Source organism: Mus musculus, chromosome 6 (genome assembly GCF_000001635.26).
Source record: "Mus musculus strain C57BL/6J chromosome 6, GRCm38.p6 C57BL/6J".
NCBI lineage: Eukaryota > Metazoa > Chordata > Mammalia > Rodentia > Muridae > Mus > Mus musculus.
The window spans coordinates 71,062,663-71,119,693 of NC_000072.6; the positions used below are offsets into that span (position 1 = coordinate 71,062,663).

At 44.3% G+C, this 57,031-nt stretch overlaps 1 long non-coding RNA gene across 3 annotated transcripts; it reads right to left on the minus strand.

Annotated features, from left to right (window-relative positions):
* Positions 1–25,114: 25,114 nt before the first annotated feature.
* On the minus strand, positions 25,115–43,971 carry Gm38826. Of its 3 annotated transcripts, XR_869167.1 has the most exons (4): positions 43,802–43,971; positions 32,584–32,640; positions 26,176–26,800; positions 25,115–25,559 (listed from the first exon to the last, which is right to left on the minus strand). It is a non-coding gene; the product is annotated as a predicted gene, 38826 (long non-coding RNA). The 3 variants fall into 3 exon arrangements; XR_869166.1 differs by lacking the exon at positions 25,115–25,559 and having other exon boundaries at positions 25,714–26,800; XR_869165.1 differs by lacking the exons at positions 25,115–25,559; positions 26,176–26,800 and adding an exon at positions 31,923–32,358 and having other exon boundaries at positions 43,802–43,967.
* Between the last annotated feature and the right edge of the window lie 13,060 nt (positions 43,972–57,031).

Here is a 57,031-nt window from a genome sequence, read left to right on the forward strand (position 1 = left end):
CCCCAGCTCCCCTTCTTTCCCTGGTCTCTTGCCTGGGACTCATGGGATAAGGTTCTGTGAGAATAGTAACAACTAAACCCCTTTTTCCTATGGCGTTTGAATGAGAATGTCCCCTACATGCTTGGATAAGTGAGTACCTGGTCCCCAGTTGATGGTGCTATTTGGGTAAGTTTAGGAGGTGTGGTCTTGCTGGGGGAAGTGCATCACTGGGATTGGCTTGAGACTTCAAAGATTTGTATGATTCTCTGTTTTCTCTGCCTCTTGCTTGTGGTTTAAAAACGTGAGCTCTCAGTTTGTTGTTGCCTGTCTGTCACAGTCACTGTGCCTGCCTGCTGCCTGCTTCCCCTTCATCATGGTAAAGGGAACCGTCAGCCCATCCAAACCCTTTCTTCTCTAGATTGCCTTGGTCATGTGCTTTGTTGAAGCAATAGAAAAGACTTAATGTATCACCAGAGGGGCTTCAAGCCACTGTGAGTTTTCCCGTGCTCCTCTCTGTCTTCTGTTACTCCCCCTGCTGGTAAGGCGGAATAACCACATGTTGGTGCCCTCACCAGTTTGAAGCCTCTGACAAAGCCTTAGGAAGCAGTGTCCCTACTGGGAAAGCCATGGGTCTCATCTCCCATGCACTTTGATGGGATGTGTGTGTTAGTCGCTGGGGCTTTGATAACAAAACACCACAGACAGAGTGTCTCAAACAATAGATTTTTACTTCCCACTGCTCTGGAGGGTAAAAATCCAAGACCAAGATTCTAGTGTGCTTGTGTGCGCGTGTGTGTGTGCGTGCGTGCGTGCGTGTGTGTGTGTGTGTGTGTGTGTGTGTGTGTGTGTGATGTTTTTAGAGGCCTCTCTCCCAGCCTTGCTGAAGTCTTGCTATGTCTTTCCAGTGTCTCTGATGTCCCAATAGCCTATTAATAGCCACCAGTCAGGTCAGGCATGCTGGCACATGCTTGCTACCCAAGCATTTGGGAGCTAGAGGCAGGAAGACCAGGAATTCAAAGCTACTCTCAACTATAGTGATTTTGAGGCCAGCCTTGACTGCATGAGACCCTATCTCAAAGCAAAATAGTAAAAACAAACGAATAAAAATACTAGACAGAAAAAGGATACCAGAAGTTGAGGAGATGTCTCATTTGGTAAGGAGCTTGCCTGAGTTCAGTCCCCAGTGCCCAAATAAATATCTGGCCCTGGTGATATGAGCGTGTGATCCCAATGCTAGAGCAACAGAGAAAGGAGGATAGCTGGGCTCAAGAATCACCAAACTGGTGATTTCCAAAGAGTGTCTCAAAAGAGGTAGACAGTACCCAGGAAGATGACACTAGAGGTTTGCTTCTTTATTCTTCTATTCCGGTTTTTGTTTGTTTTGTTTTTTTGAGACAAGGTCTTACTGTGTAACTCTGTCTGGCCGGGAATTCATAGAGATCTGCCTGCCTCTGTATCCTGAGAGTTGGGAGTAAAGGCTTGTGCCACCAAGTCTAGTTTATGTATTCTAATTACACTTATTTATTGTGTATGTGTGTTTGTACATGTAGGTGTGTGTATTAATAGGTCATGAAACTAGAACGAAGGCCATGAGAGGGAAGGAAAAGATCTTAAGTGGAAGAAGGGAGGGTAATGAAACATGTGGCATGTAGGCAGATGCCAGCCAACCAACCTACCTTCCTTCCTTTCTTCTCTCCCTTCTTCCCTCCCTCATTTCTTCCTTTCTTCTCTCTCTCCCTCTCTTCCTTCCTCCCTCTATTCCTTTCTTCCCTCCCTCTCTCTTTCCCTCTTTCCTTCCTTCTCTCCCTTCTTTCCCTCCCTTCCTTCTCTCCCTCCCTCCTTCCTTCCCTCCCTCCATTCCTTCCTTCTCTCCCTCCCTCCCTCCTTCCCTCCTCCCTTCTTTCTTCCTTCCTTCCTTTCTTCCCTCTCTTTCTTCTCTCCCTCCGTTCTTCCTTCCTTTGTTTCTTCTCTCTCCCTCCTTGTCTCCCTCCTTCCCTCCTCCCTTACCCTGAAGCACCACTCAATGTTGGGCAAGCCTTCTACCACCCACCAAGCTGCATCTAATCAACTTATTGCCACCTTTAAAGACACAGTTAAAGAATTATGTGCACTTCACCAGGACAGGGGCCTCATGAGGAGCTTGGGTGCTTGAATCATGAGGTGTTACTGTCCAAAGGGTAGTAATTTTCTTTAACTGAAGACAAAATATCTGAGAGGAATTGGAAGGACTTTTGGTTGCTACTTCATAAATCCAGATTCTCAGAGGCATGAGAAGCAGAAGGAACTTGTAAAGGAAATTAAGACAAAAGCTATAGACTCTCCTTGTAAACAGAATCCAGTATGAGTGACCCCTGGCAGGACTCGGATTCTTGGAAAGTGAAGGATTCCACTAATTACAAATATGCCTGCTTTTGTAAAGACACCAGGAAATTCCAACTCATAAATTTGCTAAAAAACTGGGATTTGTTTTATTTATATTTTGATCCATAGCTGTACATATAGACTGCCCAGGGGTCTTAGTTATGAAATGCCTTATTTTGAACTTTAAGGAACTTTGTCATTAAACCATGTTCCCCAGAAAATTGTGACTCAAATTTCTGTATCATATGTGAGAAGGAGGGGCAGGCATGTAGGAGAGCAGGCACCTTCTCTTCTCTGGAAGAGGCAGTCTGTTTAACATGTAAGTCAACAAAATAGGTGCGAAAGCAAGGAAAGCCAATTGATTTCTTCTTCCTGTAACAGTTGGCAACGAACAGTCTAGAAGCTGCTGCAAACCTCCTGTGCATTATTGGCTTGAGATCTTGCACAGAACCACATCCAGGGCCATGGATTTACCTGAACAAATAGACAGAGGCTTTCCAAAGCTGCCGTCTAAGTGCTGTTGACACTGTAAATACGAGAGACACAAACAGCTCTCAGAAGAGCTACTGTCGATGGCATCTGGGCTGCTGCGTGGGAACAGTCCTAGTTGGGAGGCTTGGCTGGCTGGGAGTGCTAAGATCTGCCCAGCTGATAAGACTTGGAGATGCAACAGATCTGGAAATGTGCATTTTCTCTGCTCTCTGCAAACAACACAGGGCTACTTGCTCACCTGTTAGTTCTCAAAAAGCTGGCCAGATGGGCACGTAAAGCAGGACTCTCCACAGCTGTCTCCGAGCTGTCTCTGGTGCAGGAATGCCATCATTTCCTGTGGTGTTGGTCTTCCTCACTCTGTGCATTAGTGCTCAGTATGGCCTGTGACCGTGAGCGTGTGTGCACATGAATGTGGAAGCCAGAGGTTGGCTTTCGGCATCTTCCTTAATCACTCTCCACCTTAGTTTTGAGACACAGTCTGTCACTAAACCTGGAGTTTGCTAATTGACTACACTGGTTGGCCAGCAAGCCCTAGGATCTTCCTGTCTTCACATCCCCAACGCCGAGGTTACACTGTAGAACCTAACCTCGGGTTCTCAAAACTGTGCCAAAAGTACTTTGCAAACGGAGACATCCCCTGTGTAAAACTCTGAGCTTCTTGTGGTGAACGAAAGGCTGTGTAGATAGCTTTAGTCTAGTTGAGTTGATAAACAAACAGGGAGACTTTTGGAAAATTGATGGAGACTAAAGACTCTCCACGACCCCTTGACACAGGCTGCAACCTGCTCTCCATTCTCTGACAGTCTAGTGTTCTTCTGGCTTCCACCGAGTCCTGTACAGGTATCTCTTGCATTTCAGCTAGCTCCCATTTCATTCTTTTCTCCCACACCAACAAACGAGGCTCCAGGTTCTTCTCCATGACACCTCCAATAATCATCTTGTGGGAAGTGTCCACTCCTGCTCCGAACGCTCGCTGCCCTCAGTCTGTTTTTCATTTACATTTGTATCCCTCTTTTTTCTTTTACATTCTTATTCCCCATTACAAACTTATTCCCCTATGGACCTAACACAAACTGGATTTCCGCATCTGACTGCAGAGTTGGTTACAATCAGTTCCCAGACCTGCAGCTGAGAAGAGCAGGGTCCCTGGCCTCCTACCATTTGGGTGTATCTCAAGAACCACAATGTATTTGGTGACACCCCCCCCCCAGTTGCAATAAAAGAAGAAAATTGATCCTTATGAAAAATCAGGGTGACACAGGAAGCAACGGTGGGTGCGATCAGTCTGATTCCAGGGTGTGAGAACAGTGCAGTACTCATAAACAAGTCTCTGTAATTAATTAATAATGAAATACAAATATATTTTCTTTCAAGCTTTTGTGTGTTAAGTTTTCAAATGGCTACCAAGTTTTTAAGCCACAAATACTTATTAAGTCATTTGGGCCTAATTACATAATTACTTCATAAACGAAAGTGTTAGTATTTCTTTTGCCAAGGGGCATCACGGAAAAAAAGCCTGAGATACTCAGGGTTCAGTGAACACGGAATGTTTGGGAACTTCTTGCCCAGTGCCTTCCGTCACACTGGCTATATGAATTAGCAGCTGTATCCTTGCCTGTGATATCCTTGCCTGTGTGTCTGCCTGCAAACCTAGCCAAGCTCTTCTGCCTGTTTACATGCTTGCCTTGGGCCTGACCTGAGAAGAAAAAGAGAAAGTTTTTGTTGTTGTTGTTGTTGTTGTTCTTCCTCTTCCCTTCAGAGGATTCAAAGGAGCTTTAGGAGAGGAGAAAGACTAGCAGGTGCTTCTGAGGGACAGGGACAAGCTTCAACCAGAAAGAAACATAAACAGAGAAAGGCCAGGAAGAATCATAAGTAAGATTAACCCTAATTAACTAAGTGGTTGGAGGCTCCTATGGCTCTCACCGTGAGGCGTGTCCCCGCTCCCCGACAGCGGAGGGTCTGAGCAGCAGATGTTTCCTCCTCTTTCATAATGAGGGGTCTATTTTAAGTAAACTTGTTTTATTGCTATTAATTCATGTTTTAAAGTTAGTACTAATGAGGGCATGAAAAGTTGCTTCCATGTTTGTTTGTTTGTTGTGTTGTGTTTTCAGCGCTTTATATCTAGAGCTTCCTATGCCTGGAACATTCCACTTTCCTATTCAAACAAAGCATCATCAGTTCACCCGATGTTGACAGCTACGTGTGAAGATGAACTTGGGAGGGCTCTGCCTCCCATGGATGTCAGCTCCTCATCCGTTCTGGGATAGTGTTGTAAGCTAGGTTGCTCTGACTCCCCGTGAAGTATCTTTGGTGCTAAGTAGCTGTGGGTTTCCGATTGAACCAAGAGGGATCATCAGTGAAGAAAACCTTGGGACCTTATAATGATGATTTAGATCAGAAGGTAAAGGTTATTCCTGGGTATATCGTAAGTTCGAAGCTAGCCCGGGATACAGGAGACAGGCAGAGACAGTTTAGATAGTCTGAGATAAGAAGGCTTTTCTAGCCTTTTAGTAGAATTTCTGGGTGCTAACGGACTCTTTGAAGCATTGATGGAGACTACATCAGACTTTTGACAGGACAGTGCATAAAATAATCACTCATTTAAACACATTTAAGATTAAGGAAATAGATATGTGTTTCCTGGAGACAACACTTTTCTTCAGTCTGGTCTCTCCTTTTCACTTTTTCTGGTTGCGAACTGACCATGTCAGAATGACTTCCAGAGATGTACATTTTTGGTTTCTAGTCATCAGATTGCCCTTCAACCTCTGACTTTTGCATTTGTGTGTCTGGTACCTCAGATACCTTAGGTCTGTACTCTTCCTTAAGGGTCCTTAGCCTGCTGTAGGTACATGTAAGAGCTGCCTCTGCAAGGAATGGTTGGGAATAGACAGTGGTGCGGCTGTGATCACCTCTTCAGACAGAGTTTAAACACCTGGACCCTCCCCCACCCCAGGGGAAATAAAAAAAACAAGCTCCAAAACCCATAGATGAGATTTTCTTATGAACTTAGAAATTTACTTATTCATCAATGTCGAGGACTGCCTGTTACCATCACGTTACCAAAATTGCTCAGGCTGGCCTTGAAATTTCCCTGTACCCCAGGCGGACTTTGAACTTTTGATCCTCCTGCTTTAGCCTCCTGTGAAGCTGTGACTACAAGACCAAATCACCAGCCAAGCCTGACTGGAGCTTCCATATTCAGAATCATATAATGGTAATTATGTAGCCAGCTCTGGTCTAACACCACCAACAGCTTTGTGGTCTCAACCAAGTTACCTAACATATCCAAGCTTGTTCCTTCATCAATCAAAATGGGAATAAAAGCAGCATCTACTCCATAGTCACTAAAGATTCAACGCCAACATATGAAACTGCTTCGCACTGTTCCAGGGACAGTAGAAGTGTCATTTATCAAGTACCCAACTGTAGTCTATACATCATGTGTGACCATGACCCAATCCCTGAGCACCTCTTGGCCTCAGGTTTCTTCCTTGTGTGGTGGCATCTAACTTCTTCACTGAGGGATTAAGATAAAAATGGAGTGAAGTCTTTGTAATCTAAAATTTCTGTATAGACACAAGACTCTAATTTGTTATTAGTGCCTACTCTTTGATTGGGGGCAGAGAAGACAAGATAAGGGACTCCTTCAGAGGAAAGTTACTGAGTGATGGACATGTGTGCCCAGGATGAGCCCAGGCCCCTCTGGCCACTGTGAGTTAGTCTTATAAACTATCTCCCCAGAGCACCTGAGAGATCATTGCCTAGTTTTCTCCATGGACACAGAAACAAGTCCAGAGCCTGATTTTGCATCTATCCATTCCCCAATTAGGGAAACAGGCAGACACTGTCAGTTCTTCTTCGGGTTCCAACAAGCCCTGGGCTGCCCTGGAGGGAGAAGGAGAAGAGAGAGACGGAAACTCTCCCTGTAAAACTTGGCTTTGATTGAATAGCTTCCAGTTGCCTTGAAATCTAATCTTCTTTTGAACTTGAATTTGCTGCCGTCAGTCACATTCTTGGAAGGCTATGAGCTCTTTCCCTTTTCAGAGGGGTAGAAATGACAGACCTTTCCAAGGAGCCCTCTCCTGGGGAGGTAGAAGCTGTCGGCCCAGGAGTGCTTCCTTTCTCCTGTTGATCATGAAGAATTTCTGGAGGGTTTGGCTGCAGGGACTGCACGGACATCCTGCTATCTGGATTTAGAGAAAGTAGTTCTTTGTCTCCTTGGAAAGGAGCACTCTGGTGTCCATTCCACACGTCCTTATTAAATTCCCAGATGCTCAGCTTCTACTCCAACTCACAAAATGTGACCTTGGGTTAAGATCTATTAACTCGGGACATAATCAATTCAACAAATATATACTGAGTGCTTACTGTGGGTTGTGGGCACTGGGTAAGCAGTGGGTGATGTGGACACACTGCCCACTCTCTGTGATATGCACTCCAACACTCATTCAGTCCATGGTAGGGTCAGGAGTGAAACCAGTTAGAGGAGTCTGGTCTGGAGTAAGGGTAAGAAATCTTGGGAGAGAGAGAGACAGAGAGACACACGCAGAGATACACAGAGACAGGGGGGGATCTAAGATGTGAGACCTCTTTTCTCATTGGTAAAATAATCATTGTCTTAGTGAGTTGGGTTATCTGGACAAATGACCATGATTGGGTGATTTAAGCAACACACATTTATTTCTCATTGTTCTGGAAGACTGTCAGGTTCTGGTAAGAGCTCTGTTGGGTTGCAGACAGCAGATTCTTTCTTTCTGTAGCCTCTATGTGGCAGAAAGAGGTGAGGGACTTCACTGGATCTCTTTTAGAAGGACAATGCTTCCACTCAGTAGAGCTCCAGCCTTATAGCTTCATCACCAGTCAAAGTCTCAACTCCTAACCATCATATTGGAGGCTTAACATACATTCTATTTGTTTTGTTTTGAAAGAGGGTCTCCCAGTTTAGCCTGAGATGACTTCACATTCATGCCCCCCCCCCCCGATTCAGCCTCTAAATACTAGGAACACAGACGTATGCTTTCATGTCCAAAGAAATATATGAAGTTTGGCGGTACACAAACATTCAGACTGTAGCCAACATGTATGGCACACTCATCGGCTCTCATTACAATGATAAAGTAAAGAAAAAACTATCTTAGATATTATATAGCATTATGTGCAAATTGGCCCAACTAGGCTCTATCCAGCATTGTATTTTGTTTATTAAGGAGCATCTATTTTGAACACTTATACCATGTGCTTGGAATGCAAAGATGAGTAAGAAACAGACACTGACTTCTGCTAGAGCAGGTACAGCAGCAGTTGTCAGCTATGAGCAATGACAGACATAGACATGGGAACCACAGGAGCAGAGAGGAAGGTCAAAGGGTGCTACAAGCAAAGAGTTGGGTCCCATTACAGCACCCATCCAAGGTCCTAAAGCACCAAATGCCCACAAAGGAGTGACTTTGAGAGAACAGATATTAGGGAATGAGGTCATTGAAGACCCTGTCTCCCAAGATTGGAGTGTCAAAGTTGATCTTCTCAGTGTTTTGATGCTGAAAGCTTTAAGTGATGACTTCATAGTGCCCCCCCCACACACACATATACACTGTTGTTTAATTAATGGTGTTGTGTGAAGGACTGGTGAACAGGAAATGCAGAGGCTGAGAGGAAAGACTATGGCCAAGGGGATGAGGGATGGTTGTGGTGGTTGAGAGCAGTTGTTGCTCTTGCAGAGGACCTGGGTTCAGTTCCCAGCACCCACATGATAGCTCACAACCATCCATGACTCCAGTGCCAGGGGATCTGACACCCTTTTCTGACCACTACCGGCAGAAACTGTCAATAGCCGGGAGGCAAGGTAAGTCTGTAGGGCATACATACTCTGATTAATGATTGATGTGGGCAGTCCCACACCTGGACAGGTGGTCCTGAGCTGTATAGGGAAGCAGGCTCAGCACTGTGAGGAGCAATCCACTGAGCAGCCTGGCTCCTGCCGCTGCTTCTGACTGAGTTCCTGTCTCGATGTTTCTCAGTGATTGCTTGTGATGGGAATATGGAAGCCAAATAATCCTTTCCTTTCCAGGTTGCCTTTGGTCAGGGTGTTTATCTCAGCAACAGAAATTAAGCTAAGACAGTTATAGTGTGAGGAATGTCTGGACATTTACAAAGCAGGATCAGAAGATGAAGGCCCTTGCCTGAGTTCGTAGAAGTAGGGTGCCATGGGAAATCAGAAAGGAGAGATTTGCAGGGAGAGATGACAGGCATGAGGTACTTTGTTGGGTTCCCAGCTGGAGGTATATACATAGCTCTTCATCTGAGTTGTTTCAACTCACATGGATTTTAGATTCATTTTATCCATGTATTTACATTAATGTGTGTGTGAACACACATGTATGTGTATAGGCGGAGGTTAGAAGACATATGTCATCAGACCTTCTGACTCTGGAGTTGCATGTGGTTGTGAGCTGATGCTGTGGGTTCTGGGAACTGCACTCTGGTTCTCTGTAAGAGCAGCAAACATGCTTAACTGCTGAACATCCCACTAGCCCCTGACACATTGATTTTAGATACCAGTCCACCAAGAATAGCAAGTTCAACTTTCAGTTGCCCCAGCATATTAAATATTAGTGATGACACAGAAGACCAACTGTTAGCATTTGTTTGTTTGTTTGTTTGTTTGTTTGTTTTGTTTTGTTTTGAGACAGGGTCTCCCTATGTGGTCTTGGCTGTCCTGGAACTCACTCTGTAGACCAGACTGGCCTTGAGCTCACAGAGATCTGCCTGCCTCTGCCTCTCAAGTGCTGATATCAAAGGAGTACACCACCACACCTGGCTGGCGCTAGCTCTTTAGTCCACAAATCCTCCACCTAAATAGCAGACGTGCACCACAATCCATGGCCAATCTTGGCATCAAACAAGACCTGCCAAGTGGGCCAAGACAAAAACACGAGTACCTGCCCAAGTCTGGCAAACAACTGTCTCTGGCCGTCTGTTCCCAGCTCCACTCCCCTCACCTGGAAGGGCTTCCCAGAAGAAATAACACAAGCCAAATCTTCAGTCACCACTTCCAATGTGGAAAGTGAAAGCCTCGCTGGGCCAGCTTGGCAGAGAGTTTCCCATTTAGTTCAAACACTGTTGATTTCTCATCCACCATACCCATAAGCTGCACCTGAGGCCAAGTCATGGAAGAAAACAGGATTAAAGACGAACACCATTGTTCACCTCTCTCTCTGCATCCCAGCAGGTGTCTGGTGGCTCTCCTTTGAGGCAAAGGGGAAGGGAAAGAGTGCAAGAGGGAAGGATGCTTAGGGGCAGTCCTGGCCTGGGAGCCTCCACTTCCTTCACCGCAAAACCAGCAAGAGATAATGTGTGTGAAGCAAGTTTCTTGACTGTGGAAGGCTGAGCAGACTTGGGTGACGATGACAGTAGCTGGACAAAGGAAGGACAAGGTAAAGGAGTTACCCCCCCCCCACACACACACACACTCACTCACACAAATAAACACCAGTCTCATCTGCATGAGGTGTTGTTCTGTAATTACCAGCCTGTGTCTGTTTTGTGCTTAGAGCAGATGAGTTGAGCTTTGCAGGTTATCTCATGCAGTTCTTCAGAGATTAGCAATATAGCAGACAATTCAAGAAGATTCAGGCCAGCGGGCAGACATAGCAGTCAGGTGTATGAGGCTGCTTCTGGATAGCGGGCCATTCTGTTTTGCAGTAAACATCTTTATAAGCAGAAGTACACTTTAATAATACAGATAGTATTGTAAACACACAAACAGCTAACTTTATTGTTTTCATACTTTATGCACTGCATAATTGGATGTACTACATTTTTATTGGACAGTATAGGCAGGAGGCTTGTTGACTCCAGCATCTCCTCTCTCCATTAGTAATGAAATGCTCTGTGGCATCCCTGGGTGGCACGAATTTTTCATTATCATCTTATGGAACTACCATCATAATGGTAAACCACTTTGGACAGAAGGGTCATCGGGCAGTGAATACCTATGTTCTGACAAGGTCTATGAGAAAAAAATTAAGGGGCTGGGGAGTGGACAGGGAGGGAGGGTAGGAGAAGGAGATTCAAGGTTTGCTGGGGAAGGACCTGTAATAAGGCGCTGCTTACAAAGAAGTCTGTGGGGTGGATTTTGTTGATGCCAGCAGCAAGACGGTAGCTGGCAACATCTAAACACACCCATCCGCCGTCTGTAGACAATCTGCTACTCGATATAAAGACGTGGGAGTGTTTGCCAGCCTCTGATATGAGTTCGTTCTTGATCCCACACCTGACAGCTCCCTGCCTAGCATCACCTCCCACCCCAACTCCAGCTTGGACGTCTCCTCTGCTCTTCCTTTTTACCCAAGTCACGAAGGTCAGGTCACGTGTAGTCAATTTCCTCTTTCTTTTCCCAGCCTTTCACAGACCCTGTGCTGGGCTGAGGCATGAGGGAGATGGGGAAGGTAGGGGAGGGAGGGAGGAAAGGAGAAGAAGAGGAGGAAGAAGAAGAAAGAGGAGGAGGAGGAGGAGGAGGAGGAGGAGGAGAAGAAGAAGAAGAAGAAGAAGAAGAAGAAGAAGAAGAAGAAGAAGAAGAAAAAAGAAGAAGAAGAAGAAGAAGAAGAAGAGAGAGAGAGAGAGAGAGAGAGAGAGAGAGAGAGAGAGAGAGAGAGAAATAGACAGGTGAAGGCACATTTTCTCCTTCATTCCTTCATGGTACTTCATTGTCAAAAGGCCTCTATGAGCACATCCTCTTCTGGTACCCTACCTTTGGAGGGACCCATCTTTTTCTTGTTTTCAAACTCTATACCATCTTAGTCGATGCATCAAGTCTGGTTTGCTTTCTTTGTAGTCACCATCCAGTGCGTGACCTTTCCTCAAACACTGGGATGAAGGCAGGAAGGGAAAGGGGAGGAGCAAAGAGGGAAGGAGGGAGGAAGAGAATAGAGAAGAATCAGGTTCTTCTTTAACAAAAGTAACATCTTTGTGAGCTTGGAAACCCTCAAAGAACCAAGTCAACACCTTCAGAAATTCAAGCTTTAATCACACTTTAAAGTCCCTTCCGATCTGTTGTGTGAGCTGTATGGTTGCACAGACTGACAGACAACCCGTCAGGAGAAGCAGACAGTGGGAAAGGGAGGGCAGGCCTGGAGCTGCTTGTGGGCTTGAGGTAGAGAGAGCACAGAAAGATGGCCAGAGATGGCGGAGACCTCTGCCAACAGAAACCCAGATCCTAGCTTTTTGGTCCTAACCCTCTCCTTGACACTCCCAGTGGCACTTTGTGGGGAGCCAGGCAGTAAGGTAGGTGGTAAAACCCCAGAGAGGCCCCAGGTCTACTCACATGGACCAGAATGGGCTCCCAGACTTCTTCCTTCACTGAAGGGCCACTCTGCATCCTAGGAGGAGCAAAGGGAACTGCCAAACCCATTTCTGCTCTGAAGTCAAAAGAAAACCTAGTATAAACACAGTGGGCTCTTTGAATTATCCACATGAAATACTTAACACGTTTAGCCCGGAGCAAATTTAGTTTAACAAGGGAGTGTTTCCATGGTGATTTCATTAGAAACGTTTCTTATTCGGCTACCACTTAGTGAGTGCCTGTATTGTGTTAGCCAGTGGGCTTCAGGCAGCTAGTTTCCCAGCAGGACCTCCCACCCTGCATATGTGCGGCTATGTGCATGAGCATGTACACACACACACACACACACACACACACACACACACACACTTTATAGTAAGGAAACTTCTTTGAGCTTTCACAATCTTCAGTATCTGGCTCAGTTATGCAACTCATAGGTATCTGAGTCACAGTTAGAACCCAGACCAGCCTGGTCTATGCAGTGAGTTGCAGGACAGCCAGAGTTACAAAGTAAGACCTTGTTTAAGAATAAAAGAAAGAAAGAAAAAAAGACATATATGTTTGAAGATTTATTTTACTTTTAAGCATGGTGTATGTGTATCACACCCCCGTGTGTGTGTCTGTATCTGTGTGTCTGTATGTCTGCGTGTCTGTGTGTATGCTACATGTGCAGGGAGGGGTGCAGTGCATGAGCTGGCCGGAATCCTGGGAGATCCTAGAGCTGACGTTATAGGTACAGTGCTAGGAACTGAACTTGAGTCCTCTACAACAGCAATACGTATGCTCTTAACTCCTAAGTCATCTCTCCAGCTGCTAAGCAATTCTTTAAGAGCTTCAGAAGGGAGCAACTCAGAGATATTTACAACCCCATTTAGTGGTAATCACTAAAACATGCAAGAACTTTAAATTAAAAAAAAAACAAACCTTGAACACTTTATGTTTTCTTTTAAAATTATAATTTAGCTGGACATGGTGGCTTTCATCTGTAATTCTAGCATTTTGGAGGCATTTTGGAGTTCAGAGGCATCCTTGGCTAACACCAGCCAGGGTTGCATGAACCCCTACCTCAAAAAGTATCAAAAGAATTGTAGTTGATGTCACATGAATGTAACAATATTGTTACAAGCCAAAGTATAAGAAGAGTTCACCTTCATTCTCATCTTTTCAACTTGATCATTCCAATGTTTCCTAGAAGACATAGTTTGCTATAAGTTAAATGAAAGCAAATTAGCTGAGAGCCTCTATACTGAGTTGGCACATGCCTTTGTCCCAGCACTTGGAAGGCAGAGGCAGCTGGATTTCTGAGTTCGAGGCCAGCCTAGTCTGCAAAGTGAGTTCCAGGACAGCCAGGGATACACAGAGAAACCCTGTCTCCCAAAACCAAACAACAACAACAACAAAAAAAAGAAAACCAAAAAAAATTTTTAAAGTTGTATTTTAAATTATTTATTTGTTCTTGTGTGTGGTTCATAAGCATGACGTGCATTTGGAGGTCAGAGGACAACGTTTTATTCTTGTCTATACGTGACCCCGGTCCTTAGGCTTGGTGACCAGTGCTTTCACTAACAGATCCATCTTGCTGGCCCCTAAACAGAATTGATCAAAGCAAAAGGGTTTGTAGATATGTCTTTCTGAAACATAAAGCTACAAAACTAGGCACACTTTCTTAAACAGTTCCATTTTCATTGCCTCAATTCCCCCTATCACCTGTCCCAGCTCTAACTGTTTATCTTCTACCTCTGATCCTTTTCTCCCACTGTGCCAGCCTTAGACAGGACACCACCTATTCTAACACCCTGCATGAGGAAACTCTGCTTTCTCTATGTGTGCGCTTTCTTTCAATCATTTCTTCAGGTTCCATGGAAGGCAATCTCCTAAAGATACAAATTCCCATGTTTTCATAGAAACAGATCTTTTCACCATGTAGCCCCTGGAACTCCCTCCCTACGTAGACCAGGCTGGCTTCCGGCCACCTGCCTCCTGAGGGCTAGACTTAAGGTTGTATGCGACCATTCTGTGGTCTGTTCAACCTCCTAGCAGCATTTAGAATGCACTTCTCTGCCTGGAGAAGTTCCTTGACTTCCCCTGAATGGGACCCAGTCTCTTTTATGTGGGTTTTTGCATCAGTGCATTCTGTGCTCTGGGGCTTTGGTCTCCATACAGCCATCTCTTTGTCTCTGTTTCTCTTATCCAGAAGACCGGCTCATGTCTTCCTGCACACCACAATACCCACAGTGCTCAGCGGAGTGCTGGAGCAGGGTACACTCAATGCAAGACCACTGAGTATATGAACAAGTACATGGGAAAGACACCTATATGTCTGCATAGGGGGGAGATCTGAAATCCTGGAAGCATGAGATCCCAGGAAGAATTGTGCGTATGTGAAGATGAAACTTGGCTTGAGGTTCCTCAACCTGCAGAGGTTGAGAAGAAAGAGGACTCAGCAGAAGAGGTTTGGAAGAAAGATCCTCAAGCATTGAGGTCATTTGGCTATTGGAAAGAATAGGAGATCTTTACCAACAGGAGGCATGAGTGTGTCTCAGGGTGTCATCCAAGCTAAATGGACCATCCAAGCCAGGCTACCAAAGAACAACTCAGAGAATGAGTCCCAGAAGGCCCAGAAGCAACCCACTTTCTGAAGCTAAAGCCCTAGCAAGGGCCATCCCCCTTCTTGAACCTATCTCTCTGTGCTCTTGTTCCCTTGCATCAGGCATAAGACGGTGGAAAAAAAGCATTCTGAACACAGTGTCAATCCCAGCTTTTTGTAACATGAAGAAGTTCTCTCCTAACACAGATTCTAATTGCTGCATCCATCACTGTCACCCAGAGGAGGCTGTGCCAGCCCCAGCAGGACCATGGTGTTGTAACCTCCCAGGGAATGCTGTACAAGGGCAGTGAAGGCCTCACCTTCACTTCCTTTGAAAAAGCTGGGCCTCAATTACAAATTATCCCACTACTCATTTTATCTCTACCTTTTGTTCAGCCAGCCTCCTTCCTTTCTCCCCAGTCTACGCATCTGATAGATGCTGGGAGCCTACATGTTTACTAAAACATTATCTGTTTGGTATTATCAAATGAGTGAGCTAGAATCCAAGTCACACAGTGCCTAAGTTAATATGTCAGAGAAGAAATCTCCAGATGATAGGGTTTGCTTCTCGAGGAAATGAAGCAATCTCCAGTTGAACATACACACACACACACACACACACACACACACACACACACACACGAGTGTGCACACACATGCACTCAGTTTGAATGCAACCTGACACGCCATGAAACTGCCTTCCTTCCTTCCTTCCTTCTTTGAAGGCATGGCGATGGTATGGGGGATGGAGGGGAAACAGGAATGAGAATCCAGAGAAGGGAAGGAGACTGACCCCAGTGGAAATTATCTAAAGCAGCAGAAAACAAACATTATCTGTAGAAGTCTGATAGAAAATACTTTAGATTTTATGGGGCACATAGTCTCTGATATAACTATGCCCCTTTATTGCAAATGAAAGCAGCCAGAGAGGATACACTAGCAAATGGGCTCTGTTCTGATAAAATAAACTGTAAACAGCGAAACATGAATTTTATAGAACTTCCATGGGGCACAGATTGCTATTTTTTGATGTTTTTTTTTTATCTATTAAAAAAACCCTAAGCACATGGTTTAGCTTGCATAATATGCAAAAGCCAGAGTTGGCTATGGGCTGAAGTTTGCTGACTTCCAAAACAAGAAGAATGAAATCTCTCCAAGAAGTCTCTATGCTTCCCTCCTCTCACCTTCTCCTTCTCTCCCTGACCTGCTCTCTAGGATGGTAAAACTTGCACACTTGGCTGGAGAGAGGGCTCAGTGGTTAAGAGCACTGGCTGTTCTGTCAGAAGTCTTGAGTTTGATTCCCAGAACCTACATGCAACAAGTGTTTGAGACTTGCATTCTTTCCTCTTAGTTCCCTAGCACATGCCTTTGCTAGCACTTAAGTGGTTGATCCTTAACCACATGCCCACTTCTCTGTATAGGATTGAGGAAGATCCAGAGCATCCTATAAAGTGTGACTTTTAAGAAAAGTCAGAAATGGAGCCGGGCCGTGGTGGCGCACACCTTTAATCCCAGCACTTGGGAGGCAGAGGCAGGCGGATTTCTGAGTTCGAGGCCAGCCTAGTCTACAAAATGAGTTCCAGGACAACCAGGGCTATACAGAGAGACCCTGTCTCAAAAAACAAACAAACAAAAAAAAAACCCAAAAAACTCAAAACACCAAAAAAAACAGAAAGAAAGAAAGAAAGAAAGAAAGAAAGAAAGAAAGAAAGAAAGAAAGGAAGGAAGGAAGGAAGGAAGGAAGGAAGAAAGGTCAGAAATTGATGTGACAATATCTATAAGGAAGAAAATATTTTCAAAAATTTTGTCACTATAGTGTATTTTTATTTAGTAAACTTTACAGTGAAAAAAAAACCTTGCAAATAAATAAAAATATCATACCAAAATTATAGTGTATTTTAATCTAGGAAATTTTTCTTATGTACTTGTGTGCACAGATACACATGTATGAGAGAGTGCATGTACATGTGCATGTCTGTGCTGGCCAGAGGACAAGTTTGTGTATCATTCCTCAGTCATCAAGGGTTTTGAAAGGGTCACTCACTGGCCTGTAGGCTAAAGTAGCTAGTCAGAGATCCTTCCCTCCACGGCACTGGGGTTATCAGAACGTGCCACCATATCTGGCTTCTTCTCGTTGTTGTTTAGTTGCTTTGTTTTGTCTGAGGCAAGGTCTCACTATGTAGTCCTGGCTGGCCTGGAACTCACTCTATGTACCATGTCTGGCTTTTTTATGTGGATTCTAACTTAGGTCCTAAAGATTATAAGGTAAGCACTTGACCTACTGACCCATATCCTGAATGCATCATTTTCTTTCTATTACCATATTCTGAAGTCAAAGTCCTTTAGGTCTGATAACCACATCCCAGGCTGGGAAGCTGGATCTCCAGCAACCACAACCTGAACTCCTTCAAGTCAACAGCCTTCAGCCCTGAACCAGTCTTTCCAAGTCCACTCCTGGAAAAGGACACAGAATTAATGGTCCCTTTGTCCTTTCATTAAGACCTCTGAGAAAGCCTTGGGTTGGCTTGCTCCTCACAGCAACGCTTGTGCATTTTCTTGCTATTTTGTTGAGTGATTTTCTTTAAGGGTGCCATAGAGAAGAGGCTAACTGCCTGTAAGTACTGTGCATGGATGCCCTTTGAAGAAATTCCATTCTAATGAATAGAGACAGAAGATGCCATGAGAGACCAGTATTTAGAGCCAGACACGTCTGTGTCTAAACCCCTCAGTCAGCTGTAAGACAGTGGTTCCCAAACTTCCCAATACTATGGCCTTTTAGTACAGTTCCTCATATTGTGGTGATCCCCAATCATAAACTTATTGTTGTTGCTACTTTATAACTGTAACTTTTATTGTTATGAATCATAATGTAAATATTTGATATGCAACCCCTGTGAAGAGTCATTTGACCCTTCCAAAGGGGTCACAGCCCATATGTGGAGAACACTGCTGTAGGGACATGCTCTTTTCTTTTCTATTTTATTTTATTTTATTTTATTTTATTTTTTCCATTTTTATTAGGTATTTAGCTCATTTACATTTCCAATGCTATACCAAAAGTCCCCCATACCCACCCCCCCCACTCCCCTACCCACCCACTCCCCCTTTTTGGCCCTGGCGTTCCCCTGTACTGGGGCATATAAAGTTTGGGACATGCTCTTTTCAATTGCTGAATGGGAACAATAGTGACCAATTGTCCTGATGTGCAATGAGTTAATGGAGATGAGTTCTAAGACAGTCTCAGCATCCTGACTTCCATCTCTGGATCCCTCCCAATGCTGAATCAGTCTAAGCTTATTTAGATATCAGGGGTGGTGGCACATGCTGTAATTCTAGCACTTGGGAGGCTGAGACAGGAGGGTGGTGGCAAGATTCAGAATAAGGACTGGAGAGATGGCTCAGTAGTGGCTTAATTCCACGGGATGCTCTTGCACGGGACCCAGATTTGGTTCCCAGCACCCACAGGGTGGCTCATGACTGTAGCTCCAATCCCAGGGGATTAGACATCTTTTTTGACAGGTATGGCTGTGGTACACATACAAATAGGCAGGCAAAACACTTGTATGCATCAAATCAAATCAAATCAAATCAATAAACCTTTAAAATATTAAAACAAAGAGTTTGGCAGCATAGTAAGATTCTGTCTCAAAACAACACCCCCACCCCCAATACAAAACAAAACAAAAACCAGACTTATTTAGAGTACAATTGCTTGGTACCAACAATAAATTTTTATTTTATTCACTATTCCCCCCCTCCCCTCTTCCATAGGAGCAGAATCCTAAGCCAGTAACAAAAACTCTTCAAAGTCAAACCTCCCAGACTGGAGATAATTTTTTCTTTTTAAGCTGTCTCAGACTGTTCAAGTTAGAGTCAATCCCTCGAAGCAGCAATTAATCTCACATTAATACACGAAGCTGTCTTTCTGAAGTAATGGGGCTGGAGCCTAACATGAGCTGAGCTCACGGCTGCTCTTGGCTCTTAACTCTTGGCCAAGGAAGGGAAAGGGGAGCTTGCCAAGGAATGTTGGGGGCAAATTATCACCAGCCATGTGTGTTTGCCAGAGCAGCTTGGGGGTGCGGTGCTGTTGAGGGGGATACTAGAAGAAAGGCAGGAGCCTGGGAGGTGGGAGGCCTCAGGGGAAAGACGGAAGGATGGGGACTTTCAACCTCAGGTGACTGCATTGTACAGAGGACCAACGTGAGGTTTGGTGTGCGCTACATACAGGGCTCAGGCTGTGAGAAGGAGCCTCAGTTTTACGGACAGCTCTTTTAAAGGTTGTCTTCAGAGGAGGCAAGTTTCAGATAATAAAGTGCTGACCCATCTTGTCTAAGTGCCAAAGCAGTGGCCAGCTACTTGGCAGACTCAAGATGCCCGTGTAGAATTTAACCTTTGGGATCTGGAGTCTTTGGGAATCAAAACCAACTGTTTACAATAAGAAAACAAACAAACAAACCAAGACAAACAAAAACCTGTGGCTATGGCAACAAACATTTATGATGTCTATTAAGGCAAACAGTAATACTTCTAAGAACTAGGCACCCAATTATGGAGGTGACTCAGCTTCCCTGGTCCATTTCCTGAGAAAGGGACATGTAATTGAACACTGGGGACCAATCAGGGTTGCCCCTGCAAACGTTCCTCTTGGTCACTCTCCTAACTGGTCTCCCAGGAAGAAGAGCCTTCCCCCGCGGCACCGACATTCCTGCCGCACCTACTGGTCTCAGTTTGGGAGGCATGAACCTCTGTGGATTGCTCCCACCCTGGCATTTCTGCACAGGCTGGCATCCCCTGAGGTTGAGCTTCCCCCGGAGTACCCTCTCACAAGGAGAGGGCCTGGCAGCGGGGAGATGGTTGGTCGGTTTTGCTGGAAGAGAGGTGCCAATTATAGCCTTTATTAGGCTCACACCCGCCATCTCTCTGCCTTGCGACTACTGGAGACCACACACACGCATACTCTTCTTCCTTGTGCTGGGACAGGAGACCTGTGTGGTCCTGCCGACTCACTTATAATAAATCTGTGAGCTTAATAAAAGGCATCACTTCTATCTTTTGATCTCTCTTGAGTTACTCATTAGCTGTAGGTAACACACTGCTTGACTGACAGGCCCTTCCCAGGGAAAACCCAGGTTTGGTGATTCTTCAAACAAAAAGTGATGTGAAGTGTGTGTGTGTGTGTGTGCGTGTGCGTGTGCGTGTGCGTGTGCCTGTGACTGTGTATATGTGTATGTATGTGACTGTGTGTGTGCATGTGCATGTGACTATGTGTGTGCATGTGACTGTGTGCATGTGATTGTGGGTGTGGGTTGCATATGAGTGTGCGTGTGTGTGCGTACGTGCGTGCGTGAGTGTGTGTGTGTGTGTGTGTGTGTGTGTGTGTGTGTGTGTTGGAGTAGTAAAGGTTAATTTCAGGGTAAGAAGAGAGAGGAAGATCTTAATTCCAGAAGGGGTCTAGGACGTGGTCTCCAGAGCACCTGCTGTAGAAGGTTCTAGAATCATCAAGGCTGATTCAGGATTCCTTTTCTCTGTGAAATTTCTGTTTCTACTCTGCCTGCTCTAAGTCTTAGCTCTATCCAATCTGTATTGCTATCAATACATTGAGGCCATGTTCTTGTGTGACCTCTTGCTTGTATGTTCCTGGAGGAAACAGCATTCTCTCTCTCTCTCTCTCTCTCTCTCTCTCTCTCTCTCTCTCTGGTACACCCCAGATCACTTGTGGGAGGTTACTGTGCCTATTTGGGCCAGCCCAAAATTAAATGCTGGTTTCTCTGTGTCTTTGTAACAACTCTTTGAAGTAGGGCAGATGAGACTCAGAGAATGTAGGCATTTTGTCTTAGGTCACATAGGTAGCAGACAAGGGCCAGGGATCCCACCCTGTGTTTGTTTGAATCTCCAGGCTCTGCTCAGACCTCTCCTGGCCCCTACTAGCCCTGCTGGGCTTCTCAAGGATTTGTAGCTGTATATGGTGGGCTGGTCCATGTCGTTTGCTTTCTCCAGTACACAAGCCTAACGTGAAGTGAAGTTCCCACTGTTCCCTGGGACTCACACCATGCCCACTCCCTGCCAGTGACCTCACCCTAGGCCGCGGGCTGCTCTGGGAAACCACAGCCACGTAGGGAGCTAAGGAGAGGACGCTAGACTCAATATCAACTCACTGTGTGTTGGCGTTTCAGCTGAGAAAACAAAATTACCAGTAGTGTTTGCTTCTTCTTAGCGTACAAACACAGCCCTCTTTATAAGCTACCCTCATGGGAAACCTCAAGAGCAGGGGCCACGGGACCACAAGCAGTTGGGGTGGCATTGCCCAGTGGTTAAGGGTGTAGCCTCAAGCAGCCTGAGGTAAGGTCAGGTGCCAGCTAAGCACCTGTTTGGCCTAGAGCAGGTCAGGAGGCTTCTCTTCTCAGTCTCCTCAGCATTCCCTCTCCCCCTTCTCTCTCCATTGCTCCATCTCCTAAAGGTTAGGTTTTTTTGTTTTGTTTTGTTTTGTTTTTTTGGGGGGGGTATGGATTTTCTTATACATCCCCTCCCCCAGTCGAATATTTAATCTCCAGTCACCTGTGACTATAACATTATTTACAATAAGGTCTTTATAGATGCCATCAAGTTAAACTGAGGCAATCTGAGTGAGTCTAATTCAATAGGACCCATGTCCTTAGAAAAAGAGGAAGTCTAGGACTTGGAGATGGCTTAGTTGAAGATATTTTTGCTGTTCAAGCATGAGGACCTGAGGTCAGATCCCAGCATTCACATGGACACAGCAGCTTACTGTAAGCCCAGTGCTAGGAAGGCAGAGACTGGAGGGTCCTGGGGCTTGCTGACCAGCCAGTCTTACTGAATGGGTGACTTCCATGTTTACTGAGAGACCCTAACTTACAAAAAGGACAGAGGTGGATAGCTGACTTCAACCTTTGGTCTTTATGGACTTCCTACCCATGCACTCAGGCGCGCACACACACATACACACACACACACACACACACACACACACACACACACACACACACACACATGTTTGAGGGAAAGGGGAGAAGATGAAGTCTGGACACAGAGTTACAGAAAGGAGAGCATGATAGATTTGCATCTTCTGATGCATAGACAGCCATGTGAGATGGAGTCGATGCTATCAAAACCTGAGAACTCCTGGCCCATCAGAACTTGGACAAAAGAGCTGATGGCATGGCTCCTCTGGCCAAGGCACTTGCTGACAGAAATCAGAAAATACATCAGAACTTTGGTGAAGACAGGCCCACAGGAGGGAGTGACTGCTCCCCAAACCCAGTGAACCTCAGTTACTTCATCTAAAAACAAAAGATAATTATCCCTGTTCTGTCTGCTTCCCAGAGCTGTGCTTGAGGTGTCAATAAAATCACTGAGGTAGGCAGTTATTACAGGCATGCCAACACACACCACTGTTAGTGTCTTTCCTGGGATTCTGGGAGAAACCAGGTCCACAATGAGCTTGTAGAAGCAGATGAGACAGTAGTGTCCCACTGACTTGGGCAAACGTGGAGGAGCTGCTGTGTGAGAGACAGGGTGGGCATCTTCAAATGAGAGCTAGGTCTCATAGAGAGAAGGTGACACATCCACAGGCAAGTCCTGCCTCTGGAGCTGCAACCCAACTCACTGTTCATTCTCACACAAGTCCGTTAGCCTCTCTGACCCTGTTCTTGTCCATTTATAAAGTACATATGGTGGGGACTCAAGCTGGGTCTTGAGTCTTAAATTCTAGCTACCATTTTACACTGCCCCAAATAAACTGATTTCATTTCATGCGTATGGGTGTTTCACATTCGTGTAGGTCTGTGCACCATGTGCAAGCCTAGTGCCTTTAGAGACAGGAATAGGGCATTGGACTGCTTGGGATTCGTGTAACAGATAGTTGTGAGCAACCACATGGATACTGGGAACTGAACCCAGGACCCTAGGAGAGACAGTGCTTTTAACCACTGTGCCATTTCTCCAGTTCCCATGCCAGAAGGAGAATCAAAGAAGGCAAAGAGACAAGGCCAGTCAGATTAAGAGTCTGTCATTTGGCTCAACAGGAATTAGCCAAAAGGAATTAATTTTTTGCTATTCTGGGGACACAGATAATTAATTATTAGGGTGCAGTTGCATGTTTGGAAGTCATAGTGCTACCAGGAGCAAGAGGTTACTGGTTCCAACTTGCCACCTGATAGCTATCACAAGGAGAAGCTTCTGGACAGCATAGTGACAGTTTGGACAGCACAGTGACAGTTTCCTTGTTCTGGCCTTGTTTCTTTGAACCTGAAGCCCAGGCCAGCTTGTAGCTTACTGTGTATTTCAGGCTGACATACAACTCCTGGATCCTCTTATCTCCTGAGTTCTGGGGTTACAGATGTGCACCAACATGATCTACTTCTCCATCCTTTTGAGGGAGTAGTTCTGTTGGCATAGAAATAGTTTCCTTATATGAGGAACGTATAACCTTTGCTTATGGATGCATTTTGCTTTACTTAGATGAATGTGGATACTTTGTAGAGTTTCTGTGGCCAGGAAGAAAACACTGCTGTGAAAACCCTTGCTGCCCTGCATCATGGCCGGAAGTTCAGTTTTCTCCTCTTTGTGTTGATCGAGAGCTGGAGAAATTACTCTTATTCTTTGTGGCTCTGCCTCAATGGCTTAAAACCAGCTTTGAGTGTTTCCTGCAAGTCTCAGCATTCTTATTATATTTTCCCTCTTCCTCAGCTTCTTTATCAATATCTTCAGCATCAGCACCAACATCTTTCTCTAAAGTAGTTTTATTGAAGAAATACTTTCATATAATATATTTGACCATATGTTCCCCTCCTTCAAATCCTGCCAGACCCTCCCTGCTTCCCTACCCAACTTTATATTCCTTTTCCTCCTCTCTCTTTCAAAAATATCAAACAAATAAAAAAGAAACAAAACCAAGAAACAGAAAACACACAAAAAATGAAAACCAAAACAACCAAGCCAAAAAAAGAAGAAGCCAACCAAAGCAAAAGAAACAAAATGTCCACAAATACACCACTGACTTTGTTCTGTGTTGGTCAGCTACTTGGGCATGGGGCCTGACCTGACCTGTAGTGTGGTTGATATACCCAGTGGAACTCCATTGGAAACAACTAGTTTCCCTTTGCCACTGTCTATCAGTTGCAGATAGCTTCTTGGTTAGGGGTGGAACCCAATGTCTCCTTTCTCCTCTCTGTGCTGGACTTCATCTTGAAACAGCAGAGCTTGAACCTGTGGAAATCTTGTGCATGCTGCCACAGTCTCTGTGAGTTCACATGTGCATCATTCCTGTTTTGTCTGGAAGTACTGTCTCCCTGGAGTCATCCATCACTTCTGGCTCTTATGATCTTTTTGCTCCCTCTTCTATACAAATCAAAGATCCCATTTAGAGCTGAGCTCTCCAAATTCTCTCACTCTCTGCACACTGTCCAATTGTGGGCTTCTGTGTTAATTCCCATTTGCTTCAAGAAGTTTCTCTGGTGAGGGCTGAGCAAGGCACTGACCTATGGTATAGCAGTATGTATGTAATCAGGAGTCTTTTTATTGCTATATTTCTTTAGCAGAATAATTGTAGTAGGGTTTCCCCTAGGCCCATGACCTGTCTAGTTCATGATCTTGACCACTGTAGCAGTATTAGGTATAATTTCCATATCATGGAGGAGGCCTTAAATGGATTTTTAAAAAAAAAGTAGTGGGTTCCTTCTATAACATCTGTGCCATTATTGCACCTGTATATCTATTGCAGGTATATCCTGAATATCCTGTATATCAGGGTTTGTAGCTGGGTGATACTGACGATTACTTTTCTCTTCAAGTAGCAGAACACCTTTCAGTACCATGAACAGTAGTCAGTAGGGTGAAGCTTCTAGTTATGTGCCAGCTTGACTTCTCCATGTTTAATGACATAGGCAAGAGTCCTCAGCAGTAAGCTCTAGCATAGATGTGGACAGCAGCCAATAGTTGTGGTGATAACCTGTGATTTCTGAATGATTTAACAAGATGCAATTCATGCCTGACACTGGGGGCTTCATTTGGATGTCTAGTTGGGACCTTGCTTTCCCTGTAGTTTGGTAGCACCAACATCATCTCTGTCTTTCATTATTATCTTCTTTGTTACTATATATACCACCATGGAACACATTTTCATTAATACAAGAACTTACCATATTTTTCATAAGTGTGCCATTTGAAACTTCAACAGCTTGATAAATTAATATTATTTTTGTTTCACAAATAGTAAATGTTACTCTCAGAGAAACAAAAGGTTCATATTCTATGAACACAAAGGCAAGAACCTGAGATCACATGATGCCAAAGAATCAAGAATGCCTTCTTCAATGGCATGAGTTGTTCTTAACCAGTTTATCACCCAGTCACAAAGACTATGCAGGAATGAGCAGAATCTTACATTCTTTGATGAGATATGATATAGTCCTTTATGGTCATGGGGAACTGACTTTTCAAGTCTCCAGGGACGATTTTTACATTTGAGTATGTGAGCGTGTGTGTTTGTGACACAGGAAGGGAGAAGAGAGGAAAGATATATCCTTGGAGATATATCTTGGGCTCTCCTCCTACCACGTAAGCTTGGGATTCAGCCTACACCTGCAAGATTTAGATGTCTTTTGTCCCGGAGCATCTCACCCTGCCTGGCTAATCCATCCAGAGTTTCCTGCTGCCTCCTCACAGGACGCAGTTCAGACCAGAATATTAATGGAGATTACAACAAGAAGAGGATATGTGGGCGAGGGAACAGGCTGGTGAGGGAGCCAGGCACGAAGATGGATATCTTCTATAGAAGACCTTGAACATAAGAAACAGAAGTGCAGTTGGCCCAGTGGTTTTAAGGACTAGCCTATATCCTGTCCTCAGGACAGTCTGTTCACAGTCTCCCCCCCCCCATTTATAAATTACATGTAGTGTGTGTGTGTGTGTGCTCACATGCATACACGTTTGTATGTGTCTGTGTGAACTTACATGAGGAAGCCAGAGGCCATCTGGTTGTCAGGCTTGGCAGCAGGCATTTTATCCAGTGACTCACCTGTGTGGCTCAACAGAATTACCTGTCTCTGTAACTACAGATATTTTATTCTCCACTCTGCTTGCTGATGTCTGTTTACTACAGGTAAGACAAGCACACAACTCAATCTGAATGGGACAGTCAGTTTGCTTCTTTTGTGCTGCCAGCCCATTCAATATTCCATTTGTCACATTAAAAATGTCCCTGTTTTGGGGATGGGGGATGGAAAGATGGCTCAGTCAGTAAAGTGCTCGCTTTGCATGCTAGAGGGCCTGAGTCAATCCCCAGGACCCTTCTAAAATCCAAAACCAACCATGTCGCTGAACACACTTATAATCCTAGTGGGGAGGAGATGGACACCAGGTAGGTCCCTGAGGCTTAATGGTCAGCAAGACTTACCTCCTTGGTGAGATCCAGGTCAGTGAGAAATCCTTGTCTCAAAAAATAAAACAGTGGATAGTGGATGGTGACTAAGAAATGACATTTAAGGTTGTCTCACAGCCTCAGCATGAACATGCTCACACTTGCACACACATCTGCACACATACCATACATGCATAAGCATGCACACAAAAATCTCTCACTTTTGGAGTATTGACTATAGAACATTCTTCCAGGAAGGAGAATCAAAGAAGGCAAAGAGGCAAGGCCAGTCAGATTAAGAGTCTGCCATTTGGCTCAACAGGAAGAATAGTGGCCTTGGAGTCAGGACTGAAGAGCATGTCTCGGCTGGATGACTTCCTGCCTGCCCCAGGTTCAGTGATGTCATCTGGAAAATGTATGCAATCCTTCCCGGTTCAGCCACCACCTTTAACAAGCTGTTTCACTTTTACTTTCCAGAGTCAGCTAAAATGTTTCAGGGCATCGCCCAACAACGGACCATTGAAGACCTTGAATCAGAGGATGGCCACTTGTGGGTCTCCTCAGAGAGCTGTGAGAACCTAGGCATGCTGGGGTGAGTCCAGCCCATCTCTCAGTGCAGTGGTAACTGGAGCAGCTCTCTGGGTAGATGACTTTGGAAGATCTGGAAGATTAGAAAACGCAGTTACTTGGTGGAGGTCTAAGAAACTGCAGCCAAAAAAGAAGAAAGTGGTATCAGGAGGCGGATTAGCTAGAACAAAGAACTGGATTGTGTGAGGAAGGAAGGGATTGGAGTCAGCCCTGCAGTCCCATGTCCCTAGAGAACCTGGGCCAGAGTGGTCTTTCCAGTCTGGTCACTTAGCACAGCACTACTCACTAAGGCCTAATTTGAGGCCATCTGAGGCCCTTTAGCTCTCCTGATGCCTGTAGCCAGCAGGGATGCTCACCCACCACCACTGGGACCTTCTGGTTATGTATGTATGTACTGCTAACTATGTACCAACTGCTTGCCCGAGGCCTTGCCTAGCCAAGCCAATACAGAGCCCTGCCAGCCGTTGCCCGGGTTCCTCCTGTCATGTAAATGTATCTACCTTTCAACACTCAGTGAAAAACTGCTGACTTTTCAAATCTTTTCTCCGGTCCACCTGTTCTAGGTGGTGGCAGCCACTCCCTCATCATTGGTTTAATTGGAGCTTAAATTTCTTTGTGATGTAGCCAGCCACACTTCCTTAGTCTAGAAGAGACTGCTTCTAGACCAATATCCTCCTGTCCATTGTGAGCTTGGAGGCAGCAGGCACTCTTGCCATCTATCTCTGTGCCTTAGTGTCTCCAACACTGATCTTCATGCAGGTTGCCTCTCTATGTCTCTATCTGCACACAAGATAACCTATCCCACCATGCTGGATGCTTAAAGGTGCCAGTGAATATCCCCACCCCTGTGTATCCTCTGTAGTATGTTATGTGGTCTTAGAAACCTGTGAACAACACTTCTTCAACTTACACATGTGATGACGTTCTGCCAACCAATGAACTTGCAAAATATTTTAAATTTCTAAATAAATTATTTAGAAGCCTCCTTCTAGTCCCAAGTTCATCCTTGGTTACACAGTGAACTCAAGGCCAGCCCAGGCTCCATAAGACTCAGTTATAAATAAATAATCACACAACAAACACATTTTCTTTTAGCGGGAACTCAGAATTAAGTTTTGGAGGGACTCAGTATCTAGTTCCTTTTATGAATGTGAGACAAATTTCAGTTTGACCTGTTCCTGAAAGGTGGCAGGAGCTATTTTAAAGTCAGTTTTCAAAGGAGAAATGCTGCTTCATTGACTGTGGGGCTAAGCTGCAAATGGAACAAGTGAGTACGGCTGGTAACTGCAACGGTAGCCATGGCCCCTGTGCGGGCATGCTGTCCCGAGCCACTGTGATGGATGTTGTGGTCACCTCCACAGGAAGTGTCATCTTACATGGCTTTCACTTACTGTACCCCCAACACTGATCTTTATTTTGTGTTTGGACAGCAATGCTTGTCATTGAGGAAGATCATGGACCAAAGAAGGGCTAGGGAGGAGAAGGGCAAGGGTAGAAAACAATCTACCATGGGGTGGTCTTGGAAGCTTTTTCTGAGAGCTGAAAGAATGACTATCAGCCAAGCCCTGGTGGAATCTGTCTCCCTCACTAAAACACCATCAAGTATTTGACAGCAAGGAGAAGCTCTGAAAAATGTCCTTCGTAGGTGATTGTGTTACTGTATGAACACCACAGCATACGCTACTTAGGTGGTATAGCCCACTGGATCTCCACACCCCTCCACCTAGGCTATATGGTGTTTATATGCGGGAGAGCCTATTGCTTCTAGGACCACAGTGAACAAAACCACACAATATGTAATCTGGCTCCGGAGAAACAGATGCAATCAAGAGACAACACATAGCTATATGAGGCTCCTGCCAGGAGAAACTCAATTATTCACAGCCAACATCTGTAAGCAGAAGTGACTAAAATGATGATATGGAGCCGAGCATAGCTACTCGAGGCAGCTATACAGCTGTCTGTCACCACTATCAAGTGCACCGTGCTCTGTATAATTGCATGTGCTGTTCTGGCAGTGAGATGCTGGTTGGTGCTCACACCGGCATCAGCACAATTGTGTGAGTAATGCCTTGCTCTGCAATGCTATGGTGGTTATGATGTCACTAAAGAATAAGATTTCTTCTCAGGTCCCTTATAGTCTTACATCATCATATATGCAGACTGACACCAACTGCAATGTTCCTGTTGGGTGTGCGATTGTGTACATTGTGTGGATTTGGGATGGCAGCTATGGTACTTGTCATTTCAACACAAGTTTCTCTGATTTATCTATCTGAAATAGTTGTGGACTGCCCCCCCCCCCCGCCACACACACAAATTCTGAAGCAGACACTCAGCAAGTATTAAGTATTACTGCCATTAACGGCAAAAGTTCCAGAAGTGGCAGAGCACATAGCTGGCTAAAAAAGTACTGCCAGGTTAGGGGTCGGAAGCCCTGCAGGTAAATGTCTCCACCATCTTGATGTGATGTTTAATTACTCTTGTTTATAAAACAAGGCAACAAACAAGTTAAAGCAAACCAAAACAAAGGAAAGAGAGCGATGAGCATCTTTCCTTCCAGGTAACCCTGATGAAAAGCAGATGAAGTGGTCCTTAAACCTGTGTCTATGGCAATGTTTCCATGACTATGTCAGTTAACAGCACATGTTGGGAGATCAGGCACAGGGTAACTGGCTTCTTCTCACTGTTACCCACAGTGATCCACAAACCACGTGTTGTTTCCCTAAATTCAGGTTTTACTCATCTACAGGTACCCCAAGGGAAAGACTTCCACAGGAAGGGCACAACGCAGAGATCCAGGGAGTAGAAGTCAAGATTCACCTGGCCACACTGGCATCTCATATCAACCAGGGAAAGAGGTCACAGTATTGCAATCTAGCCTTCCTCTCACAGAGAAATCAGGTCTGGGAACAAGAATCGTGAGACCTCTGGATCACCTCTTGAGACACCTACACCCTATGACAAAATCCAATAAAAACCACAACCTGATTCAATCACAATTGCTATAGCCCAGGCCCTTCAAGAAGAAAGTCCCATCTCATCAAAAAAAAAAAAAAAAAAAAAAAAGGAATAGCTAGTGGAAAAAGATGATTTAAAATCCCAGCAAACATCACAAGGCCAGCTGCAAAAACAAGACAGTGGTATTTTTATTACATATGTTTGTTTATATGTTAACTAATTTTCACCCATCTTCCATTCCCTTGCCATCCAGAGTAAGATGTGTTAATAGTAGTTAGCCTTGTGTATCAGTATTTATAGTATTTATGGTACAGGATACCAAGGGAATTGTCGAGAAGAATGAAGAGCACCCTCCTGAGGAGGGAAAGGGACTCTGTATACCTTGGGGAAAAGAACTTAGTGTGTTATCAGTTGTGTATGAAATAGCTGTGTATGGTTGCATATGACAGCTATGTGTGATAGTTGTGCATCTGATAAACATCTGTTACAGCATTTATTTGCTAAATGTGGTCTTCCAAGTTATCAAATTGACAAGGACATATCCCAGAGTCTTTGCAGTGTGTCAGCAATTTCTTTTTGTGTATGTTTTTGCTTAGGGGAAATGACAGGACACCCCTAAGAAGGCGGAGAGAAAGCACCAGAGTATGTGTGAGCTGCAGGGGCACTGAGCAGTGTCCTTCCCTTGCTCTGTCATTTATCTGCTGTCACACGTGGACTGCTTCTCCATCTCCAGGGAAGAGCATGTTCAGCTTCACTATGGGATCTTTGCTGCTTCTGCGGGACATCCCACTGCGGCCACAGGAGGCAATGAAGCTGGTATGCGCTGAAAACCCGTTCTACCAAGGCCCTACTAACAGCACACAGGGATTTCACTCTGGTTTGAATCCAAAGTGCTCCCTGCAAAGTTCAATGCTGTTTCAAGGTTAGGTCCTAAGCCCCTAGGCCTGGTGTCTTTAAAAGGTTGACACATTGACTTCACAATGAAGAAGGGCTTATGGGCTGCGGGTGTAGGTCCGTGATGCAGTGCTTGCCAAGCAAACGCAAGGGCTTGATCCACAGCACCGAGATAACTAACTGATGAAGGAACAAACAAACAAAGGTTTATTTACTTATTTATTATAGAAACAGATGTCACCAAGAGTAGGGTCAATGACAACATGGTTCCAGCTAATGAAAAGGTGGGAATGGCATGAGCCTGCAGGTGCCAGACTGAGCCTCTAGTCCACCTTGGGCTGAGAATGGTCGACTGTCAGAGGAGAAATGGGATGTTCTGAGAACTCCCAGTGACAATCGTCCCTGGGGGAATTCAACATCCCTTCTGAGGCTCCCCTCTGCCATCCATGCACTTCCAGCCACCGAAGCTTCTCTCTTTGGGTCAAGTCTCACAGACTGGATGGCCAAACTGTTAGAAATTCCTCTGTAGAGCAGGTCAGGATCAGCCCCCCCCCCCCCCCCCCGGAACCTTGTACCTTTGCTCTATCTCTAGTCACATGCTAAGTCCAGGCCAATCACCCTCTAGGTATTTACACACAAGCACTGGAGTTGGGCCAGCGATGTCTCACTTTTGTTTTGAGTCCACGGCTCTGGGCAACCATCACTACTACCCTTAGACTATGTTGGCAGGGTCTAAAATTAAAGTTAATTAAATCATAGAGGAAATTTCATAACCTCAACCGTGCTTAAATACCTAAGATGTAATACCAAAGCTTATTCCCCCCTCCCCCCCGACCTTGAAAGCACTTCACATTCTTTTATATACTCTGCTGTTCATGTGTTCTCCCAACACCCAGGGAAGCGCCCATGAGGATAGCCCATGAGGGACTATTATCCTCCTGTTATAGACTGGAAAGTAGACTGGAGAAGCCAGACGATTTGTCCAAGGTCACCCACAAGTGGGAGGTGGGGCTTGTTACCTCAGGGACTCCTGACTTTGGGATTCATATTCTCTCTACTATAGCTCATTATGACAAGCAACACCAAGCTTTTCTTTTAAAAGAAAAAAAAAATGTTTCTGGGCCGCCGCAGACATAGCTCAGTTGTTAGTGTTTGCCTAGCATACACAAATCCCTGGGTTCCATTCCAAGCACTGCACAGTAGCTCATACTGTAATCTCAGCACTCAGTAGGGAAAGGCAGGAGGATCAAGGTTATCCTCAACATAGCAGGCCTCGTGCTGTACAAGACCCTGTCTTTAAACAACAACAATAACAAAACACAAAACAAAACAAAACAAAACACCCTCAAATCCATTTATATGATTGTATGGGGCAGAAACATTTATAAAAGAAAGTGCAGCTTTGTGAACAGTGCAATGGTCACACTGTATTGCTTCTACCTAAACAGCTTGCCAGTGGTTGCTTATATCTGACAGTCCATCAATGGAATTTCATTCTGCCATTTCATAGAATTCGGCAGAGCTTTGAAAATAGAGTAGGTAATGCCACGTGAATTCACAGGAGAGAAATGTGCATGCTGTCTGGCTCATCCATGCAAGGTGGCAGAAAGATCCACTCCTGGCTCCTGTGGTGCCTGGCTGCCTTCAGTTCCTGGCAGGCTGTCAGACAAAGGGCTTTAGTTTTTGGCTGGCTGTACTCTCATGCTGCACTCGATCTCTTGCCACCTGGGCCTCTCCCTAGGCTGGCTTGCAACACAGTAGCTGGCTTTTTCAATGCTACAAAAAAGACAGTCAATTAGCAAAATAGAAGTTGGAATCCTATGAAAAATAATCGCAAGCGTAAATATTGTTCACTGGATTCTATGGATTAGAAATCACAGGTTTTTGCACTCAAGCATGGTGATGAATATCAGGAATCTTGGGGGTTATCTTGAGTTTGTCTCTGTGGGATTCAACCAGCTTTTCCCATAAAAGAGTAGAAAGTACACAGTGGGGGCTTACCGATCCAGTGGGTGTTTGTTGCAATGATTCAGCTCTGTTTTTGTGGTGTCAAAGCAACTGTGAACAACATGTAAAAAGTGAGTCAGTTATAATAAAACATTTTTTACGGAAAATAAAATTTGGATTTTGTATAATTAAAAAATAAGATTTTTGGTTATACACACGTTGGTGGGGGGTAGTGGGTCTGTGTACATAAATACAGTGCCCTTGGAGGACAGTGGCTTTTGGATCCCCTAAAAAGCTGGGGTTACAGACGTTTGTGAGTCATACAACATAGGTGCTGGGAACCACACCCAGGTCCTTTGCAAGAGCAGTCTGTGCTCTTAATCAATGAGCCAATATCTAGCCCCATGAATTTTGTATAATTTTCATATCACAAAGTATTATTAGTCTTTTGATTCATACATTATGACACTATTTAATTGTGTTGTGTGTGTTCCTATGTCCACCATGGTGTGCTCTGAGAGGTCAGAAAGAAACTTATGGGAATTGGTTCTTTTCTACCATGTAGGTCCTGGGGATCAACCTCAGGTTGCCAAGCTTGGCTGCATGTGTCTTTACCCACTGAGCCATCTCACTGGCCCTTGATCCTCTTCTTTTCTTTTTAAAACTCAACATTTAAGAACACAAAAAACAAATTTTTAGGTGGCAGGTCATATAGAAACTGTGAGCTGTGGGGCTGGAGAGATGACTTAGTGGTTAAGAGCACTGGCTGCTCTTCCGAAGGTCTGGAGTTCAAATCCCAACAACCACATGGTGGCTCACAACCATTCATAATGAGATCTAACACCCTCTTCTGGTGTGTCTGAAGACAGCTACAGTGTACTTAGATACAATAGATAAATAAATCTTTTTTTAAAAAAGAAAGAAAGAAAAGAAAAGAAACCAAGAGCTGTATTTGGCCCATAGCTACACTTTGCAGCCCCTACTCAGTTTCATTTGTTGTGAATTGAGCACTCTTCATTGTAGTTACTGCAAAATCAGAGGACTTGGGTGGGGCCACTCTCTAGATTGTCTTCTATTGGCTGTGACTGTTCAGTTAACAGACACCAAATCTGCATTAAAGGAGAAAGATGTCCTTTGCATTCAATGAGCCTCGAGTCTCTTTTTGTTTTCACCATGGTAGGTGGAACATAAGGAAAGACACGCCCTTAACTCACTTGTCCTGGGCTCCGAACATGCCTCCTGGGTGGCTGGGGGGTTCAGTAAAGTACTTGCCATGTAAGCACAGGGACATGAGTTCAATCCCAGAACCCACATTAGGAAAAAGCTTAAGGCAGGAAGGTGGGGATAATATAATCCTGACACTGGGGAGCAGAGGTAGACAGATTGCTGTGGCTTGTTGGCCAGCCAGACTAGCTGAATCAAAGAGTTCTAGGTCATGAGAGACCCTGTCTCAAAAGACAAGATGAGGCCAGTAACTGATTAAAGGCACTTGCCTGATAACCTGAGTTCTATCCTAGAGACCCAAATAGTAGGAGGAGAGAATCAATCCCCACAAACCGCCAACACGTCTGGCTATCAGTATCATTTAAAGCACCCATAAATAATTATATTTTATAAAAATCTCCTTTTTTTCCTTTTGTATATGTGTGTATGTTGATGAGTGTGGTGTTGTGGGTGTGCTATATGCACATGTGTTTCTGTGCACACCAAGAGTCCAAAGGAAGACACCCTGTGTTTCTCTGCTTTATTCCATCGAGACAGCATCTTTGATCAAACTTGCAGCTTGCCAATTTTTATGCTAGGCTAGTGGCTATGAATCATCATGTCTCCCAGTTTCCCAGCACTGGGTCATAAGTACATATGATTCCCCCGCCCCCCTCACGGTCCCCAAACAGGGTTTTTCTTTGTAGCCCTGGCTGTCCTGGAACTTTATCTGGCTGGCCTTGAACTCAGGGATCCTCCTGCCTCTGCCTCCTGAGTGCTGGGATTAAAAATGTGAGGGTGGCAGTACCTAGGTGCTGGACACTCACAATTGTCAATAGCTGGTGATGAACAGTGGCTCACACTAAGGGAAATAATGACACAGGCTTTCCTGAAAGTTTTCAAAGTGAAACAGACTTCATTAAAAATTATTATAGAAGAGTATGAAATTATGGAAAAGTGCAACTCCCATGAACAGGAGAGGTTTCCAAGAGAGGAGAAAGAGTTGCTGAATTTCTCTAGAGTTTTATAGCTCCAAGGTAGAAACTGGACACACGCTGAGGTCATCTCTGTTGAAACTGTTAATTCTCTGGGTTCTCGTGGGCTAAGCCAATGGAGGGCCCAGACTCCATTCTGTCCCCTTAGCCCAATCAGATGTGATCATATGCTGTTCACACATTGTTCACCTAATTAGGGGGTGACTGAAGCTCCACTTTGCTCACCTCTGACTCTGGCTTCGTTAGTTATTGATCCTGACTAGCTGTTGGTAGTTAGTTACTAACTAGTGTTGCTACCGTCACCCTTGCAAGTGTCCCACATGCTATTAACTATATTCAGCCCTTTTTGTTTTCACAGCCACCAAATATCCATGGCACGGCCTGGGGTCTCTTTCCTAAAATGGAGACAGGCTTGTTAGAAACCATCCTCACTTACAGATTAGTCTATTATCATTAGCTACATTAGGAGCCACACATTAAAAGCAAGAATATATTACAAATGGTAGTGCCTAGTGTTTCTCTAAGTGGGAAAGCTCTCACAGAAGCTAGCTAGCCAGCCTGCTATCACTGGCCTTGCCTCTTAGATTCTATTCATCTCTTGTCAGGTCTACCTGGCTAGCTCATACTCAGCTTCCAGAGACTTCTTTCATTTATTATCCTTAGTGCTCCTGGACTCGCTGTTTTGATCTTACATTCTCCTTTTATGCCAACATCCATTCCCACTCTAGTATACATGTGAAACATGCAGTTTTTACCATGAGGGTAAGAAAGTTCCCCTTACTGTATACTTAGAACCAACCTAACTCCTGCAGCAAAAGTGAGCCCTCATGTCCATTTATCTTCCCTGTTTTGGGAAATAATAAAAAAAGATGGCAAGTTCTTGTGCTACTGCCGGCAACTCTATTGAGGCAGGCTGGCTGACCTGTTCTTATCTTGTGGAGACTCTCTGGCTTGGAGCTCCCAAAACATCTCCACCCAGCTCCCTAAGTTCCCACTGGTGGGTCGATACCATGCCAGCCCCATGCTTCAAATCCCCCACAGCCTTTGTAGTGTGCCTCAGGCAAACCCACGCTTTGCCGTAGTACCTTTCTCTCTTGAACCCAGCATGAAGGAAAACACCACACAAACTTAGTTCAGAATCAATGGTAACTCAATCACTGGGCGAAACAACCAGAATCCTAATCTTGTAAGCCATATTAAATCTAAATTCTCTGGTGGTGAATCCTGGCAGATTCACCATAAGCCAGGAGACACTCTTGCTACATCTTGCCCTCTCGCTATCCCTGCTCAAAAAACCCCTAACTCTCTCCTGCTTCCCCTCTTCTTCCGTCCAACCCAGAAGCACTAAACTACCTTCCATCCTCTCCGACATGGTGGCCCCGGCTTACTGCATGCAGACACCAGCTGGGGGTAGGGGTGGCAGAAGGGAGCCTAAGATGACGTCCCAGCCTGGGTGAGAAACATCACAGGCTGGGGCAGAAGCTGTTGTTCCCTAATTCCTGGACAACCGGAGGAGTCAGGAACAGGTCCTTGGCCAGTTAGGACTAGCCTGGGGCAGGGGAAGAGGGACCTCCAGCTTAGCTCAGTGGGTGAGTGCCCAGGGGCCCAGAAGGGCCATCTGCGGGAGACAGGTACTACGAAGGCTTTCTCCATGGCCCTTACTGCAGTTCTTCATGAGAGTGACAGTTCTTGGTTGTCTAAACTGTTTGTTCACTGTTCATTGTGGAAAATGGATACACACAACTTCCTCAGGATGGACCAGAAATTAAATACATTACAGGAAGAAATGTCCGGGAAGGGAAGCTTATTGGCTAACCCTTCAGGGCCCATCTAGATACCTCATTAGCAAGGAGAACTCTGTGCTCTGTTCTTTATGTGGGGAGTTGTGGCCATGTGTTCCAGGCCAGGAATCTGGTCAGGAGCAGGTGAAACACCTTTTTTCTTTTTCTGGAGAGGAAAGAGTTTATTTCATCTCATATTTCACAGTACATTATGAATAGTAGTCAGGACAGGAAATCAAACATGAACTTGGAGGCAGGCACTGAAGAAGAGGTCACGAAGGAATAGAATTACTATCTTGTACAGACTAATTTCTTATTACAGTTGTTCAGGGGTGGCGCTTGCAATAGTAAATCATTAGTCAAGAAAATACTCAATGATCTTTGCCTGCTACACAATATGATGGACATTTTCTCAACTGAAGTTTTCTTTTTTAGTTTGACTCCTGTTAGAATATATTTGATAAAAAACAAAGAAAGAACAAAAGAAAGAAAGAAAGAAAGAAAGAAAGAAAGAAAGAAAGAAAGAAAGAAAGAAAGGAAGAAAGAAGGAAAGAAAGGGAGAGAGAGAGAGAAAGGGAGAGAAAGGAGGGAGGGAGGAAAGATTTTCTCAAAGAACCTGCTCCTGTTTTTGTTAATTTTTTTAACTTTTTTTTTAAGATTTATTTGCTTATTTTATGTGAGTACACTATAGCTGTCTTCAGACACACCAGAAGAGGGCATCAGATCCCATGACAGATAGTTGTGAGCCACCATGTGGTTGCTGGGAATTGAACTCAGGACCTCTGAAAGAGCAGTCAGTGCTCTTAACCACTGAGCCATCTCTCCAGCCCTTGTTGATTCTTTGTATAGTTCTTTTTGTTTCTACTTGGTTGATTTCAACCCTGAGTTTGATTATTTCCTTCAGTCTATTCCTCTTGAGTGTATTTGCTTCTTCTTCTTCTTTTTTTTTTTTTCCTAGAACTTTCAGGTGTGCTGTTAAGCTGCTAGTGTATGCTCACTTCAATTACTTTTTGGAGTTTTCCTCTTAGCGCTGCTTTCATTACGTCTCATAAGTTTGGGTATGTTGTGCCTTCATTTTCATTAAATTCTAAAACGTCTTTATTTCTTCCTTGACCAAGTTATCATTGAGTTAGGGCATTGCTCAGCTTCCATGTATATGTGGGCTTTCTGTTGGTTTTGTTGTTATTGAAGACAAGCCTTAGTCCGTGGTGTTCTGATAGGATGCATGGGATTATTTCAATATTCTTGTATCTGTTGAGGACAGTTTTGTGACTGATTATACGGTCAATTTTGGAGAAGGTACTATGAGGTGCTGAGAAGAAGGCATATTCTTTTGTTTTAGGATAAAATGTTGTATAGATATCTGTTAAAAACATTTGGTCCATCACTTCTGTTAGTTTTACTGTGTCTCTGTTTAGTTTGTGTTTCCATGATCTGTCCACTGATAAGAGTGGGGTGTTAAAGTCTCCTACTATTACTATGTGGGGTTCAATGTGTGCTTTGAGCTTAAGTAAAGTTTCTTTTATGAATGTGGGTGCCCTTGCATTTGGAGCATAGATGTTCAGAATTGAGAATTCTTCTTGATAGATTTTTTTCCTTTGATAAGTGTGAAATGTCCTTCCTTATCTTTTTTGGTAACTTTTGGTTGAAAGTCGATTTTATTCAATATTAGAATGGCTACTCCAGCTTGTTTCTTGGAACCATTTGCTTGGAAAATTGTTTTCCAGCCCTTTACTCTGAGGTAGTGTCTGTCTTTGACACTGAGGTACATTTCCTGTATGTAGCAAAATGTTGGGCCCTGTTTATACATCCAGTCTGTTAGTCTATGTCTTTTTATTGGGGAATTGAGTCCATTGAGGTTAAGAGATATTAAGGAAAAGTAATTGTTGCTTCCTGTTATTTTTGTTGTATGAGGTGGAATTATGTTTGTGTGTCTATCTTCTTTTAGGTTTGTTAAAAAAAAGATGACTTTGTTGCTTTTTCTAGGATGTAGTTTCCTTCCTTGTGTTGGAGTTTTCTGTCTATTCTCCTTTGTAGGGCCAGATTTGTGGAAAGATACTGTGTAAACTTGGTTTTGTCATGGAATATCTTATTTTCTCTATCTATGGTAATTGAGAGTTTTGCTGGGTGTAGTAGCCTGGGCTGGCATTTGTGTTCTCTTAGGGTCTGTATAACCTCGGTCCAGGATCTTCTGGCTTTCATAGTCTCTGGTGATGTCTGGTGTAATTCTGATAAATCTGCCCTTATATGTTACTTGACCTTTTTCCCTTACTGCTTTTAATATTTTTTCTTTGTTTTGTGCATTTGGTGTTTTGATTATTACATGACTGGAGGAATTTCTTTACTGGTCCAATTAATTTGGAGTTCTGTAGGCTTCCTGTGTGTTTATGGACATCTCTTTCTTTAGGTTAGGGAAGTTTTCTTCTAATTTTGTTAAAGATTTTTATTGGTTCTTTAAGTTGGGAACCTTTTGCTCTCTTCTATACCTATTATCCTTAGGTTTGCTCTTCTCATTGTGTCCTGGATTTCCTGGATGTTTTGGGTTAGGACCTTTTTGCATTTTGCATTTTCTTTGACTGCTGTATCAATGTTTTTATGGTATCTTCTGCACCTGAGATTCCCTCTTCTATCTCTTATATTCTGTTGGTGATGCTTGCGTTTATGACTCCTTTCCCTTTCCTAAGTTTTCTAGCAAGAACTGGGTTCTGATGATCTCAAGTAGCTTTGGTTTCTGTTGCTTATGTTCTTGCCCTTGCCTATTTCCATCTGGTTATCTCTGGTGTTAGCTAGTCTTGCTGTCTCTGACTGTGGCTTGTCCCTCCTGCAAGCCTGTGTCAGTACTCCTGGGAGATCAGTTCTCTCCAGGATGAATTTCGGTATGGAGCGCTGTGGCACAGGATCAGTTCCGGGTGCAACTGGAAACCATAAAACACCTTCCATACTCAGTTGGGTGCCAGAGTTTCTGAACCTATTCAACCTTACCAAGTTTCCTGGCATGGTCCACTGCTCCACAGGACATACATGACTAAATTGTATGATTCTCCATACACAAATGAGTGCTTGTGACACATGGAAGCTGAATGAGCCTTGTGGATTGCATCAAAGTCCATGTCTTAGTTTTCATAGCCTATTACAGGTATGCAAGGTATTAATCCTGGGAGGCTGAGTGAGGGCATCAGGAGACCTCCCTGTATGTCTTCCCAACTCCTGGCAATTTTTTTTCAAAATAAATAGTTTAAATATGCTGTACATCCCTAAGAGAAGACAACTAAAAATGTTTGGTTTTTGTTACTTTTGAGTGTGCACACATACACACACACACACACACACACACACACACACACACACACACACATACACACACACATGTTATGTGTGTGTAACATATGCACATGTGTGTGTGTGTGGGTACACATGACTTTGAATATGTAAAGTCCAGAGGAGACTGTCTGGTTTCCTGTTTTAGTTCTTTAAAAAAAAATTTTAACCAAGATTTAATGTACATTTATTCTTAACATGTGGAAAATATTGTATAAAGATTTCATACTGAATAAATGATACTCATTAAGCCAAAAAAGGGGGAAAAAGGAGGAATTTACATCAAGTTTTTAGCTGCATTATTGAAATGCAAATATACAGAAGTCAAATTATCACTTTTTGCAGATGATATGATAGTATATATACGTGACCCTAAAAATTCCACCAGAGAACTCCTAAGCCTGATAAACAGCTTCAGTGAAGTAGCTGGATATAAAATTAACTCAAACAAGTCAATGGCCTTTCTCTACACAAAGGACAAACAGGCTGAGAAAGAAATTAGGGAAACAACACCCTTCTCATTAGCCACAAATAATATAAAATACCTAGGCATGACTCTAACTAAGGAAGTGAAAGATCTCTATGACAAGAACTTCAAGTCTCTGAAGAAAGAAATTAAAGAAGATCTCAGAAGATGGAAAGATCTCCCATGCTCATGGATCGGCAGGATCAATATAGTAAAAATGACTATCTTGCCAAAAGCAATCTACAGATTCAATGCAATCCCCATCAAAATTCCAACTCAATTCTTCAACGAATTAGAAGGAGAAATTTGCAAATTCATCTGGAATAACAAAAAACCTAGGATAGCAAAAACTCTTCTCAAGGATAAAAGAACCTCTGGTGGAATCACCATGCCCGACCTAAAGATGTACTACAGAGCAATTGTGATAAAAACTGCATGGTACTGGTATAGTGACAGACAAGTAGACCAATGGAACAGAATTGAAGACCCAGAGATGAACCCACACACCTATGGTCACTTGATCTTTGACAAGGGAGCTAAAACCATCCAGTGGAAAAAAGACAGCATTTTCAACAAATGGTGCTGGCACAACTGGCTGTTATCATGTAGAAGATTTCGAATTGATCCAGTACTATCTCCTTGTACTAAGGTCAAATCTAAGTGGATTAAGGATCTCCACATAAAACCAGAGACACTGAAACTTATAGAGGAGAAAGTAGGGAAAAGCCTCGAAGATATGGGTACAGGGGAAAAATTCCTGAATAGAACAGCAGTGGCTTGTGCTGTAAGATCGAGAATCGATAAATGGGACCTCATAAAATTGCAAAGCTTCTGCAAGGCAAAAGACACCGTCAATAAGACAAAAAGACCACCAACAGATTGGGAAAGGATCTTTACCTATCCCAAATGGGACAGGGGACTAATATCCAATATATATAAAGAACTCAAGAAGGTAGACTCCATAAAATCAAACATCCGCATTAAAAAATGGGGCTCCAGAAACTTAGGATACCCAAGATATAAGATATAATTTGCTAAAAACATTAAACTCAAGAGAACGAAGACCAAACTGTGGACACTTTGCCCCTTCTTAGAATAGGAAACAAAACACCCATGGAAGGAGTTACAGAGACAAAATCTCGAAGTGTGACGAAAGGATGGACCATCTAGTGATTGCCATATCCAGAGATCCATCCCATGATCAGCTTCCAAACGCTGACACCATTGTATACACTAGCAAGATTTTGCTGAAAGGACCAAGATATAGCTGTCTCTTGTGAGACTATGCCAGGGCCTAGCAAACACAGAAGTGGATGCTCACAGTCAGCTATTGAATGGACCACAGGGCCCCCAATGGAGGAGCTAGAGAAAGTACCCAAGGAGCTAAAGGGAACTGCAACCCTATAGGTGGAACAACAATATGAACTAAGCAGTACCCCGGAGCTCTTGTCTCTAGCTGCATATGTATCAAAAGATGGCCTAGTCGGCCATCACTGCAAAGAGAGGCCCATTGGACTTGCAAACTTTATATGCCCCAGTACAGGGGAATGCCAGGGCCAAAAAGGGGGAGTGGGTGGGTAGGGGAGTGGGGGGGTATGGGGGACTTTTGGTATAGCATTGGAAATGTAAATGAGCTAAATACCTAATAAAAAATGGAAAAAAAAAAGAAAAAAAATTTTAACCAAGATTTAATGTACATTTATTCTTAACATGTGGAAAATATTGTATAAAGATTTCATGCGGAATAAATGATACTCATTAAGCCAAAAAAGGGGAAAAAAGGAGAAATTTACATCAAGTTTTTAGCTGCATTATTGAAATGCAAATATACAGATTTTATCAATGGAAAAAAATTTCAATTGTGTTTCTTCATCAGGAACTTCAACTGAACCTAGAACTTTGTCACACCTCAATTAGAAAGGAAACAAAACAAAACAAAAACCCAGAAAAAAATAAACTGTGAGCTGATTGGCTGCTAAGACAGCAAGGGCCTTCTACAGAGACCTGTAGAGCATCGCACCAAGAGGGGATGTTTAGCAAGGGATTAAATAGCTGTGTCTTGCTTTGTGCAGGTCAACCAACTTGTTAACTCACCATACATTTAAAAATTTTTTATCACTATTATTATTTCACCTTTTTCTAGTTTTTGGTGAATTTTCTTTAGTTTATTTGATCCTTGATTGTTTTTGCATTGTTGTGATTCATAGAGCCTTGTTCAGGCTGGGAGATCACTTAGTCTAGCAGCCAGGAAGCACTAGGGAATCCTCCTGTCCTCTCCCATACAGGGCTGGGGCTGCAGACCTGTGCAGGGCCAGGCGAGCCTTTCACCATCACTGCTAGTGTCTGAGCTTGTCTTCACACGTGTGCTCTTACCCACTACGCATCTCCCTTATTCTTTTTATTTTGTTTTTGTTTCATTTATTTTTCTGTGTTAGGAGCCAAAAACAGACTAAGATAATAGCTTTTATTAATCTTTTTTTAGTACCCCTTTCTTTTCTTTTTCTTCGTTTTTATTTCAGTGCCCAGGGCCTACAATAAAATGTTATGTCAAAAACAGTAAGGTTAGGTAGACATCACTGCCTTGTTCTGTACAACCCAAGTGCCAGGTTGTTTTCTTTTCTTTTTTTTTTTTTTTATGTGAATTTTCTTTTCTGCTTCTTTTCTTCCAAAACTATTTCTAATATTACAATTAATTTTATAGGTAATATTGATATTGCCACTGTGATATAAACCATATCTGGTACATTTTAAAGCCTTAAAAAATACAGTTGAGTTGGGTATGGGAGCACATACTTATTGTCCCTTGGGAGGCTGACAAAGGAGGATTTTAAGATAGAGACCAAGGACATTCGAGTCAGTGGTTAAGAGTCCTTGCTGTTCTGGCAGAGGTCCTGGGTTCAGTTCCAAGCACCCAGATGAGGCTGATCAGTCACCTGCAACTGCATCTCTAGGGGAACCAATGCCTTCTTCTGTCTCCAAAGACACCTGTACTCATGAGGTAAGATACAGCCACTCACACACACACACACACACACACACACACACACACACACACACACACACATCAAATAAATTAAAACAAACAAACAAGCAAATGTTTTTTTTAAGAATTGAAAGATTGAGATGAGCCTGGGCTACATAGAAAAATCTAGTCTCAAAAACAAAACAAAACAACAACAACAGCAACAACAAAAACAAAAACCCAAGCAAACAAAAATCCTTCAAGTAATAGGCTTTGCCTCTAATATCAACTACCAGTTTCTTCGTCTTATTTTGGAACCGATCTTTCCCCCTGACTAGTCATTGGCATGAACAGTGATTTATTGATTATGCAGCCATCATTTCACGGGAGACTATTAGTAGTGAGGCAGCGCTCGGCTTGACATGTGTATAGCATGGTAGAGTATGAATGGTTTCCTGGTTCCAAACTCTCCTCCTTCCCCCGTTTGCAGCAATGCACAGGCTTGAGTAGTTGCTTAGAAATCCTAAATTAAGTTTAACGTACTTACGTGTTCAGAGCTGAGTCCCTCACACATTCCCCTGGCACTGGAGAATCCGACCAACCCTGAGACTAATTAGCATCACTTTCAAAAATCTCAAGGTGGGCTAAAACAGAAAAGAAGTCCTGTTGGTTGTTGCTCATTTGCGGATGTTTTTCCTGCGAAACCACATCAAAGCAGGGAAGCCCACCATGGACTTGGCTGGAAACCAAAGCTCGCCGGCCAATCTGAGTAGCAGCAAGTTCCATCAGGCAGGAAACTATGTTATCTTCTGCGCCCAGATTTCCCGTGAAACGCTGGTGGAGGTATAGCATCCTCTAAGCAGCATAGCTCTTCCTGAGAGCCCCCGGCTGTTGGGGGGGGTACTCCAGGACCCACTTCCTGAAGAGGCCTGGCTCCCAGGGGTAGGGTGGGGAGCAGAAGCCCGGCTCCCTGGGGAGCGGAGGCCCAGTCACTGAGTCCCTAGTAGGGGCAGGACTTGGTGAAGGTGATTTTAGGAGATTAATCCATCATATACAGTCCAGAAAGCATTAAAATGTGTGTTCCCTTCTTGCCAAAAGGTATCTGTTCCTGTTTGCTTCTCTGTTCTGTGATGAAACTCAGATCAAAAGCATCGTGAGGAGGAAGGGTTTATTTCGTCTTAGAGTTCATCCTCAAGAAAAGTTGAGGCAAGAACTCAAGGCAGGGACCTCGGGGCATGTGCTGAAGAAGCCTTGAAGAAGCACTGGTTGCTGGCTTACTCAGCTTGCTTTCATATACCACCCAGGTCCACCTGCCCAGGGGCGGCACTTCCCATAGCAGGCAGGTCCCTCCCATATTAATTATTATGGAATCTATTATTTATTATTCCAATCTGACAGAAACTTTTTTTTTTCAGTAGAGGTTCTTTATTTCCCAGACGATCCTGGCTTCTGTTAAGTTCACTAGAATAAAGAAATTAATTAAAAACCCTGACCAGCACAGTGTCATCAAACATGTTTTAAAGAGACACTAGACAGGTCATCACATTCACCAGTGTCAGCAGGGCACCACAGGAGACAAGACACTAAAATCGCCACAGTCTTTTCTCCCCTTATGCCCCAGCTTCTTAGGAGATGCCAGTACTTGGTACTCACAGAGAACTATCTGAGTTCTCCTGGTCCAACTCTAATTTGTGTTTAAAGGTAGCCTAAGATACAGCTAAGGGAGTGGGAAGGGTGGGGTTAAAGAACAATGGGGGGCACTTCAACCAGAGGAACTGTGAACACCCAGCTGGATGATGTTGGTGCTAGATGTAATTGTGGTCATGACCTTCATACCCAGAATCCCTCGGAGGTAAGGTCCATGGCTTGTTTCTTTATGTCCTGACTGCCTGCCTCCTCCCCGGACATATACTAGGCACCAACACACTGAGTGTGTGAGCCAATCGGATGGATGGAGGTGGCTTGCTCTGATCTAGCCAAGCATGGCAAACATGGCCCTTCTCTCCCATGTTCTCTTGCTAAAAAGCTGTTAGATTACGTTCCTAAAGCTGGCCACCAAGATCTATTCCCTTATTTGGCCACTTTTTTCTTCTGAGACTAGGGCCAAGCTATCAAAATATTTAAGTCCAGCAACCAAAAGCCCCGTTTGGCTCACCTAATGAACATGCCCAATTAAAATTAAACACTTCATCCTAACACAAGTTTCCCTCTTTACCTTTATAAATCGCCATTTGCCTGTGGGCCATGTCTGCCTCCTCTCTGACTAGAAGCACTCCTTCATCCTTCTCCTGGACAAATACCCCTTCCTGTCTCCTTTGGTCCCTTGCCCTTCTCTCTGATCTTTCTTCTCCCATATTTGTCTCTTATTCTCTACCCTTCATCCCTCTGGGGCAAGTAAGTCTTCTTTGTGCCAAGAACTTGGTCTTGGGGGTCCTGAGCGGAGGCGGATCCCTTTCCCTGAGGGTAGTGGAGATTTCTCAGGGATTTCTGAACTATGGAGGTGTCACCTTGGCTGCCTTTTGTAAGCCCCAGTAACAGGATGCACCTGAGGTTTCAGCTGCCTCTTCTAAATCTCAAAGGGAAGGGAAGACCCATCAATTTTCCCCCACACCCCAATCTGATCCCAATCCCGTGAGTACAGAATCCCCTTGTACAGAGTGGGGGGGTCTTGTTTCTTATACTACCCCACCTAGTTTTATGAGGCACCGAGGATCAAACTTAGGTCTTTGTGCTAGGCAGTCACCATACCAATTGAGCTACACCCCCAGCCACACTCTCTGGACTTAAATTTTAAAAATTACATCTGTGCATTTATACCACATGCACACACAGGCATGCCCGCAGCTCATGTGTGGAAGTCATAGGACGATTGGCAGGAGTCACTTCTCCCTTTTGACTTGGTGGCTTCCAGTGATCAAACTCAGGTTATTAGATTGAGCAACAGGTGTCTTCTCCAGCTGAGCCATCTCAATGGCCCTCAATGAACTTTAATGTGTCACCAATCACACCACTCCACATCTCAGCCATGAATTTCCTACAGGGTAAAGAATATCCAAGCAAGGAAGGGTTAAGGCTAAAGTTAGTGAAACCCAAGCCCGCACCCTGTAGGTGCAAGGACTCCTTCCTCAGTATAGGGCTTGAGTATGACAGAACCTTTCTCAGCCCAGCTATGCATGACCTAGGGCTCTAAGGTGCCAGGTACTCAATTGTCCCTGAAGGTCAGTCTGAGACAGTGGCTTCAAGCTCATTGTCTCACCAAGATGAAAGCTATAGATAGGTGCAGACCTTCCTAGAAGTATGGAAAACAGAATGAATCAAGCTTTACAGAAAAGTGTGAAGTTAAAAAAACAAACAAACAAACAACAAACTCTCCAGAGGGGAAGGATTTCCAAGAGAGGAAAAGGCTGTGTAACTCTTTGGTCTGAGTCTTTTATTTGTTTGTAGCACCATGGCAAAAACTGGACAAAAGCTGAGAAAATCTATTGCAATTGGTTAATTCTCTGGGCAAGCATGGGCCAAGCCAACAGAGCTCCCCACCCTCAATCTATAAATATAACCCTGATCCAAGCAGGGAGATAGTCTACCGTGTTCATGTGCTGACCACCCAGTTAGACATGGTCAAACCCCTCTGTCTGTCTCTCTCTGGCAGACCTTGAGGGTCTGCTGCTATCAATCACTGGGTGAGTGTCACTTCCTACTGACTGTGGTAAAACCAATGTATACTTATCCTGGACTAGCTTACAAATAAATGAGATCAGACTGTGGTTATCTTATTTGGATTTGACAATTACTGGGGTGTGTGTGTGGGGGGGGGGTAAACCCTAATCTACTCTTCTAACTGCAGGCCTGGCTACCTCCCTAGCGGTGTACCCCAGAAACTTGCTGTTTCTCCTGACCATGTGGTCTTCATCCATCTCCCCTCATGGCGGCTTTCTCTCTCTCTCCCCTTTCTTCTTCATCCTTCTCTCCCTGGTCTCTCTTCCTCTAGCCAGGTCACTTTAAACCCACGTACCTCCAATCCCTCCAGTAATTGGCTGTAGCCAATTTTATTTAACCAATAGTTTTAAATCAAGGAACAAGATTTGCACAACAAAAGCATGAGAAGTCACTTGTAGCAATAGACCAGACCTCAACGGCTGGCCTCTCTCTCAAGTGCACTAAATTACACCGAGCTCTCTTCTCTCTCACGTTTTCATAATCAGCTTGTACCTTTACCATGACAACGAGTTAATTCTGTCACAGCCATCAAGATGTAGTTGCTGTCTTTCTTGATCACCTTGTATTTAGCTCCTTGTCTGTGGGGTTGTCTGAGATGGTCTCCCAGGCAGAAGCTTCCTGTCTGAAGCCATCCTTACTTACAGTTTAATGTTACAATTAGCTGCGTTAGAAGTAAGACTATAAAGAAAGGGTGGTAGTGACTTACATACATCCTGCAGGAGCTTTAGGGGTGTGTGTACAGACATCGATCCAGCTACCGATGGCCTAGAGCCCTGTGCCTCCTCCTCCTCTCTGTCTAGCCTGGTTGTTTCATATACAACTACAAGCTGTCATACTCATCTTCCTCGGGGTTCTAGACCTTGCTATGTTAACCTTAATCCTTCTTGTAACCCCAGCCTATTTTAACTACAACACATGTGAGCAACTTGCAGTTTTTATCCTGGGTCCTTTTTCCTTACTACTTATAGAGAGCTAGGTCCTGTGCCCATCTGTACCAGAGCTTTGCAGTTTTTATCCTGGGTCCTTTTTCCTTACTACTTATAGAGAGCTAGGTCCTGTGCCCATCTGTACCCAGAGCTTTGCTGCATCCTGAGAGAACAGAAGCCTTTGATTGTCAAGTGCATGCCTTGATTCAGCTTCCAGCTCTGGGCATTGCCAGAGGGTATTATTTTCCTCCTTTACCAAGTTTTCCTGATGATCTTGTTGTGTTCATCTTGTGCACCCCAAAAGACCACCAAGGAGCCGATGACGATGCAATCACAGTAGGATCTCTTTATTACAAGCTCGAGCTTGGGCTTACTCACTGCGGACCCTCAGCAGGACAGGTTGGTGAAGCAGCCCCAAGCCCTCAGCGGGACAAGGTTTTATAGGAAATGGCGAGCAAGCGACAGAGTTCCATCCTGGCAAGCATCTAACTGTATGACTATTGTGAGCTGACAGGTGGGTGCTCTGCAGCAAAACCATGAACAATCACAAATGGTCTGAAAGTACATCTGAAACAATCAGACTAATCTTTGATTGACTGTTGCTAGGAAGTAGCTAGGGAGTAACTCTGGGGTATGGGCCAAGGACAAGAGTCCTTCCTGGAACTTGGGTGCAGCTTGGGTTCAGCTACAGATCAAATTCACAGGTTTTTTTTTTTTTTTTTTTTCAAGATAGGTCCCAAGATGGAGTAAGTCTGGGCTCTCAACCTCATCAGCTCTGTGGCAGTTTCCTCTAAGATAAGAGGTTAAAAATCATAACTCAGATTTTAGCTAGAAATAGGAGCGCCACATCAGTCAAGCTAGCTTTTGGCCCCTGGCACCCAGTGAAAGCAGTTCAGTGCGACTGCTAGTGTTGTCAGTAGCTGGAAGACTACTTGAGAGGCAGAGATAGGAGAAAAGTAGTGGAGACAGGTTCACTGCAAAACTGCTTCGCAGCTGCTGTGCTGGCCACATGTGGAGAAGGGATTAAAATTACTCGCAGAACCCCTGCAGGCAGAGGAAGAAGCTAGGGACGCATGGAGGTGACATGCTTGGCCTCATCTGAGACTTTCCAGTAATAATCTGAAGGCTTGCCAGGGTTGCTCAGTGAAGAATAAATCACCCATGAAGGAGGCACTCAAGCCAAGGCTGGAGAAATAAATGCACAGTGAGCTGTCAGAGGCAGGATTAGACAGATTTAAATTCAAACAACAAAACCTCCTCTTCACCTGAAATACTCTATCAACCCCAGGTCCATGTCGAGGATGCTCCAAAGGCATGCTGCACACAGGCTCAGAGCACCAGCTAAGGGTGGAGCGCGAGAGAGTACACTGTCAATAATTGCCTGGAGGGGAGGAGAGTACACCATGAACAAGTAGTTGCCTGGAACAGTTTCCAATCCTAAATCGGAAAAGTCATGTGATGGGACAACAACTCAAACACAATGTCAAGAATCACAGGAGGCAGGCAAATCCGACCAACGGCTTTATCGGCTGCAGATAGGAGGGCACAGTGCTCTTGTTTAGAAAAAACGAAGAAAAGGTGGGGAACTTATTAGGAAAGCCTATACGTATTTATATGTGGGAGGCGCGTTAGGATGAGTATGTTCCTGCACGTGCTCAGTTGAAGTTAACACTCTTTGGAGCATGCTCAGTTGAGGTTATGTGGTAATTTGGGTGAGAATGACTTTAATAGGCTCATTCCCGGCTGGTGGACTGTTTGGGAAGAATGAGGGGGATGTGCTCTGTGATGGCTAAAGAAAGCCCTCTTGATGCTAGGCATCCATGCTGGTATTCACCAGCTGTTTGTCTCTGACTCCAGTCCCTGGAAAATACGTTCCCAGAACCCCTGACTCAGTGACAGGTACAGCTGTGACTGTCTACTTGTTATAATATGACTAACTACCTTTTTGTTTTTGTAACTTGTTTATGTAGACAACCAAAGGTTGTTTTGAGTTGCCTTAACCACTTAACTGGGCAGAACAGACCAGTTTCTGTTTGCTTGCATAGATACTGAAGGTCCTCTTGTGCTTTCGGTTTTTTTAAAAACCCATCCCCACACTCCTCCTGCACAGCATGCCTGAGATTAGGCTTTAAGGCTGTCCTCCTGTTAGCAGCTGTGTGACTCGGGGTTTTCTAGAGTCACAGAACTTATGGGAAGTCTCTATATATTAAGGGAATTTATTGGAATAACTTATAGTCTGCAGTCCGACAATGGGCAGCTGTTAATGGGAAGCCCAAGAATCTAGTAGTTTCTCAGTCCCATGGGTCTGGCTAGGTATCTCAGCTGGTCTTCTATATATTCTGGAATCCTGAAGAAGTAGGTTGCAACAGATGTGCTAGCAGTTAAGTGCAATCAGGCAAAGAAGAGTGAAATCTTCCTTTTTCTAATGTCTTTATGTAGACCTCCAGCAGAAGGTGTGGCCCAGAATAAAGATGTGAACCACCATGCCTAGACCTAAGCTGTTCTTTACTTAGAATTCATTCTGTCCCAGGCTTCTTGAACTCAGAGATCTGTTTACCTCTGTCTCCTGGGGTTAAAGGTGTGGACCTCTTTGCCTGGGCCCAAGCTTTTCATGGCCACTAAACCTCAAGATCAGGATCAAAAGCATATGACAACCCATGTCAAGATCCAGATCAAAAGGCTATGTCTTTCAGCCTCAAGATCTGGATTACCGATGTGCCCTCCATTTCTGGATGTGGGCAAGTTGACAACCAGGAATAGCCATTACAACAGCTAATCATTAAATATTTTAATTATAACTGGGTTGACTCTACAGCCTTTTTCCAAGGATCACAAACTCTATAACACGTGTCTCTGAGGATGGGCTCTGACATTTCAAAAGCCCATGATAGGCCCAGCCCCCCTGCCTCCTGCCTTAGGATGAGGATGTAAGTAAGCTCTTAGCTATTGCTCCAGTGCCATGCCTGCCTGCCTGCCTGCCCAGTGCCATGCTTCTCACCATGAAAATCACAGACTTAACCCTCTGAAACTGTAGCAAGCCACCACTAAAATACTTCCTTTTATAAGTTGCCTTGGTCATGGTGTCTCCTCAACGCAATAAAACAGTAATTAAGATATGTTATGATCCAAGAAAACATATGGCAGGAAAACAGTTCCCCATATTCATTGGCTCGATCCTGTAGAGACAGTGAGGAGAGAGAAGTTTATTGGAAACGGGAACTTGCTGGTCACTTCCGGTTTCCATCATTAATCCTCAACAGTCCACAACCATGGTGGACTAGGCGACAGAAAGTAAAGCCAGACGATTGGAAGAGACAATACAAAGCTGCAGTGGACTCTCCTTTGCTCTAGACCCCCTCCCCACCACACTCAGCTTGCTTGTGCTCCTCACAGTCAGAAACCCATCCTTTGATGGCTGATAGGATGTGAAGAAGCCCTGTGTAGGAAGCAGGCCTGTGTAAGCCTCAGGGTGTCTTAATTTGGTTTGAATCAAGAAAGCATTTTTAGAGAAAGCAGGAATGAGACCTTGGAGCCTTCCTACCTTCCCTAGCTTTGAGAGCTGCTGGAAGCCACAGGGCCCAGAGCTGCTCCCATCAGGAGGGAGACGTTTTTCCACTTTTATGCACCAGTACAAATCAAGGTCAAGGTTTGATGCTACTTCAGTGTAATTTGCTTAGTAATTTTAGTGTTTCCATTTTTCTTCCACATCTATTGTGTAAGCTTTACTCTCATGATGTCCTGGGAGTTGGGAGGAGGTGTTGACAAGTGAACTTTTTTTCTTATGTGGCACACAAGGAAATATGATAAATAAATACCTATAAAAGCTTACGAGGAGAAAAGGCTTATTTATTTCGTAGTTTGGATATTCAGATCCGAACTCAGTGTCCCATTGTTTTGGATTTCAGTGAGGGTGGGAGGTGGTAATGATGAGAACACAGAAGAGGAAGGAATCCCAGAGGGTCACACCCTAAGCCTGAAAGCAAAGGGTGAAGGGCCACCCATGTGTTTTCTTCTTCAGGCAGAGACTTGATAAAATACAAAAAGCGCAGAGAGTGTTATGGCGGGTCTAGTGAGAGGCCACCTCATGCAAAGGCAGCTGATGCTAGGCCTGAACACCAGAATTTGATCCTTGGGACCCACAGTGGAAGGAGAAAGCTGACTCCAACAAGTTGTCTTCTAACCATGCATGCGCCCCTTATAAGTAAGTGTAAAAAAATGATAAATTTATATTTTAAAAAACCGTGTTCCTAGTGTAGGCAGCATTTAGAGATTAGTTTTTAAAATTCAAACGCTCCTTTCTTACCTTGCAATTTAACTGTTGAGAAAACTCTGGTATTTGTCCTGTGGAGTTCCCCTTCGTTTGCTGATTGTATTCCTCTAATGTGTATGTGTGTGTGTGTGTGTGTGTGTGTGTGTGTGTGTGTGTGTGTGTGTGTGTGTGTTGTTTGAAACAGTGTCATGTAACCCATGACAGTTACTGATTTTGAGCTTTCGAGCTGGTTATACAGTGGAGGACCACCTTGAACTCTTGATCCTCCTAGTAATAAGGATTACAGGATTGTGCACACATGGCTTCTTCTGGGATAATGTTCTTCTCTCCCGTTTTCTTTGTATTCTCTGTCAGTTAGTATTTGGTTCTAGAAGTTCAGATCAGACTTAGATCACACCATTATTTGAAGAAAACATGGTGCAGTGGAGTGGAGTGCAAGCTGTGGGAGACTGCTCATGACTTCCATCTCTGATACAAGGAGTATTCTGTTCCAGGGTCATTGCACAACACAGGAAAACTGATATATAGCACACTGATATATAGCTTCTAAATTGCACAGGTGTTACAGTTTGAATGTGGAATGCTCCTCCCCTCCACGCCCGCCGCAACTACTCCCCCCACCCTCACGTGCTCACATATTTGAACATTTGGTCTCTAGTTGGTGATTGGGTATTGCATGTAATTTTAAATCATGTGGCTGGCTTAGCTCTGAGATCGGCAGCTGCCAGCCACACTCCTGATTTGTCAGTTCCTCCGCCTGTAGCTCCGCCATGCCACCAGCTACTACCCCGTTTGCTCTCTTTTTCTGCCCACCTTTGCCTCTTGGATGGAAAACATTAGACAGTTTTATTATCTTAGAACTTGCCAGATAACACAATTGCTGGATGCAGAATCTCCTGCCCTAACCTTATCAGCTAGCCTTTTTCAGCCATCAGCTAGTGGTGGGGGCCTGCTGTTTCCAGCCACTCAAGATCTTACGTGGTTGTTGCATACTTCCCATTCCAAAACCTGGCCAAAAGACCCTTCCTCCTTCCTCAAATCTCTTCTTCTCCTATGACGCACTTGGAAGTCCCATCTTTACCCTTTGCTCAGCAATTGGCTTCCACCTTGTTTATTGACCAAATCAAGCACCAACTAGGGAAATGGCACCTCCCACTACAGTTGGGGGAGGTTGTGACTCTCCCAGGAGATGGAGCCTACCTGGAAGAAGACATGGGTCAGTGTGAGACAGGTCTTGATGTTCTATACCCTGAGCCCTCTTCCTACTCACCCTCCGCTTTCCTGTTCCACTAAGATGTGAGGAATCCCAGCCACACACCGCTGCTGCCAAGGAGTCACCTGCCTCTCTGCCATAGTCATCACAATATATCCCTTCAACGGTGAGCTTCAACTGTGTGCGCTTCAGTCCTTGTTTTGTCTGATTTCATCAGGCATTCTGTCACAGTACTGAGGAAAGTAACTAATTCAGCTGCTGATCCCATCTCCTAGAGTCAGTGTTCCTCACGGATGGACGTCAGGGAGGTCAATACAAGCATGCTCTCTCTAGCCCCCTCACGTGAGTCCATCCTCACATGAGTCCATCCTCACGTGAGTCCATCCTCAAGCCTCTCTTCCAACACATCCCCTAAGCCTATATTTACTCTTCTCTTGGGCTGGCTTTTCTGCAGCAAGATTGAGTAGATATAGGAGAGACCAGTGGGTTGGGGGTTGGGGGGGGCGGGGCGGGGCGGGTAAGGCCTGCCAGAGCTGTGCTTGAGTGGGCTACTGTCCCTTTAACATATATGTGTAACAACAACTAAAGAAAAAGAAGCCATGAATTTGAAAAAAAAAAAAAATCAAAGGGAGTCCGTGATAGGGATAGAAGGGGAAAAGGAGGGGGAGATAAGATGTGATTGTAGTCCTAATTTTTTACTTCAAAAAGCAAAAATTAGGACTGTAGCGACAGCTCAGTGGTTTAGAGCACTGGCCCTGAGTTCAATTCCCAGCAACTACATGGTGGCTTACAACCATCTGTAATGGGAACTGATGCCCTCTTCTGGTATGTTTGAAGACAGCTATACTCATATACATAAAATAAATAAATACATCTTTTTAAAAATTATTATTAAAATGTTATAAGCGTGTGAGAGGTGAGAGATTCTCAAATGTTGAGTGAAATATATTAAAAGACAAAACACCCACATTAGCGCTGGCTAATTTCTCGTATCGCCATCACTCCTCCCACCCCCTGTGTCCCCCGTCCCCCCCCCCCCCCGTCAGGGTCTCCATGGTATCCAAGCTACTGTCCTCTTGTGGCCTAGTCATCCTCCCACTGTGGTTAGCTGTCACAAATCCCCAGTGCTGGTAAAATCCAAACTCTAGAGGCTTGTAATTTATCAGTCAGATTTACATCAGTAAATTCTCAACCCACAAAATGCCCACACAATGAACTCAGAGCCAATTGATATTGATATAAACTGCCCATCGAGATAAGACAAATTGTCCCATAATTATCCTTCCCTTATAAGATATTTATAGCTACCTGTGGCTATTTAAAGTCATACGGAATCTGGATCATACTTCTCTTCCTCCATCTTCCTTCCTTCTCCCTGTGTCTCCTCCCTATTTCTCCCGTCTCTAAAACTCTCAGCCCACCTTCTCTATCCACTGGCCAATCACAGGCTCTAGCCTTATCTTGTGCCTGCCCTCACCTGCATATAGACAGCGATCTACACTCAAATGGTTAAAAAGTTCATAACATGAAGGCATAACCTGGAGGGGCGCAGTGGTTAAGAGTATTGACTGCTCTTACAGGTTTGGTTTCCAGCATAACCATCTGCTAACTCCAGTTCTAGGGACGTTCTGGCTTCTTCTGGTACCAGGAACACATGTGGTACACAGACATGCATGCCAGCAAAACATTCATACACATAAAATAAAAATTAAAAACAGTAATGTGGAGAACAATTGAAGAGACCCAGTGTTGACCTCCACATGCGGGGACAGACACATATGTACCCACACACAAAACAAAGATATAAAAATAAATTAATTAAAATGAATTATTTGTGCAGACTATATATGTAGAGGTCAGAGGACTAAATTAAAACTTTTTTCCCCCAACACTGCTTCAAGGTGGACACAAGTCTCTAATCCCAACATTAAGGAGGCTAAAGCAGTTTGAGTTTGAAGCCAGCATGGGTTACACAGCAAGACCCTGTCTTTTAAAAATGGCTTTTGTTATGATTTGAATGTGGAGTGGCTTTCACTGGCCATTAGAGCCAGATCCCCACAGAATGGCTTTGTTTTAAAGGTTCTGGGAATTTTAGGTTGCAGAGCCTAGTTTGGGAAGTTGACCACTGTGGCCGGTCCTTGCTATACCATTCCCTGGCCCCTTTCAATCTTGGTTTTCTATGTTCTTGGTCAACACTATAAAGGACTCTTGTGCATGCCCCTACCCGTATGGATTGCTACTTCTGAAACTGCAAGACAAAATAAAAAGTAAAGTCAGATTCATCTTTCTTCTTGTTATTTCAGGCTTTAGATCACAGCAACATGACAGGTGGCTGATACAGTTTCCCCTTACAGCCTCTTATGCCATTTTCTTGGAAGGCTGAGGTAGGAGAAAGTAGGATCAAAGCAGTATGGGAGACGTGAGTTCAAAGGCAGCCGGAGGATCTCAAATCAAAGAGTAAAAAGGGATGGGGTTTGAGGTCAGTGGAACAGTATGTGGAGGTTTGAAAATGGTCCCCAAAGGCCCATAGGGAGTTGCACTATTAAGAGGAGTGGCCTTGCTGAGGAAGTGTCACTGGGGGCTGGACTTTGAGGTTTCAGAAGCTCAAGCCAGGCCCAGTGGCTCACTGTCTCTTTCTGCTGCCTGTGGGTCCAGATGTAGAACTCTCAGCTCCTTCTCTAGCATCATCCATGCCTGCCTGTGTGCTACCATGTGTCCCACCATGATAATGACTGAACCTCTGAACTGTAAGCCAGTCCCAATTAAATGTTTTCCTTTATAAGAGCTGACGTGGTCATGGTGGCTCTTCACAGTTATAAAAGACTGACTAAGATACAGCATTTACCTTGCTGAGGCCCTAGGTTCAATTCCCAGTCCTATACCACACCCTCAGGACAGAGGCCACAACCCTTCTACTGTTAGGATTTCTGCCACAGACATTTCTCCCTCATCCCTTTTTGAAAATTGCCTCACTGAGCAAAGTCAGCTCATGAGGGTCTTTCCTGGGGCCAGCAAGCATCCTGGGCATGGTCTTCCCGCTTCTCTCCGTGTGCACCACACTCTGGAATAATCAGACACCTTTTTCCATGCTCACTCCACACACTCAGGAATCTCTCTCTGAGCATTTCCCCTGGGCTGCTCCTCAGCCACACTAAACCTCTACTCAGGCTTTTGTGGGTTTTCCCCTTCAAATGTGATCAAAGAAGAGGCTCCCAGAAAAGAGAAGAAAAAGCCTTCCTAAAGGGGTGAGAATGATAAGATTGTGTGTGTGTGTGTGTGTGTGTGTGTGTGTGTGTGTGTAAGTACGAGCAAGTGATAGCTCCCACACAGAAGTCAGGGGCAATTAATTCATAGGCATTTGCTATCTCCTGACACTATATAGGTTTCAAGGATAGAACTGAAGTCATCAGTTTTGTTGGCAAGCCCACTGAGCCATCTCACTGGCCCATGTATATGTCCGCTTGTTTGTCTTCCTTTTAAAAAAAAATGTACGCTTATTTATTTTTCTACTTGTATGTATTTTCAGAACTTTCAAATGTAAATAATTCAAAATGCAAATAAATAAGCAGGTGAGTTAAAGTCATTTTTAAGAAGGAAGTGAGGTCCCTGGGCCAGAGAGCTCAACTCTGCTCCTAACCTGCTCCTCCCACC